A 60,948-nucleotide genomic window follows, 5' to 3' on the forward strand; every position below is an offset into this window, starting at 1 on the left:
CGGATGCTCCGGACGAAAAAAATGTAACTAACGCACCGAAAAACCCTGAAGAAGAAAGCAACGCAGCCCAACTCGTTCAACTTCAACAGGAATACGACCTCAACCTGAAACAACTCTACCTGCTGAAGGCTAAGGAAATGGTTTTGGAAATAAAGTTTGAAAGCTGGAAGGTCCTGTACAGGAAACAGGAAGCCCTACTATCGGAACGATTCAGCAAAGCGCGCACCGATCGGATGGCCATCTGGAAAGATCGTGTCGAATTTTGCAGCGAGGCTCGAGAGTTTGCGGAAATGTTTTCCATGGACAGAACCTTGCTGAAGATCGCACAATCGCAACAGGATGTTGATAGTCCGGAAGCAATCAAATCCGAAACCGTTGTCGAGGAACCAGATCCCTTTGCGTCCCGAAGCGAATCTCTCGATCGTCAGGAGGCCGGTTTGAGGCAAAAAGCAGCCGAGTTGGACCAGATGGAGCTGGAGCTAGCGCCGGATGAGGAAACGGTACGTCGATTGCAGGATGCTGTCCAAAGTTCGGCTCAAGCGGTCGACGACATGGAGGAGGAGATAAGATTGCTGAAAAGTATGGAAACTGAACCTCTACCACAACTGTCGAAAGCCGAGGAGCTGGACTCGAGATCGATTCTGAAGAGGCCCTCGTTCATGGCTTTGGAAATCGATCGCAAGCAGGTGCGATTTGAGTGATCATTTTTTTTTTCAACTTATATTTACTTGAATATAAAAAAATACTGTAAGTTGATTTAAAAGAAATATATTTATTTTTTCACCGGAATAAGTAACTACGTATCTAAATATTTGTCAAAAGATTTTCAGCATCACGTCTCGGAATCAGAATACTTGCATGTAGCAAATGTCATAGTCTATTGGGACTTGTACCATTTAGATAAACCTTTGGGCTCATTGAGCTTTTATTAAACGTTATAGTGGGTTGAGACTTCTTCTTTTAGAGAATTTACAGCGGATTAAAACTTCTGCATGCAGAGAATGTTATAACTGATTGAGACTTCCTCAGACGACATTATAGCAAACTAAGGATTCTGGTTTTAAATAATCTAAGGCTTCAACTGAATTTTCCCAGCTTTCAGAGAATCTATCAACGGAATAAGACTTCTGCTGATTAAGATGGATAACCGGAGTCTTTCGGATCAGAACTAATCAATTTCAATAAATGCTAAAAACATTTTTTTCTACTAAATTTACATTCTTTCTACAAAAAGAAGAATTTTTGTTCCGTCAAAATTTTTGTATTTGTATGGGTAAACCGTAAGCTGATGGAGAAAGTTACAAATAATATACTTATATAATCGATTTTTCTTTCGCCTACAGTGGGACCAAATACGAGAATTCTCGTTTTTTCTGCTTACCGCTGTTGTGCTACTCTAAGAAGCATAATTCATATGAAATTGTATTCTTTTTATATAAAAACAAAACCCGCGACATCTCATAAATACTAAATTTGTAGAACTCGGTTCAGTTGAAGGGCGAACACGAAATTATCGCGACACATTCCACAGGGCATAACTTTTCTACTATTCTACAAATTTTACACCCTTTCTCATTGATGTGTATTGTTTACATGCTGTCAAACTCGAAGTTGTGTTTTTTGATTCAATGAAAATGGAGGTGATCCAACGCGAGTCGAGAAAGCAAATTCTTTCCAAACACCTGGAATTTCCTGACCTGTCGCACCGCCAGTTGGGAAAAATGTTGAACATTCATCATTCAACCGTCTCCAGAGAGTGTTGAAGCGGTTCCAGGAGCGGTTGACGTTGGACCACGGCTAAGGAGATGGAAGAAACCCGGAACCGGAGAACAAAAAGACGGAGGAAAGGTGAAGCGGATGATTAAAGCAAATCCCAAATCCAGAATGCAAAAAAGACAGCTGGACTACATACATATAAGGTCCTGAACTTCCCAAACTGTGGTGAGCGGCAACAATCGACGGCTAATACTTGAGCACGGAAGCGCTACGATAAGATGCTGACAAAATATGGCTGCCGTGTGATGGACGACGAAACTTATACAAAAGCCGATTTAAAGCAAATTCCGGGGTTGGAGTTTTTCACCGGTAAGAGCAAGTTAGATGTGGACGATAAATTTAAGAAGAAGAAAATGTCGAAGTTCGCTTCCAAATATCTCGTTTGACAGGCCATCTGCTCTTGCGGTCCGAGGAGTGAGCCTTTCGTGACAAAGGACACAGTAAATGGCGAGATCTACAAATCTGAGTGCCTCGAGAAATGCCTTTTGCCGTTCTTGCAGCAGCACGCCGAAGCTCCACTTTTTTGACCAGTTTTGGAATCATGCCACTAACTGGCAGTGGTATGAGGCCAATTCTGTCCATTTTGTTTCAAAGGACAACCCTCCAAACTACATCTACAAATTTATTTTTCGGAACAAAAATCATTCTGGCAGCTGGCATCATTTCAAAACAAACAAACATCTTTTTTTTTTTCTTTCAAATGTAATTTTTAGGATACGTAGTTTGAAAATATTTCAAAGAATTTCGAAATATTTTTATAAGAGTTGTAATGGATATATGGAAAAAAATTCATGGTCGAATTTTGAAAACCGACAATTAGTACTTAGTACATTTAGTAGATTGGGCAAAAAAAATTTTACCTGTGCAAAATTCCAACTCAACTGGACTTTATTTAGGAGTGCTTCAAATCGCTCAAAGTTTCAGTTTTTACCCAAAAAATCACCAAAAGGAAGACCAAAGCAAGGACCAAAAGAAATCGGTAAAATCGAATTTTAAATTTTGATGCCGAATGACCCAAAAATCCGTCAAACGCCGACATCTGGTGTTTTTTTCGAAAAAAGTTTTGTAAAAAACGATTTTAGGGTTTTAAAATCACGTGAAGGGGGACCAACGGAAATCGGGAGTATCAAATTTTAAATGTTGATGCCATATGACTTAGAAATGCATGTAAAGTGAAAATTTTACCAAAAATCAACTCTCTGGGACTGGTTTTCCAAATAATGACCGATTATTATGTTTATTATGTTTATTATGTTTATTTTTTCGTCAACCGTAACGTAGACTAGTTTGATACATATGTGTTTCCTTAAGAATAGGTTTAAGCAGTGTCTGCTTTACAATTTTTCTTAAAAATTTAGATTTCTTCGCTGAAAATATTGTTTTTTGCCGAGACATTGTAAAGTCAATGGTTTCGCAGTGTTGATTGTACACAGAAAAAATTTTTGACTATTACGTGTCACTGAAACTGCAACCTTTAAAATAAATCACCTGTAATTAACAAAACCTGTAATTTTAAATTGTTTTCCTTGAAAGTTAACGAAGATTCATATATTATTACAGCAAATGTCCTGTAAAAAAGTTTTACACTGAAAATTAAATGTCACGTAATCATGTTTTCGACCTGTAAAATTACGGTAAATGTCCTGCTCCTTTTTGTTACAGGACATTTGCGTAATTTTACAGGAAATAATTTTTGCTGTGTAAGAGGCCGCCATCATGCTTTTTTTTCTCCCGTTTTTCGCGTAGTTTGTGCAATAGTGATTAATGAAAAATAAATTTCGATTTCGGAGTTGCCGAGAGGGTGCATCAAAAGATTAATTTTGATAGAATTTCTTTTGAGTCTATACGCTGCGAAACGATATCGTTTGCAAATGAAACCATTGCATATTCGCGGCGTTCTTTTAGTGTTTGTATGTCAATGAGCATGCAGCGCGCTTTATATGATGGAAGTGGAAATGATGTCCAACCTAATTTACGAAGGGCATATAGTAGAAATTGCTTTTGAACTGATTCTATTCTTTCTTCGTGTGAAATTTTATATGGGGACCAAACAACGCTGTAATATTCCAGTAAAGACCTTACATAGGCAATATATAGTGTTTTTATTGTGTATGGGTCTTGAAAATTAAAGCAAAAGCGCTTAATAAAAGCCCAGCATGTTATTTGCCCTATGGATGATAGTATTGTAATGGTCTGTGAAAGTAATACTGTATTTGTTTTCTCCACTCGTGGAGTGTTCCACCGTACCCGATAAAAACAAACACAAATCCTCGCCAGTGTATTGCTACCTCGCTCACTCACACGCTCTCTCGCAACACTGGCAAAATTATCGGTGGGCCACCGTCCGTAAGCAGAACTCCGACAGGTCAAAACCAGTGCAACACCGTCCGAATAAACAAACAGTTTGACAGCACCTAGTGGTGCACCAGTGCAACACTAGTGCAACACTCGGCATAAACAAATACGGTATAAGTTTGGAGTCTAAGATAATTGCACCACAGCTAGAAAATGTGAATTTCATTCTGAAATATGCTGATGTCTTCTTCATTTCTTATTTCCAAATAGAGCTTCATGTCGTCGGCATAAATGAGCATTTTGAGATTATTGAGAATAAAGGAAATGTCATTTACTTATGGTATGAAAAGTAGGGGTCCTAAATGAGACCGGTCCCAGAAAGTCGATTTTTGACAAAAAAAAATCTTTTGGAGAAACACCAGATCTCGACGTTTCATGCATCGAAAAAAAAATTAGTTTTTTCTGTACCGCACTTAGCGTACTAGGCCGAAACATGCATAACTTATACGAGTAGCTACATTTATGCATAAAATAGTAGCGTGGCTCCAGATTTGGTCATTGCCTTCCGCAAGTGGCGTTCCGCAAATATGGGCAAACGGGTGTCATTTGCAGACACCCGTCTCTGCGTGTCGGGTCGTGCGAACGAGCAGTGCTTGAAATTAATTTTTAACGACAACTCGATATATAATCATCGCAAAAATTCAATTCAAATGTTGTGCAGCATGTTCTCGTGCTAAATATTCTCATGAGAGCTCAGCCTATATCAGACTGTTCGAGTGCAATACTGATGCTGTGCTCATTATGGGTGAATTCAAATCCCTTGGTAACGCACTCAACTGGACAATTGCAGCGAACTGGTCAATGGCAAATTGGCACTGTACTTGCTTTTTCCTTTTTTGGCAGAGAAATTAAATATAAATAAAATGTGTTAAAACTAAGACAAATTAAAGATGTTTCATTCGCGGAAACAGCATACATCCTCCTAAAAACAATTTTAAATTAATTGAAGTGCAGTAACATTGAAAAAATTATCATAATCCGTCGAGCCAAAAAAACGTGAACCAGACGCAGTCAGTCATTCTGAGTTGAAGTTTGATTGTCTGACGGAAGATTGCGAAAAAAAAGAATCTTGATCGGATACCACTCTGATCTCGCCGGCACGCTTGGGATCTGCTGTAAGGATTACGATATGATATTTTTGTTATCCTCCCTGCGCGATGGTTCTTGAAATTAATGCGCAAATGAACTGAACAAGCAACGCCATTTCCACTGCAGCACCGAGAAAGGAAATGTCAAGGATTAAATTTGTATGCAACTTCATGTATTTATTTATGCGACGGATGGTCGAACGGATTCATACATATGTGGACCTGTACAATGTACGTACATGATCGGTCACTTGGCAAACATACCAAATTCGTCGACGTTTACGCGATCTTTCAATCTGTGCTCTGCTCAGTCAGCCAGCCCTTTTTCGGGAGTTGAACCTTGGCAACAGCAGCTTCTTCTTGCCCCCGCCTCATCATAAGGCACACCAGCCACAGAGAGTCTGCGTTCCAAGGTCCTTTTCCAGATTCGGGGTGCATGCCGTCGGTCGTTGTTGCGAATAATTATAAAGAAATTGACACACCTTCTTACTTTATGTCATTTTCTGCTAAACTAAGAACTCTGACATGCAACTATTTAAACTCTAAAAGGCTTTGCTTGTAAGCAAATGGTATTGTTTCTTTAAGACTTTAACCATATTCTTTGTTAAAAACCGATTTCTAAACAGATTCCTCAAAAAATGCCTAGGAGAATGCTACAAAACCTTAATACCTAATACTTTTTAAAAACTTTTTGCAAAAATATTTCAGAAATTCTTTGTTAGAGTTCAAAATAGATTTCAATATTTCTTCGCAAAATGTGAAGTGAAAATAAAAGCATAACGAGACCTTAAGTTCACGCGTGGTTTAGGCGTGGAAATCATGCTAAGAAGTATTTGATGACCGTATTCTTGATCTCGCTTTCGTTAGTGACACTTGTGTCATTGATGTGATTGAACCCCCTTCAAGTCTTTTGAGACCAGATGCACACCACAAGCCTTTCGTGCTCTGCGTTACCATTAATAATAACTGTGACGCACACTCTCCAACAAACTACGGTGAATTAGAGCTCGACTTTGCAAGGTGTGACTATACGGTGTTGAATCAAAGTCTGTCTTCGATCAACTGGCTTGAGTTACTCGGTGACAAATCAACGGATGACGCAACGGTGCTGTTTTACAGAAAGCTTTTTGATGTCATGAATAGGATCATCCGACGTAAGCGAAGACGTCTCAACACAACCAAACTTCCGTGGTGGTCCTCTGAACTTCGTCATCTTCGAAATATTGTACGCAAGGCCCGAAAGCGTTTTCTACGTTCCAAGTCCCAACAGGATAAAGAAAGACTAAGACAACTCGAAACTCGATATAACGATTGCCAAGCCGCATCATTTCGTAGCTACATCGACCGAGTGGAATTAAACTTGAAGGACAACTGATCTAGTTTCTGGACGTTTGTGAAGAACCGCAAGTCGAGCAACTGTATACCTGAGCAAATGAAGTACCACGAATTGTCCGCAGATTCAATTGAGGAATCTGCCAATCTGTTTGCCGGCTTCTTCAGCAGCGTGAACAATCCCAATTCACCTGAGCTTTCTGACGCGAGTACACAGGGTATTCCTACGCATGACATTACGCTATCATCCTTCAACTTTACGCAACGTGATGTCCTATCCGAGCTGGAAAAGCTGAACATCAAAAAAGGTCCTGGAACTGATCTACTACCACCAGTATTCTTGAGGGAATGCGCAGAATCATTGAAGCTGCCTATCTGTCTGCTTTTCAATCGTTCTCTTCACGAACGGAAGTTTCCTACGGTATGGAAGACCGCCTCGATAACTCCGATACATAAATCCGGTTGTCGTAATTCCGTGGAAAATTACCGAGGAATTTCAATCCTGTGTTGCATAGCCAAAGTCTTTGAGAGCATGGTTCACTCGGTGCTCTATAACGCCACTCGTCACTTGATCTCTGAATATCAACACGGATTCGTTAGGAAGCGATCCACAGTGTCAAACCTGATGTGTTACACCAACTTCCTATCAACCGAAATCGAGAAGCGTCGACAAGTGGATGCAGTCTACTTTGACTTTAGTAAGGCTTTCGACAAAGTTCCTCATAGACTCGCCATTGAAAAGCTGGTTCACATGGGTCTTCCCCCTTGAATGACCGAATGGCTTCAATCGTATTTGACCGATCGAAGAGCGTTTGTCAAGATCAATACATCACGTTCGCGTATTTTTTATTTGACCTCAGGTGTCCCGCAAGGCAGTATTCTAGGCCCTTTGATATTTGTTCTTTTTGTGAACGATCTGGCTTTCAGTCTGAAATCCTGTATGCTGCTATATGCTGATGATCTTAAGATCTACAATATAATCTCATCGGTTCTAGATTGCCACGCTCTTCAATCTGACATCGACGAGCTTCTCCTGTGGTGCTTGGAAAATGGGATGCAGCTGAACATAAAAAAATGCAAGTCCATAACTTTTAGTCGCCGTTATTCCAATGTCTGCTTCGAGTACAGTATCAACGGTACCAGCATCGATCAAGTCAGCTCCATGAACGATCTGGGCGTCATCGTAGATAAAAAACTAACGTTCAGCGACCATATCAGTGCCATCACAGCGAAGGCTTTCTTTGTTCTTGGATTCGTGAGGCGCAATTCACAATCTTTTCAGGATGTATACACTCTTAAAGCTGTGTAGGGGAAAGGGTTCCTAAATGCGCATGTTGGGTAATATGCGCATACAGCCGATAGACGATATGGCTAGAGATTCATCATATCTAATCAGTGCAGTTTGAGGGTAATACGCTTTTATCACATGGCATGAAAAAATTAAATTGGTTTATTAAGTCAAAAAAAAATTTTAAATTCAAACAAGATTTTTGTCAGTTTTGTTATAATATATTGAACCTTAATTATCGTGCGTACAGATTCTGTGAACAAAAATTTTAATTTTTGGTTTTTCTTTCTTATTCATGTGGAAATCGGAAATTCAACAAATTGAAGCTTTTGGCAAAGTTGTAGATGATAAGATATTGGAATAAGAGACAGGTTCTGAATGCCCATATCAAGGCAGGTTAAATGCCTATATCAAGAAAAATAGATAAGTCTTATAAATTTTTTACTTTTTATCATTGAAACATTAAATCCACGCTCAAATCATGATCTTACAGCGAAAAAAGAAGAACTTCATACTGATCCGATAAAAATACAATATGAACAAAATATATCCATGAAATATGGCCATATGGCATACCTAACTATGTTTCATGCTAAAGAACTAGTGATGTAAAAAATTTCACCAAAATTTCAGCCTTGACGTATGCTTAACATCCGTTTCAACCATTTTCAATTAAATAATTTCAAAAAATTGCAAGTGTAAATGAAATATAGCTAAAAACATAAATATGCGCATTTAGCCCGCCGGTTTCGGAAATCGGCTATTTTGGCTTCTTTTATTATAAAATTATTTTCACAAAAACTGTAAGAGATTTTAACAGAAAAATTGTTCTTACGTATAGAAAACAGATATTCGCTCATGTGCATATAGTTTTCAGACTCCTATCTATTGGAATATGGAAGAAAATGAGTGCTTTCCTTAATATGCGCATATAGCCCGCCTCTCCCCTACTGTTCCTTGGTGAGAAGTGTATTGGAGCACGCCGCTTGCGTGTGGGCTCCTTACCGTACATCTTGGAGTCTTCGAATCGAAAGAGCTCAGCGATCATTCATTCGTTACGCTCTCAGGTCACTTCCGTGGAACGACCCCATCAATCTTCCGGATTATGAGAGTCGGTGCGTGTTGATCAATTTAGAAACCCTCTCTTCCAGACGTGTAAAACTAAAACGGCTTCTTGTGTTTGATCTGGTTACCGGCAACGTGGATTGTGCAGCTCTACTTAATGAAGTATGCTTTCTTGCACCATCCAGACATCTACGAGGAAGACAACTTTTAGCGCTAGGCATGCACCGCACTACTTACGGACAGAATAATCCTCTGACCAGCTGTTTTCAGTGTTTTAATGTTGTGAACAATTTGTTTGATTTTACTGTGTCCAAAACGATGTTTAAACATAGGATTAAGAACCTTAGATATTAAGATCAGTCTGTAGGAAATTTGAATCCGAGACGGTGTGTGAAATAAATAAATAAATAAATAAATAAATAAGAAACAAAAGGGCCAGGTCAACCAATTGAAATTGAAATTTAATGAGCACTTACAAATCCTATGGTTTTCCGACGAGGTCGTTAGCATACATCTTTGGATAAAAATGGACAATTACTATTTCGGTTGTATCATTAAAAAACTCCTTAACCGATTTAACATGAAGTACATATGTTCACTATCTTTTTATGAAGAAAAAAAGTTAATTATAATTTTTATCGTGTCTGGAATTTAATCCGAAAAACAAAGTGCTTGATGGATTTTTTTAACAAAGTTCATGGCCGTTCTGATTGTAATTATGGAAGGGAAATTTCAACTAGAAATAAAAAGTTTGTACCTATCAAGATCACAAAATATAGTTTTTGATTTCTGATAATACTTTTTTCATCCCTCTCATTGCTCGATAGTGGGCAATGAGAAGGCAGACTCTCTGGCAAAGGTGGGAGCGATGGAAGGCGACACGTATCAACGTGAAATCGTCTTCAGCGAATTTTACTATTTGGCTCGAAGAAACTCTCTTGTCAACTGGCAGCGCAAATGGGACGAGGATGAGCAGGGTCGGTGGTTCCACTCGATTATCCCAAAGGTAAGCCTTAAACCATGGTTTAATAGATTGAACTTGAGTCGGGATTTTATTCGTATATTTTCCCGTCTCATGTCCAATCATTGTTCCTTAGACGCGGTTCTCTATCGTTTTGATATTGCTGGCAGCAATCTATGTGGTTGTGGCCAAGGTTACCATGACATCGAGCATATTGTTTGGTCGTGCGAGGTCCATCTTGTCGCCAGAACGAATTTTATAGACTCCCTTAGGGCCCGAGGAAAACCACCCTATGTTCCAGTGAGAGATGTGCTGGCTGTGATAGACTTGGACTACATGTTCGAAATATATCTTTTCCTAAAAGCTATTGATCTTCGTCTATAACTCTTTTTATTTTCACATTTCCCTATCTATCTTCTATCTTTTCTTCAAAAAGTGAACTAGATATAAGCACACAATTGTAATCAAACAAAACGAGTTTGGCTCCTTAAAGCCTAAAGGTATGAGCCGTTTCAAATAAAGAAATTACAAAAAAAAAATACTTTTTTCATAATTAAATTTATAGTTTATGGGAGTTCTGCTCAGTTTAGGAAAAGACATGCACATGGGTGTTTTGAAACTGTTTGTTTATTCGGACAGTGTTGCACTGGTTTTGACCTGGTGTTGCACTGCCATCGGGCGGTGATGCCCCGAAAATTTTGTCAGTGTTGCGAGAGAGCGTGTGAGTGAGTGAGGTAGCAATACACTGGCGACGATTTGTGTTTGTTTTTATCGGGTACGGTGGAACACTGATCGAGGGGAGAAAACAAATACGGTATTAGTGATAAAGACGTTTTTATACATCAGATTGGGATAAAAATTAGCACATAGGAGTTATTAGAGACAAACAATTGATTTCACTTATTCTAAATTCAAGTAAGGGCGGGTCGGCCAAAGGGGTCGTCCATGTAGTGAATAACGGTATATGTTAAAGAAATTTGAATTGTAGACTTTTCATGTTTTGAATGATCCTGTAATTTGTACATAAATATGTGAAAATATTTAATCGATATTTTCTTGGTGTACTTAGCGGAGACAACCTTCCTGATTATACAAAAGAGATCGAAAAGAGACCATTTTCTCCCTTTCGTATGACATTGATGAATTGATGTGAAAACATAGAGCGAGATGAAGAGAAAATCCTGTAGGGAAGACAGAGATCAAACATATAATGGTCATTCTAGTAACTAATTTCAACGCGAACGGTCGTCGTGCGAATTTATATAAAAAAAGTTGATTTTGTAAGCGGTCAGTTTTGTGAAATATTTATATATTTGTGAAAGTGTGAAAGCAAGGGTTACGACAGTCCACATTGACTATTCACTGTAAATGCGATATTGTCGTTATAACTCATCGGATTCAGATATCAAATTTAGTGTGAGGGGCTGGCATATTAACTTTTTAATATTTTTGCGATATTGTCGTTATATAAATAGGATAGGGATGAAAATTTGCACACGGTAGTTTTCAGGGACGGGCAATCGATTTCAGATTTCAAATGTTTTGCCAGGGGTTGACGAAAGGGGTCGTTCATATTAATTAATTTTTCACTGTTTTTAGCAATATTGACGTTATTATGTAAATGGATTGCTCAAAAATTTGCCCACGGGAGTTTTGAGGGACGGGCAGTCGGTTTCAGATATCAAAGATTGTATACACGCTCTTTTTTTTAAACTCAAAATTAAGTATTTTTGGTTCAAAACAGCACTTCGATGGCTTCCCTCAACTTTGAGTTCGACTGGGCAATAGCAAAACTAAGTTCTGATAGGCATACTCAATACTAAGTTCGGCAGCCGAACTCGGATTTATCCTTTTTTTTTCGAGGGTAGCTGATTTTCAGGGAATTAAAGGATGATTAAAATTTGTTGTACCCGGATGTTGCTGTTCCGGTACATTGCATTGCAATTACAGAGCGGTGGAAAGTTTTGACATTCCCGGTCAAAGAAAACTTCCGGATGTTACTTCCCACGGGAAGTAAACAACATCCGGAAGTTTCCGGACATTCCAAGCCGCTCACCATATGATGACAATGACGGACAGAATTTTCCGCTGGCACGGTGAACATGCATTCCATTATAAAGTTCCTTCATATCTTCCGGTAATTGTTCCGGAACGACATAATTTTGCGACGTGTTCGTTGGTTGCTGCTCCGGTTCAGACTGAACTCGCTAAGTGTTTTCAGTCCAACAAAGAGAGTTCAATTTTTAGTTCATAAGGTCGAACTCAGCTTTGATCCCTCGCCGAAGGAAAAAAAGGGATCAATTTTGAGTTCGCAGTTCGAACTCCGTTTTGATCCATCGCAAGGAGGAAAAAAGGGTACTTAACTTTAAGTTCATAGAATCGAACTATGTTTTGAACCTCGGTCGTACTTAATTTTGAGTTAAAAAAAAAGAGCGTGTAAGAGGTTACCAAAAGGGGTTTAACTTTTTGGCAATAATTGCGTTATTATGCAACAATCAAATTGAAATTTATACACAGAGTTTTTTTGAACGGTCAATTGATTCGTGATTTCAAATTTAGTAGCAGACGATTTTTGCAATTATTACTTAACAATGAATTCGAAAGTGCATCTGGAAAATGCTTGGCAATTGGCTTTAATACAAACTGTTCATGACATATTCCAAGTTGAAGCGAAACGGAGTTCGTATGGGATCAGCTAGTATATACATATATATGTAGTATCGTAACTTATTAAAAGGTTTTCTTTATTTCTATTTTTGGATATCAAAGCAACACTCGATATCATGAAAGACAACAATAAACATTCTTCTTCGAACTATCAACGGGAGTTAAAGTAATAGTTAGTACTCTGGAAGTTAGTTGCTCCTTTCCAGATTACTACAAATTTCAGGATTCTACATTGGCGACGAGGATAAAGAACAATTGCGTTGGGTAAGAGGAAAAGGTTCAGGTATGTTATTTTAGAGATTTAATTTCGTGAATTTTAGAGAAAAATTAGAAACGAACCAGTAGCTTAAATGCGAATCGGAAGTCTGGTTTCGTTCTGCAAATATGCAGGTTGTAGTAGAAATGGATCAGGCACTTAAATGTGCATTGAGAAGGCTGATTCCATTCTGCCAAAAAGCAGGTGAAAAACTATTGTAAAAGTTTGTTTTCGTAGATTAGTTTAGAAGTTGAAATGGATCAGGCACTTAAATGTGCAATGAGAAGGCTGATTCCATTCTGCCGAAAAGCAGGTGAAAAACTAGAAAAGTTAAAAATGGATCAGGTGCTTAAATGCACATGAGGAAGTCTGATTCCATTCTGCCAATAAGGCAGGTAAATAATTTCAGCTATGAACTAGTGGCTTAAATGCGGAGTTCAATGTTTGGTTTCAAGAAAGTCGGGTTTCATTCTGAGGAAGTATAATTTTGGCGGAGGATCAGTAGCTTAAATGCTGTTAAAATTAGTCTGATACCATCCTGTCGAGAAAAAAAATATACATATGAGTGTGAATGATATGCTCAAATACATTACTTGGTAATGGAGTCTGTTTAATGGAAAGCTGAAAAGTGGTTGGACAATGGTGGTGGGGAAAAGTTATCAGTTGAAAGGTCCAACAACAAAAGATTTTGGAGATTATTGAAGGTATGTAAGAAAATGATGATCTTCTACTTGGTGTGGTCGGTTATATTCAGTGAATGTGAGAAATGCTTTTATGGTGTCGTACTTTTTTTTTTTGTAAATGCATGCATGGACATTTGAAACAGGAAATTTCCACAGGATAATTTTCAGTAGCGTAGATTATGAAGACCGTGAACCCTTGATAAGAATCCGCAGAACAGAGGATCGATTGAATTGAATAGTACCTACAGTGCGTGACCCAATGGCGGCACATTTTAGGAGTGATGGAAGTTCTTTGTCCTGTAGAAAATCATTTCTCTCTTGTGCGATTCTGAAAAGAGAAGTCCTGAAACGTAGTGTGGTTGGCGTACTTCAAGTGAAAAATTTAACATAATAAATTTTCTATCGCAAAGAGACAAGATGCAATTGAGAAAAAGGATCAATGAACCAATGGCCGCAAACGCAGATATCTTTTGTTCCAATCGCGTCGCTTTGCAAAAAATTAGTAAGTTGTGCATTGAGTCTGTAAATGTTTTTGAATAATAAATCATTTAATATTGGAGATTGTTAAAGAATCCTTGTGAAAATAAGAAAATCTTCATGGCGGAAAAGGATGCTTAATGATAAGTCGTTTTGGGAAAATCGAAGAATTACTTGAGTGGAAGGAAGGTGTTAAACATTGATGTTTAATTTGGTATAACGTCTGACATATGCAGTGCCGATACTGATCTTACACCACGGTGGTAATCAAAAAAAAAAAAAAGAAAGGAAGTAAATGTAGTATCGTAACTTATTAAAAGGTTTTCTTTATTTCTATTTTTGGATATCAAAGCAACACTCGATATCATGAAAGACAACAATAAACATTCTTCTTCGAACTATCAACGGGAGTTAAAGTAATAGTTAGTACTCTGGAAGTTAGTTGCTCCTTTCCAGATTACTACAAATTTCAGGATTCTACAATATAGATTTGGAATTTAAAGTTGTGAAGACCAAAGAAATCAAACTAAATTGTTAGACTCAAATAATAGCAGATATTTTGATGATTTCAATACAGTAAAATAGGGGTCTTTGAAATACAAAAGTTTGATTTATTGCATTTCTTTTTCAAGCCTTCTGAAATCGTGATACACTAATTGATTGATTTTATCTTGATGACGGCTAATAAGGGCGTAAAATCTATAAAGTTTTTTTCATAGTTTAGATGGTTTAGAATCAGATTTCAGAAAAAGATTCAGAATCGAATCTGAAAATCGTAGAAAATTTTAGAGATGAGAACAACGTGAAACAATTAGTTTTTTTTTGTTATCCCTTTAATTGATCGGTTCATACCTTCAGGCTTTTATAAGCAAAATTAGTATTGTTTATTTTAAAATATTGTATTACAAAATAATCATTATTTTGAATGTTAATTTTAGATTTTAATTGGTGTAAAAATATTTGGCGTGTAAGTACGCAGCCAAATGCGATGCGCCACCATGCGGCCACTAGCGGAAGCCGCTTCTGACAGTTTTAGCAGTTCAAACATTTCTAGCGTGACATTTAAAAAGGGCGAAACTGCCAAATGTAAACAAATCGAGTTAACGGTCATTCCGGATTTACGCAGTTGCATTTTACCTAATAAACGCGGTTTCATCTTAAAATCGCTTATAACTTTCAAAAAATTTATAAAATTAAAATGGGCGAAACTTCATGTTGATGCATTTTCGTTGGAACGTGAAGTTACGCCTATTCAAAATGCGGTTAATTTTTCTATTCGTGTAGGGCCAATAGGCGTAACTGAGTTGACCGTGTATGACAAAACGGCCTAATTAGTTTTTGCGTGTGAGACCAATGGGCGTAACTTCAAAACCAAAACAAAAACGGCCGATCAATTGGGCGAAACTTGCAGGCGTAACTGAAATCGAAAATATAAAAAGGCGAAACTCGAAAATCTCGGAAATTTAGTGAAAAAAGTTAAAGATTTTGATAACCAACGAACAATAAGTGAATATAATGCACTTTTTTTGATTTTGTTGAACAAAAAGTGGTCGATTTTTCAAATAGGATTTGATTAGATGTTCCGAAATTTCCAACGCGATTTTCTCGTTTCGAGCTAACTGCTAGTTTCGCCCTTTTTAAATGTTACGCTAGATTTTCAAACCCCGCTGAAAGGGTGCGCGAAATCGACAAAATTCTCAACATTAAACCAAAATCGATGCCTGCCGCATCCGAGCGCGAAAACAAGTTGTAATTTCTCACTCGAAAACCTTTAGCTACTTAAAAAGTTCGATTTAGAAGTGCTGTTTGCAAACCGACACAAATGGAGCGCAAACCGGAAACCCAGATTCAGAACGCTCCGTCCGACGCCATCTCGTCGGTAAAATTTTCCCCGAACACCAACCAGTTCCTGCTCGTTTCCAGTTGGGATTCCAGCGTCCGGTTGTACGATGTGGTCAACAACACCCTGCGGCAGAAGTACTACCATGATGCGCCCGTGTTGGATTGTGCTTTCCATGTAAGTTTGTTGTGTTTTCGTTTAATAATTTGTTAACGAGGTTATTTAAATGGAATTTTGTTTATTTTATTTTCAAGGACTCAGTTCGCACGGTTAGTGCCGGTTTAGACAATCTGGTCAAGCTGTACGATCTGAACACACACGCCGAAAGTATTTTAGGTAATCATGACGCCGGCGTCAAGTGTGTCGAATATTCGTCCAAGGTGAATGGGATTCTCACCGGAAGTTGGGACAAAACGGTCAAGATGTGGGACATCCGGGACAAGGACTGTGTTGGGAAGTATGAACAGAGTAACGGGAAGGTATATTCGATGAGCTGCATCGACGAAAAACTTGTGGTGGCCACCTCGGATCGGAAGGTCCTGGTTTGGGATCTGCGGAACATGGGACAGTACCTGACCAGGCGGGAGTCATCGCTTAAGTTCCAAACTCGCTGTATCCGTTGCTTCCCCAATAAGGAGGGCTACGTGATGAGTTCAATTGAGGGCCGAGTGGCGGTCGAATACTTCGATATGGATCCGGAGGTACAGAAGAAAAAGTTTGCCTTCAAATGTCATCGCTCGAAGGAGAACAACATGGAAATGATCTATCCGGTGAATGCTGTTAGTTTCCACAATGTGTTCAATACATTTGCCACCGGAGGAACCGATGGATACGTTAACATTTGGGACGGTTTCAACAAGAAACGGCTCTGTCAGTTCCATCTGTACGACACGTCGATCTCGTCGCTGGCCTTCAGCTACGACGGAAGCACTCTGGCAATCGCTTGCTCCTACATGGACGAGACGGAAGTGATCCCGGATCCGATACCGGAACCGACGCTGTACGTGCGATACGTGAGTGAAGCGGAAACGAAACCCAAATAAATTTGTGGCAAAAACATTTAATATAGGATAGCTTTTAAGATACATTACTCGTAATCCTGTATTTTTAACCCTGTATCAAATAAACCAGAACTTACTGCAAAATTTACACATTAAAATTCAAAATTGTGGGTTTTTTATATATGTATTATTTGTACCTTTATTTTGAAAAAAAAAATCAAAATGAAGGTTTCCCAAAAAAAAAATATGTAAAATATGTCAGAACTGGTAAAATTTTCTAGTAACTTAGATCAAATTAGGCGCTCATTCATGTTTTGATGTAACGAGATGATTTATTGTAATTTGTAAGTATTATAAGACACTTCTAATTATTGTGGAAAAGAGCTTCCTATAAAATCATACAATTTGACAAACCACAAACAAATTTCAAGTAATTTTCATCAAATTCATTTCTATTCTACTCTAAATTCTTATTCGTTTTAAAGTATGTTGGTCATCTTTCCTCAAATAGAAAACGAAACAATTCGATAGATTTACATTAAAACAAAAGCGTTCCTTTACTCGCGCAAACATTACGATAACAACTGTCCCAAGTCGATTTCTTCGGCGACGAACGTCGTGGTAACGGTAGGTTCCATTTGCTCCGTCGTCGCCTCCAAACGGCGACACTTTCTACTCATGTGAGCCGTCAAGTTGCCCTTGGTGAGGAACTTCTTCTGGCAAACATCACACTGATGCGGCATTTCACCGGTATGGGTGCGAAGATGTGTCGGAATGTAGTCTCTGGAAATGTAAATAATTAAGTGATAAAATTATCAAATTAAATTTAAAATAACCTTGTCAAACTTACTTGTAAAACCATTTCTTGCAAACGGGACAGGTCGTTTTACAGTGTTCCGAGTGTGTCTTACCAAGGTGTGTTCTGAGGTTTTTCAGGCTCTTGTTGCATATCGGGCAGATTTTTCGCTCACGCGGTTTGTGTATTACGCTCGTATGTCTTTTGAGGTAGAAGCTAGAATGGAACTTGCTCTCGCAACCGTCCACAGGACACGAATACGGTTTGACTTGATTGTGAAACCTGTTCTCATGTTCTTCACGATACTCACTAGTTACCGATTCGCCACACACTTCGCAAATGAAACGTCCACGATTGGGCTTCTTTTTCGGCTTTGGAGGTTTCTTTTTGTAAGGGCCACGCTTCTTTGGCCGTGTGAGCTTGTCCAGCTTAACAGCAACCTGGGCGCTCTCTTCTGGTTCGCTGTCGTGCATATTTATCTCAACCTTCACATCAACTGTAGCAAAAACAGGAAACTCTAGCTCTTCATCTTGCTGCTGGACTATTGGTTCTGACTTGATGAAGGGAAGATCCCCATCGCCCGGTGCCAGTTGTTCCTCCGACATCTCCTCATCCAAATGTTCTTCTACCATCTCTTCATCGATCTCTTCACCGGGATGTTCAGTTTTGATTTCCGGTTCCAAGACTGCTGGCACCTGCACAACATTCTGTAGTTTGTTGCCATTCCCCAATTCGGTACAGTTGAACAAAACATCCATTTGCTCGCGGTGCTTCTTAATCAGCTCCTGGCACTCTGTAAGCTTCCGTTTGTTTTCCTGTGAAATCCAACTTCCCCCATCCAGAGCAAGAGGTTTGATTGTGTGAATCAAATCCGTTTTCCGGCAGGCCATTCGAAAGTTGTACACAATATCCACCAGCTGCAAGCAGTTGGTGCAGACGAATGTCAACCGGTCGCCGCGGATGATTTTGGTGTAAATGACATCCTCAATTTTCCTTCGTAAAAAGTCGTTCTCCTTCAGAAGGCTCTGGACCAAGTGTTTCCGGTTCAGAATACGGAGACACAGTCGGCATTGCCGGACGGCTGCCTTATCGTAGCGGAATGGCGGTAATCTATTGCTGGCCATGGCGAGGAACCATAAATTTCTATATGAAAATGCTTTCGATACGATACCTTTGGATGCACAAACCAAAACAAACTGTTTTCAACTGATTCGGTATTCACAAAGAAGTATTCTACACTGAAGGAAACTCTGTTTTTTTTTTCAGGTTCGTTCGATAGCGAATAGAAATTGATTAAAATCTACAATTTCAATTTTTTAACTAAAAAATACATAGGTAATTGAAATCAGAACTTTTGAACAAAATCTTGGCCGGCATGGGCTTCTGATGAAGATCATCAGTTAAAATCTATAAATCGAAAGCTTCATCAAGTCAGTAAATAACGAAGATTTGTTTCAGTGAGCGCATCGCCAAATAACATTTTAGCATTTTAGTTCGGGTTGGTTTTGTGGTTTTTCCTCAAAACGCTGCCATCAAAACCGATTTGTGCATCTACAGGTTAAACAAATTGTTCCGCGAGGATTCAAACCTATTTTGAACAGAACAAGTTAGGCAACGTCAATGGATTCAGCAGGAGAAGGTGATGCTGACCAAAACTCCGAACAACCGGAAACAGTCGTAAAGCGGAGCTATGTCAGGCAAAGCCAGATGTGCCGCCTGTGCCTGCAAAAGTATCCGAAAACCGACCTAAACGAAATACTTGGTCGCCGGTCGGAATGGAAGAAGAAAATTGCCATGGCCGTGGGGATAAAGGAGGGTATGCGTTTTTGGTCCCGATTATTTTAGAAAGCTGTTATCAGAAAATTCTTTTCTACAAGGTTCACCGAACGGATCACACCACTAAAATATGTGTAATCTGTCAATCAATGGTTGAATCCATCATCGGATACCAAAAGTTTTGTGAGGAAATGAACGCATTACTCAGCAAAAAGGAACCGTTCCCAAACGAAGAATGGAAGCTGGCACGAAGTTTAGTAATCAGCTTGTGTACCATCGTGGAAAATTGTCATCTAGCAGTTAAAGATGATTCGAACAATTACGACGAAGAATCTCCTATTTTACAAAAAATCCATGAGGATTCTGCTTTAAACATTTCGGAAACATCACATGAGTTCCTTGCCGAAGAAAGTGGGCTCGAGATAAAAAAAGAACCAGAATGTGAGAACTTTTTGCTGGAGGAAGAATGTTCAGAGCAGTTGCAGCATGTGAAGAAAGAAATAAAACCTGTAACAGATAGCGAAGTCGAGGAATCGAACGATTTCGAGCCGGAAGACCACTCTGATTACGAGAACGAAGAACTGGAGGAGGTTTCGGATAACGATTCACAGAAAATCAAAACGAGAAAGAAACGCAACAAGCCGAACGAGGCTCGTACACGTTGTTCGAAGGTCGCTTGCGAAACGTGCGGCGAGATGATTGCCGGCCACCTAATGGAGGGACATGTCAATCGGCACATGGGACTGAAACCGTTCGTGTGCGAGCATGAGTCGTGTGGTCGCTTCTTCACCTCTAAGTACAGTTTGCAGCAGCATCGGCATCAGCACAAGGCCCGGTTGCGGTACTACGACTGTCAGGTTTGCGGCAAACGCATCAAGGGTGACCGAAGTTGGGCAAATCACAGGAAGCTGCACACCGAGGAGCCCAAGTCTCGTACACGTTGTTCGAAAGTCGTTTGCGAAACGTGCGGCGAGATGGTTGCCGGATACCTAATGGAGGGACACATGAACCGGCATATGGGACTGAAACCGTTCGTGTGCGAGCATGAATCGTGCGGTCGCTTCTTCACCTCTAAGTACAGTTTGCAGCAGCATCGGCACCAGCACAAGGCTCGGTTGCGCTACTACGACTGTCAGGTTTGCGGTAAACGCATCAAAGGTGACCGAAGTTGGCTGAAGCACAGGAAGCTACACACCGAGGAGCCCAAGTACGAGTGCAACGTTTGCGGGAAAAAGTTCCGTCGAGGGTAATGCGATTGCGATTTTGCTGGGGAATGACAATTGAAGTTTTTTTTTTCGATTTTCAGTGACCATCTTAAGCTACATTCCGTGGTGCACACCGGAATGGCAATGTTTTCTTGCGATCTTTGCAGCAAGCGATTCAACGTTAAGCATAATCTGGGAACGCACATGAAAAATGTGCACAAAATGAAAGGACCTTCTTATGCGGCAGCGATGAATTTGAAAACTTCACTGCAGCAATCAACGGAACTGGAACAACCGATAGCTCACCACGAAGATGAGGAACATTTTTAGTAATGTTTTGACTGCTACTTGTCTATGCGGATTGAATAAGTTTAAGCAGAAGCTTCGCCTAACGATAAAATTTGATTCCCATATTGTCCAGTGGTTAGGATATCCAACTTGTACTTGGAAGTTCCATATAAAAAATATATCGGAAAACCTTAATAACAAATTGTTGTCATTACTTATCACATATCTAATCTACTATATAGGTATATGTAAAATGATTTGTACTTACGAAAGTTTTCCTTAGTCTATCATCTCTCTGCAGATCGGAACATATGCATATTTGGCTTACGGATTTTTTAGAAACAATGAAATATTTATCCTGTATAAAATCATAAGTCCTGTTTAAAAAACAATTCGTGACGTTTCTGTTTATCGGCCAACCATTCCTGGTAGTGCTGCTTCTTGCGGTGCAAATACATTTCGGCTTTAGAATTGACCTTCTTCGGACAAAGCGAACAGCTGTACAGGGGCTGGTCGCTATGCGTAGCTATATGCTCCCTCAGCCTGTGACGGAGCTTAAAACCCTGGCCACATTGTGAACATCGGAACTTCCAATCTGTATGCACACATCGCATGTGACGAAGATGAACCTCACGACTAAGACTCTTTTTCCCACACAGTTCGCAATGTATCGTCACCACTTCGTGCCGCTTTCGGTGTGGACCGAGGCTACCTTTAGTTAACCACTTCTGACAGATCGAACATTGCACTCGCTCTTGTGGCTTTTTATTATTGCCATGCTCTTCCTGGTGCTTCAACAAAAGACTCAGTTCCTTAAAAATCTCGTTGCAGATCGAACAAATGTAATCGGACATAGCAACGTGGGCGTTTCTGATGTGGGCTATCAGGAGAGATTTTTTCCCATAGCTGTAACGAAAATCGATTTAAGAAATGCGATCGTTGAAATATAACTATGGCGATCAAACTTACTAACAATCACAGCTAGGGCATTGGAACTGTCTCGTTTCCAGCGCCCTGTGGAAGAGCAGATGTTTTCTCAGTTCCGCCTTGTCGACCAGTTTCTTGTGGCATTTGTCACACTCGTATGGTTTTTCATTTTCCGGGGTGTGCATGGTTCGTATGTGTGTCTTAAGCAATTCGTTATCCTTACAGACTCGGCCACATTGACCACACTTGAAATGTTCCGGATTATCATGCCATTGAGCATGCTGGAACAGTGGCGTGCGCATACCGAACCTTCTGTTGCAACAGCAGGTCACGAACGGCTTGCACCGATGCTTAGTTTCGCAATGAGCCTTCAACTTGGCGAAGGTTTTGAACTCGGAATTACACTTTTCACAACGCAAGGTACAATACTTTGCAATCAACTGATCGCCATAAGCGATACGTTCTGCTCGAATTTGACCTTTTGATTTGCCCTTTTGGCGATTAGGTTCAGAGGTTTTGGTACCCAGCTTGGCAGATTTTTTTTCATTTGCTGCGTGTGAAATTGATTGCTTTGTATGCTCAATTTTTATGTGAGCCTTTAGCAACTCGTCACTATTGAAGCTGCGGAATAAAGGAAGGAATCGTGAAATACTAACACGTTGAGGAAGTCTTTGAAATACTTACATTTCATCACAGTGTTCACAACAATAAACATAGTTCAGTTCGGAAGTGGTTCCTTCATCATCATCGGTATTCAATTGCTCCTGTTTAACCGCTAGCGTATGGCTTTGCTGCAAATTATCCCGTAGGAGCGAGCTGTCTTCAAAGCTGTTTAGGAAGTTAAACTATGGTTAAAAAAATAACAAACATCGAATATTCACTTAACTTACAAAACAACGCCTTCCGAAGTGTTCGTACCAACATATTCGTTTTGACCAGAACAGTCCAACAAATCAGGCTCTATTTTTTCTACCGGTTGGATTTCAATGGTCTCGGTGCCTTTGTTATGGATGCTCTCGACGTCCACGTAGAATCGATGAAAGTCTTCCACCTTGGAGCAGCAATCGATGCAGACGTATTCATTCTCCAAATCTTCCACCTAAAACGGAAGAAAAGTGATAATCAGAAACTTTTACTTTTTAAAGCATCTACAGGGATTCTCAGATATAGAATGAGAAAACGATTGGTCCATGACGACATCCTTGTGGCACTCTGAAATTTTGGATAGAATGCAGCATTTTTTCAATGAATTGTAATTTACAATTTCAACTCTTATCACTTTGAAGCGAATGTTAAATGTTAAAAACTTTTGGAGTTATATTTTACTCACGGTAAACCAGAGATGTTTGGTTATCATCTGCGTTCTAGATATACTCGGTGGAATATCTCTGCGGCCATCGAACGTTTCCATATTATTGCAATCGACTAAATTTACGAGGGATTCCTGCCTCCTCTGACAAATGAAACAGATGCTCGGATCGACCAGTAATCTTTCCATAGTTGATTATTAATTTTCCAAAATTTTCCAACATCACTTTTTGAGCTCCAATCGTGGTGTTGATCAACTTTTTAAGAAGCCTGCTTTGTTTTTTACGATCTCTGTTTTCATTCTTTTTCTAAACAATTTTCAAGCACGCCTACGATTGAGGGTAAATGGGTCGCTTGTGTGTTATTTGTTCGCTGGAACACTTCACAGATGGCAACCATGTGCGGTCTCTGCTAAGAAATAAACACGCGTCAGTGATAACAGGTGATAAGCAAACGAATGAGAATGTTTTAGGAAGGTCGAAAGTCTGAATAGAACTTACCAAATTGTTGTGAAGTCAGTGAGAATCGTTGGAATCTTGTCATTGGAGATATATCGCCTCCACTTTTGTAGCTATATGCTCTTTTGGTAAGTTTAATGCAATCTTTTCATCTGGTATATTTGTTTGAATACCTTCTTCTGTTCTGTGATATACCTTCTTAAATGTTTGCTGAATAGCCTTTTATCAAACAAATAGACTTTGTGCCTAGCATCATTGCAGTTGTTTTTTAATATGCTTAAAAAATTGAAATTTTAAATTCATTGCTGCGGTTCGGAGAGAAGTTGATGTAAATTTCGTGAAATATTTTATTTTAAAACTAGCACTAGAGTCACGATAAATTTCCTAAACTGAACAAAAAGCAAGGACATTTTTTAGATTTTTGTAAACCACGGAAATACAGTTCCGAACCAAGGAAATTATTTACTGTACCCTTGCAATTGTTAGATTAGATGATTCGTCCCGAAGAAAAGTGTATGGCGAGTACGTGATTCCAAAACAAATTTAGGTGTGCAATCAGAATAAGAATCAATCTCGTTAGAATTCAGAAAAAAATCCTGGTCAATCTGACCAAATTAAGCTTGGCCAACCTTTTTTCAGGAAAAAAAAACCATCATATGTCAAGGGAATATGCAGCAGATGCTTCCAATATTTCCCAGCCGGTTAGCGAAGCATTACGAGTCATGAAGCCCAGGAAATCCAATCAGCTGGTCTGTCGACTTTGTGGTCAGTCTTATGCCAAGCAAGATGTAGAGGATATTCTTGGGCGGAACACCGGATGGAAGAAGAAAATAATGGATGCAGTGGGGATTAAGGTCGGTACTTGATGACTTCTTACACGTTGTAAAGCTTATCCCTTAAATACCTAATCTGTCAATGTGGAGTCCCAGTATAAACACTTCAGCTTTTATTGCTCCATTGCAGATCTATCGTCTGGAGCAAACCAATCGCATCTGTACCGTGTGCCAAACGATGATCGAGACTATAATTAGCTTTCAGCTGCTGTGCCGGGACACCCAAGTTTCGCTACATGATAGAACTAAAATTTCCCCTTGCCAGCGATGGAAAGATGCTAAAGAGCTGATTGGGAATGTGCGTGATCTGATCGAATTCTTGCGGATCACTTCTGTTGGTAAAGAACATGCAGAAACCGAAGCAGATTGCAATCCGTTGTCCATTTCAGAACCACTGAGTAGTAGTGAAATCGGAAGAAAAAGTGATGAAGAGCAACAAACGAATTTAGGACAGCGTGAAACCGAGCAAACCGTTGAAGTGCCAAACGATCAAGGCGATGAACCATCGGAACAGGATAACGACCATGATGAAGAGCTACCCCAAAGAAAGACGTCCCAAACGAAACGAGATCGCAAAGCCAAAATGGGAAAACAGGAACGGATCATGTGCGACACGTGTGGTGAGCTGGTTTCACAGCTCAGCCTCGAGGGCCACCTCAATCGGCACCGAGGCGTCAAACCGTTCGTCTGCGAGATCGAAGGCTGCGGACGGCAGCTGTACTCGAAGTACAGTCTGCATCAGCATCGGCATCTGCACAAGTCCATCATGCGGTATTACGATTGCGACAAGTGCGGTAAACGCATCAAGGGCACCAACTGTTGGTTACGACATCGCAAGCTGCACACCGAGGAACCCAAATTTCCATGCGACGTATGCGGCAAGAAGTTCCGACGAAAGTAATCTCGTCCTTCGTAATAGATTTCCCTTTCTTGACTGACTGATTCAATCTTTACAGATTCAATCTCAAATTGCACGCATCCGTACACACGGGAGTGGCGATGTTTCCGTGCGAGATCTGTGGAAAGAGATTCACGGTAAAGCACAATCTTGGGGCCCATTATCGGACCCACATGAAAAATGGAACCTATCCTGCCGAGATGGACGAAATGCGGGGATCAGAGGGCAATCTGGAATCAACCGTCGAAGGGCCGGTGTAATCAAATGATCTTGATTAGTATAAAATACGTTGTTTGTAGAAGCTGTTATTTCAATAAAATCTCGTTTGAACACGCTCTTGCCGACTTTTTTTAACGCACTTGATCTTAGAACTTTGCTATTTTGCTTTTCATAAAACTGACTATGAGCTTATACTCGGGTTCAGGATTTTGTCATTGTGATCTCTTTATCTAACCTTAAGCTTGGGTTCAGTATTTTGTCAGTTTGAACGCATTTGACACTGAACTTAAGCACGAAGTCATTTTGATCCCGTTAGCTGACCATATGACCATGATTTTACCATTTGGGTCTCTGTAACTGATCATGACATTAGGTCCGGGTTCAGGATTTTGTCATCTCGGTCACTTTAACTGATCTTAAGCTTATACTCAGGTGAAGATGTTGTCATTTCAGGTTCTTTATCAGAACCTTAACTAATACTTGTGTTCAGGATTTTACTATTTCGGTCTCTTCATCTGATTATGAGCACAAACTCGGGTTCAGGATTTTGCAGATTGGGTATCTTTATCTGACCATGAGCTTATACTCGAGTTCAGGATTTCACCTTATTCGACGCGCTTCTTGATAATTAACTTAAACAGGGGTTCAGGATTTTTCCAGCCTTAACTCGGCTCAAGATTATTGTGGCAGATCTCTTGCCGGAATTTTGAAATTGCAGCAATCTTGCTGCCTTGCAATCTGTGCACGAAATGAAAAGAGTGCGTCAGATGCGAATTAAACCATTATTAAAAAAACCATAAACCTTAAGCTTACCTTGATGTTTCTTGTGATATGTTCACACTCGGAACATCACGCTCCTAATCTCGGCGCTGCGTTCCAGAATTACTGGCGTCCACTTCTGGCGCCCCAAATCTCTACTCACTGTTGGAGGCCGGAACACGAACCTGCAGCAACTAATCCGGCGTAAAAATCCCTTCAGCGCTCGAGGCTGGAACACTAACTTAACACGCCTTGATAGGCGGCAATTCCCGGCATCAAACACTGGCCTTTGCTCGGGGCCGGATCACTAGCAAGGTCCTTTTGGCGCTGGTGGCCGAATGCGCAGATAGCCACTTAATCAGCGCTCAGAAACCCGACATCCACTTATGGACATTGCTCGGGGTCGGAACACGAGCAACGTCCCTCTTGGCGCTGGTGGCCAAAATAAGAAAAAAGCAGCACACTAATCGGCACTTAAACCCCTTCGGCGCTCGTGGCCGGAACACAATCAACCGCTGACCTGGTTTTGTTCTCCGGGGTAATTTCCCCTACGGCGCTAGTGGCCGGGGAATAAAATATAGTAGGCAATAGTGCCTGAAATAATGTGCAACCCGCTGCGGCGGTGTTGGTCGCAGCGCACGGAGGATCACCACAGTTCACTTCGAGGTGAACAGCTCCCTCAAGTGCTGGCCGGAATTGACTTTTCTTCGGCAGTGAGCACCCTTGAAGCGATCCAACACCGGTGATGTCCTGCAAGCGATGATCCAACGCGACGACGATTCCACGTGTGCGTGGAAAATACCACACTGCAAAAGAAACCCTCTTTTCAGAAGGCCTCTTTCTTGATGGATTTCGTCGGATCTTCGCTGGGTCGATTCGGAATCAAAGGGGTTCCTTTCCCCTAGCACTATCCGGAATTCCCGATTCTCGGAGTGTTGGCGGGTTGTTCGCTGCGGACCACAGTTCTTAGATTGGCGTTTTCCAAACTCTTGGAAAGACGCGTCGGAAAAACGTGGGTAGCTTTTTCCCACTTTTTTCTGTTTGGTCGAATGTCACTTGATATGTGATAGACCGGTCGGTGCGTATGCCTAGATTGTATGTGATTTTAGACTTTGGGTTTTTGTGACCTAGTCAATAATTGTAACATTATGTAAATTTGATTTGTAAATTACATTAGGATAAAAAGCAGAAGGATAGTTCGGCATAAATACGATCTGAAGGAACCAAATTATCGCTTAGAAATTTAATTAAAAAATAAACTAAATAATACCTTAAGCCACCGGCTTATCCGCCTGGGACCTCGTAAACGTTTCGTTCCGCTTCTGTCGTGTCGCGAGCCACTCCTGGTAGTGCATCTTCTTCCGGTGCGAATGCATGTTGGCATTGGACTTAAAGGTTTTCGGGCAATGCGGACAGGTGTACAACATCTCGCCGCTGTGCTGCGACGCGATGTGCTCCTTCAACCGGATCGAAAGCTTAAATATCTTCTCGCAGTACTGGCACTCAAATTTGGCCGCCGTATGAGCGTACCGCATATGATTACGGTGGGCGAGTTGATTGCTGGACTCCTTACCGCAAATATCACAGTTTATCGCTACGGGTTGATGCAACTGTTTGTGAAACCGGAGGCTACCCTTGCGAAACCATTTGTCGCACTCCGGACACTGTACCCGTTCCTCGGCTGCCTGCGGGTCGTGAACCCTTAAATGCTTCAGGAAATCGCCGCGCCGGTTGAAGCCCTTGGCACAGGTATCGCACACGAACTCGTACGAGGTGGGATGGGAGTTTTTCACGTGCAAATTTAAGAGCGTTACATTGCCGAAACTGGAAAAGGTAAAAACACATTAGAATGTTTTCAATTGAAGATTGCGACAAACTTACAACTTTTCACATTGCTTGCACTGGTACTTTTTGGTCTCCAATGCCACGTGGTAGTCCATATGCTTTTTGTATTCCTGCTTTTCTGCCAGCTTCTTGTGGCAACGATCGCACTCGAACGGTTTCTCTTCATCGGGTGTGTGCATCTTGATTTTGTGTCGTTTCAATAGTTCCTTCTCCGGGCAGACTCTATCACAGATGTCACATTTAAACTGGTTTGGATTAACGTGCAACTGGACGTGTTCCAGCAGCCGATTTCGGGACCCGAACTTTTTCTCACAACAGTAAACGTACGCTCGACTCCCATGGGCGTCCTTGCAGTGATTATTCAGCACTGCAAATGTGGGAAAATGTGCAGAGCACTGTTCACACTGTATAATACAATACTTTGCTATGAGTGCATTGTCCCGTGCAACTTTGGCAGGTGATCTCATTTTGAACACTTTCGTGGAGGTCAGTTCCTGTAGGTCTTCTTCTTCCTCGCTTTCCTCAACATTCACAGGAGCGTCCAGCTGTGACGAATCTTCGTCAGAGCTATCCAAACTTTCTTCCTTATCATATTTGTTTTCGCCATTAGCATGCATCTTTGTCTTATGGTGGGCCAAACCCTTTTTACTTATACAAACTCGATCACAAAGATCGCAGGGAAACTTAAGTCTATTGTGAACTTTCATCACGTGTCTATGAAGCGTCGATCGGACCGTGTACCTTGTATTGCAACAGAAAATGCTGACTTGTGAACGATGAACAGATTCCGAATGGATTTGGAGCTCTGCAAAGCTACGGAATTGTTCCGAACAATTATTGCAGATCATCTTACAATGCTCAGCTATTAAAGCATCTTTCTGTTCATTCTTTTGTTCTTCTGGGCTGGGTTCTTCCTCATTTTCCCTTTCCAGTTTTTCAGGATGCTTTCGTTTGACCTGGTACTTCAAAATGTGACATTTGTGTCGTTTCAAATCCTCGCTATCGAAACAGCTTTTACCACACTGTTCGCACCGAAAATGATCCGAATCGACCAAATTTGTAATTGATGAATCTGTTTCCGGTTCAATTTTGACTTCCGTAGCCTCGTCAAAAACAGCTATTGGTAGTTCGTCAACATCTATCTTTTCTTCGATCAACTCTTTAGGGTCTTGTCCGTCATTACCGACGTCAACCAGGGGAAATTCAACTCGGCGCTCGTGTACATCCTGTATTTGCAAGTAGAATCGATGGAACTCTTCGATTTTCCTCCAGCAATCGGTACAGATGCATTCGTGAACAATTTCGTCCATCTGAGGTTTATTAGTGAAAATCAAAGAATTTTGATCAATTAACCTAATAATTTTGATTTAAACTTTGGTTTTTCTCATAATCGAAATCGGGACCATTAAATTCGTAATCTTATTTAAAAAAAAAATATACTCACTACAAACCAAAAGTGTTTGATGACGATCGCTCCTCTCGAGTCCGGGAGCAGTTGTTCACTTCCGGTTCGAGCGGCAGAATCCTTTTCCGCCATTGTTGGATCACTTCCAGTAGCACCTGCTTCCAATATTGGAAAGACTTCGTTATTTAGTTCCTGACACAGAAAGCAGTTCAGAATACGTTCCATTTTCATCGTGAAAAGCCGTAAAAATTGTAAAAATGCAAAACTTTACTTGATTTTCATTGCCGCAAACAAAAATATAACATTGAATTTTGAATTGATGGCAGTGATGCTCGTTTTATTAAATAACATGGTCAATTATTTAGAAGCAGAAGACTTTGGAAAATTCTAGCTTACATTATTTTATTTCATATTATTCTCCAAAATTAAATAATAGATAAAAAAAAAAAGATAGCTGTAGGCATAAGTATTATGTGAAAATCAAAAAATAATACGGAAACGCCGGTGAACAAATTTCTTGAGTGTCTCCTTCTTGATGAGAAAACTTTTGCTACACCCTGTATGTAAACAATAACAAAATGATGATAATCGCTGGTATGCGTTTCTTTTTGTACGGTGATCCGGAAATTTTAAAAAGAAACCTCAAAAGTGGAAACCTAGTGCAAAGTGTTGAACCTTTGTAAGGATTCTCAATACGTGGGAGACGTTTAAACCAAAATGGAAAAAGAAACGGGTCCGGAACACCCGGCTTTTTGCTACATCTGCCAGGAAAGTAGCGAGAATTTGGTGCCGATCGTCAGCAAAACATTCGATGATGGTGTCGAGCCAGCGCTAGGAGTATCAGCATCAGCACAAGCGCTTGTGCTGGTTAAACATTTTTGGTTTGAGGTGAGTGCGCTTCTTGATCCTTTTTCAAGAGGAAACGGTGAATAGTTTTGTTTAATAAGGTATGCTAACAACTAGAATCAACGTTATGTTAATAGGAAAAGGTTTTGGGTTTATAAATTCCATTCCGGCATATTCTGCCACTTTTGAACAAGGGGCTGAAAGAGAAAGAATTTTCCGAACTGACATTTCAGTACCGCACTGACGTTTTGGTACCAAAATGCCATTGAAATCAAAGGGGAACTGACGTTCTGGTTCCAAAAAGTTGGTACGGTTCGTTTGTATGTGGTTTGACAGTTGCTTCAGTCCTTTGCTTTTGAAGCAAGTTAATGTCGGTTAATTTTAAATCCCACCACCAGAGGCACCACCGTACATCCAGGACTAGAAACGCTAAATTTTAAAAAGTAAAATCATCTTATTTATAAACTAATCGACAAATCTCGTTTTTTAAATTCATCCCCCTTACAGCTGGATGAGCTGACCAAGGAATTCATCTGTGCGGCATGTTGGCAGAAAGTGGAGGATTTCCATCGTTTCTATCTTAAAGTGGAGAAAGTACACGAGCATAAGTTCACCTTTACACTGGTTGATGTTAAGCAAGAGGAACAAAATCATGAACTGGCTCTTGAACACGAACCTAAAACAGCAGAATCATCTGTCAGCTTAGCCGAAGAACGTAGAAGCATTGATGTCGTTCTCTGCTGTGAAACCGGTACGAAAGATGAACGTTCTTTGACAAAAGAAAGAGAAACTCAAAGCTCTTTGGAGTTAGAACAACACTGCTGTGAATATTGTGATAGTACGTAAGTATTCAACTTTAAAATAATTAGAAAAATAAATTGTGACAGATAGATAAACTTTTTATTTACAGTTGTACAAGCTCTTTGCTGCTCAAATCTCACATGTACATCAATCACTCGGCTTTGGTAAGTACCAATAATGTCGAGGATGAAAATTGTCAAAATTTTAAAGAGGACGACTTGAAAGTTCACGAAGAGAATCATCAATTTTCATGTGATAAATGTAATGCTCTGTAAGTGTTACTTTAAGAACCTTAAATCTGTGAATTAAATGTTAATTATTTGCAGCTTTAATAAGGCTTGGAAATTAAACAAACACTTGAGAAAAGAACACCCTAGAATCGAAACTAAAAGGCGTGAAGATACTACACATAAATCCATTGGCGTGCCAACCTTAGAAGTCGAGCCCAATCTGGAAGAGAAATCTGTACAAAAGCTTAAGTCGAATAAAAAGTCTAAGGTCGAAAAGTTGGATCGCGAAAACGCACTAATCGCCCAATATTGTCGGATGCAATGCGACAAATGTTTGGCGCTGTTTGTCACGTTCAACGACCTAAAAACACACTCGGCAAACGTGCACGATTGCAAAGGTTTCGCCTTTTGCTGTGATAAAAAATTCTACCTTCGCAATCGACTGCTTGAGCACGCCCAGGTTCACGCCAATCCGAACCACTTTCAGTGCGATCAGTGCCAAAAAGTTTGCCCAGATGGAGAGCTCCTAAAGCGACACAAACTTAAAATTCACACCCCGGACGACGAGAAAAACTTTTGCTGTGACAAGTGCTCGAAAAAGTTTGCCCACAAACATGACCTGAAGCGTCATCTGGAATACCACGTGGCCATGGAGACGAAGCAGTTCCAGTGCCAGCACTGTGATAATTAGTATGAAATTGGCTCATTTGAAAATGAATTGTTCGAATCATCAGTTTTTAATGTTTTTCAGCTATGGAAACTCATCGTTGCTCAACGTTCACATCAAAACGAGCCACGCGACCTCGTTCGAGTTCGTTTGTGACACGTGCGCGAAAGGGTTCAACCAGCGGAGTCAGTTCTTGAGGCACCTTAAAGAGCACGATCCCAAGGAAACGGGCAAGCGTTACCAGTGTCCAGAGTGTTCGAAATGGTTCCGGAAGGGCAGCATCCGATTACATCGGTTGCGACACAAATCGACCAATGAACCGGTGCGCTGTGACATTTGTGGCAAGGAGTCTGCCAACAAAACCGTTCACAAGCAGCACATGGCCAACACCCATTCGGAGGCCAAATTCCAATGTCAGCTGTGTGATAAATCGTTTAAGCGGGCTTTGAATCTGAAGGAACACGTTGCCAGTCTGCACAGCGGGGAAATGCTCTATACCTGCCCGCATTGTCCGATGACGTTCAAATCGAATGCCAATATGCACTCGCACAGGAAAAAATTGCATTATCAAGAATGGCTGGAAACAAGACAGAAGCGACTGGAAGCGTTTACTAGACAAGATTGAGAGAAATAAAAAAAAACTGCTTTTTAAACCCGTAGTTGTTTATGAAGAGAAAATTCTTGTAAAGAGGTTTGTAACGTTTGGGGTTTCGGACTGTAAAGTTTGTCATGGTAAGTAAGTCGTCCATGATTTTAATGAATGATGGATCTATCAACTGTAACCTCCGTAATTCTAATGTAGAGCTAAGTCGCATTTCAAAGAGGTGCTGCAAAGCTGATAAAATTCATATTGCATTATGAAAAGTGTTATAAAACTGATGTAATGCAGCATAGCACTTGAAGTGCACAGTAATAATGCAGTATTGCAAATAATGTGCTTATATAATCCGAAAAAAATCTATTATATAAAACTGCATAACTCAAGACCTATGGTTAGTGCTTGTGGTTGTCTAAGGAGTGCAAGTTGCTTATAAATTTGAAAAAAAAAATCCTTTGAAAAATTCCTCAAGAACTGCCTCTTAACGAATAACGTGGACTGAAGAAACAAGAATGAATATTCATTCTATTGAATAGAATAAAATCTTTTCTATTTCATTTGGGCGGCAATGGAAAAAAAAAATCTCTGATCAAGAAGGTTGTGGTCTACACTTTTAAAATCGAATTGTTCCAATTCCAATCGCAAACCTAAGACGAAATTAGGAACTTTATTTAAAATTTATAAGTTTTAAAATAATACATCACTTTAAAATGTGGGTTTCGAATTAAAAAATTTGGCATCATCTATGGACGCCCATTTCCGATGCTTCGCACATTTTTGCATCACGCACACATTTATGGCTGATGGCGTTTGCTGTTGTTTTTGTTGGGCATTTTCATCATTCGAACTTGCATTCTTTTTCGCTGGCCGAGAAAACTACTGTCAATCTTTTCAGATATTTGCATTGATTCGCTGCGTGCAAAACGCGACCGAGGAAGATTTTCGCGATTCGGGAGTGAACGGATTTCTGTTGTGCGTAAATAAATATTCGCCACTACGCGCTTCGTTGCGAACTACAGAATCCTTTCGAGAAAAAAGGTATAGCTACCCTACGAGGATTTCTTGGAAAGTGTGGATTCGAAGAAAAAAATTGCTTATTTTTTTGGCAGTGATCACAGGAAAAATCAAAAATTTTCCTGTCCCTAAACCACACAACAGTTGAGCGATTTGTCTCCCCCGCGCTTTGTTTAGTCCTCTAGCGTTGTAGGATAACGCAACGCAAGGCCAGCTTGGAAATAATAGTTAGGCTGCCCATACATTTCTGACGGAAGCGGATCGCCCCAAACCGGAACCAAAGTGTTGGGTATATTGTGCGTAGGATTTTTCCTGCTCTGCCTTTGCGCTGCTGCTCTAACGTTTGGCTTCTTGAGGGACTGGATTCCGCTGGGGTTAGCTGCCATCCGTGAGAGTCCGCCTGGGGGCGTCACATTCGACAGCATGGGAGAACACGCCGTACAGCAGCAGGGCCAAGCAACTTCGAGCGAACAGCAACCGGAGGGTGCAGCTGGAACTTCCGGGCAGCAGCAGCCGGAATCCGCTGAAAGTCAACGGGACCTGCGCGAAATTTGCCAGCTGCTATGGGGTTCCACCATCAAACAGGAGGTTTTCCGCCGCTGGTCCCAAGGCTTCGGCTTTAGCGAGTCGGAACCGTCCGCTCTGGTACAGCGAGATGGAGGACCGTGTTGCGTCATTGCCCCGGTCCAGGCCTATCTGCTGAAGATACTGCTGATGGAAACACCCGGTCACAGTTTCAGCGACGTGAGTAATGTTTACCTTTTCTTGCATCGGGTAGGGTTACCAGATGTAAGGAATCGTTAGTTTTATACTCGATTTATTTTTTAAATTGTTCAATATGAAATTATTTCTTCTAGTTGACGACCGATAAGTGCAAAACGTTGCTCATACAGGCCATCTGTCAGATTCTGATGAAGTGCAAAACGAGCAAGTATCGGATTGTGAATCTTCGCTCCCGGCCCACGGTAGCTGCCGCGAACATTCCTATCCAGGAAGCAGACGGCGATGCCGAGATGGTGGATGCACTGGAGAATGTCCCACCGAATGAGACGGACATCGAGCAGGGTATCGAGGCAGCGACCGCTCAGAACCAAGCAACGAGTGTCAGCAGTGGTGATGGGGAATCATCTTCCGGTGGCTTTTCCAGTGAGCCCTGCACACCGGAGGCATTTCACGAGAGGCTAGCCGTCACGGAACTGGAGCAGATCGACGATGTGGAAAAGTATTACGCCGGCAACTTTCATTTGCTGGCGGACGAGTGTGGTGTGTTGTTGCTGCTGTACACCGTTCTGCTGACCAAGGTGGGTTTGCTTGATTTGTTCTATACTGTGCTGACCATCCTGGTTTCGGATCTAGAATCTCCTTCTCCCGGCCGTCGACCCTCTTGGACCCCGCCTTCTAGGTCTCTTTTCTTGCGACACCTTCTGGCTTAGCTGAAGAATGCTTTACCCCGGCTTGTCTCTGTGTATGTTAGGTCCTCCGTGTCTGAGCCCATAACCTGTTAAAATAAAAGATTCAACGCAGGTTTCAGCGACGGAATAGAGTTAATTATTTACTCACTCCTCCAGTAAGGTCCTTACAAAGCCAAAATCTACACTAGCGATCAATACGCTAGTTCCATCAATACGAGAATTGCCAATCGTGGGTATCAACAGATACGTCGTCTTTCAAGCTTCAAGATTGTTATGTTATAGATTCCGCTCGATAATAAACTTCAAAGATATCTCTTCCCTGTAGAGCATTTATTGCTGCCTTGTTCGATCAGTCCTCCAGTTTTCTCCAAAATTAATAAACCTCTTTTATTTCAGGGTCTGGAGAGCGTTCTCAGCGAAGTATCGGACACCTCCGAGCCTCTCATACATGGAACCTACGGTTACGGTAGCCAGGCGTTGATCAATCTCATGTTGACGGGACGTGCCGTCCCCTACGTTTGGGACAACGAGCAAGACGTCGGAGGCTTGAGTGAGTGTTAAATCTTTGAGTCGAATGACTTAGTTGGAACCTCAAATTCTATTAAACTTTTCCTTCTTTTAGAGCTGAAAGGCATAACCCAGCAGTCGGATATCGGCTTCATCACCCTGATGGAACAGATGCAATATTGTACCGTCGGGTTTTTCTACAAGAATCCCAAAAGCCCTGTCTGGGTTATGGGATCGGAAACGCATCTAACGGTGTTGTTCAGCAACGAGAAACGGCTCGTTTCACCGGAAACACCGAGCGAAGTGGCCCGGCGAGTGTTCCGCCAATTCGATACCGAAGGGAGCAACTTCATCCCAAGTCCGCTGCTACAGGATGTGTTGTGCGCATTGGACCTGGTCAGCGAACCGGAGTAGTAAGTTTAAACCTCCTCTTACTCTGCGATGTTTCTATTTCTAAGAAATAATTCTCTTTCAGTGTCGATCTGATGCGCAAAAAGTTGGACCCCGAAAGCCTCGGTATCATACTGCTAAACGAGTTCATGTACGAGTTCTTCCCAACAGAAAAGAAATCGATGCCCGATTCGTTCGATCTGCTGCACTACAATGGCATCCCGAATTCCAACTGGGAAAACCGAGTGCGGTACAACAAAGGCCATGCCATTCTGCTGGAAAGCGACGTGCGGATGTGCAACCCTTCGGATCCGATGCTGACCTGCCTTCAGACCAAGTGGCCCAACATCGAAGTCAACTGGATCGATCTGCGGACACCATCACTGAATTGACCTGTCTGACCAGAAAGCACAGGTGACGCAAAATGTTATCGCCGTCAAGTATGTATAACACACGTTCGGTAAACGAGTTGCGAACTACCATAATATGACAAACAACCCCAAAGTGATGAAAACGAAAACAAACCAACCAAAACGCCAATTCCTCCCCCATTCGTCGGAATATTCGCTTGTGAATATCTCGCCTAACAAATTACATACGCGCTTACTTGTGTGCGTGCCCGTACGTTTGTTGAACTTACACAAATTTTAAAAGCCTCCTAGCTTAAGCGTTTTCCCCTATATTATGCATTAACCGTTCAGAACAATAGCAGAGATCCCAAGCTCCATAAACATCCCCTCACACCATATAAAAATGGAATAACCAAAATTAAACTCTCACTGACACACAGCGAAAAAAGCAATCAACACACAAAATACCGATAACAAAATACAAAAAAAAACTCAAACTTTGAACTAACTTGAACCGAATAAAACACAGTTTATAGCTTATCTGTACCACTTGAGAAGACAACAAAAAATCATTAGTAAAACAGCAAAATTGCACATAAATTAGCAGCAGGAAAACAAAATCCAAACACTACCAGGCAACCAGAAAAGAGAATAGAATCTACAGAGATTTCTTTAGAAAAAATACAAGCATTTGCCACAGGAAAAATTACCAACCATCTTTATTAGTGTAGCGCAATAAAGCAGCTATCGCTAGCTGGCATTAGTAAGTACCACATACCTACAAATTATTAGCCCAGCTTTAGAGACCCAATCGAAATCAATCGGCTTGTTCGGGAGAATACAACCTACATACACCTACACATAGATGCGAAGTGACCTGCATAATATCGGAAAAGAAACGAAAAAAAAACAAGAGAAATCACATGGTTATACCTAATAGAGAACTGTAGAAAGTAGTTTGTACAAAAACAAAGGCAGAAAGCACCGGAGACCAGTGGTGAGTTCATCAACTGTTTGTTTCATTCAACCATGCGAAACATTTACCTACTTACTGTATAGGTAAATTTTCCCGAAATGATGGCTAAACACAGGCACACCGAGATAAAAAATTAAAAAAAGGAAACTCACGGTGCGCCAACACGCTAGAGACAGGGACCGGAATCGAACGAAATCAAACAGGAATAGTGGTGTGATAGAACATCTGATCAAAACGTGTACGATTGTATGTGCTGGGCCCTGAGTAGGGTGACCCCCTACTTATTATTGGGGCTCGAGTTCGGAGAACAAAATATATATTGAAATCTAACGTCTATCTTAGGGAAGAGGCTGTACTGGAAACCGTTTGAAGGTGGAACGAAAAGAAATGTCCTTTTTCGAATATTCTTTAAAATATTTTAAATCTATCATTTTTATTTTTTAGAACGAATTTGAAAGAACATTATGCTGGAAATGAAAAATTACATCGAACAAAATATATAGAGAATATTCTATATTGTCTCTAAACGTTATCATTTATTGTAAAGTGAACAGTATATGTACAATAACACAGACCATATTAACAATCTGTATTATGATTATCTGTTAAAGTACCATATGGGGAAAGGGCTGTTAAGCATGTTTACCATTCAAAAAGAGCGATTTTTTCGAACAAATATTTCATGCTACATTATTGGATACGGTTAAAATATCATCCACTTTTGGCGAGCAAAACAATCTACCTGAATGTTCTAGCTACGTTGGAATACAAAATCATAGATTTCATCAACTTCAATGGATATAGTTTGCTTATAGTAGTTTGTAGTAAAAATAACGCTCAATCATACGTTCCGCATATTGTAAAATATTTTTAAAAAGAGCTTCCCTGTACTATAACCAATATAGTTCCAATTCTTTCCCAAAAAAAATAAAATAAAATTAAAAAATTAAAATGTTGATGTTTTTATTTTTTATTTCTGATATTGCCGAATTGTAAGTACGTTTTGTAAACCAACACGGATGGCAGTACGTTCTGCGATTTTGTCTGAAAATAGAAAGGTTGAATACATGTAAGGACTTTATCTATTGGATTTTAGGTTAGACCCACGAATGCATCGGTTAATCCCCCGGGTACATAAAATGCATCGGTTAATCCCCCGGGTACATAAATTTAATAAAGTAATCAAACTTACTACAGATAAACTGCAACACGTTGGGGTCCAGTTTTTTTGGGGTTGGGTACAAACGAGTTCCGTCTTCTTTTTTCATATTGGCGTACCGATGGCACGCCAGACCGGTTACGCTCATCTTTATCAGGTTATCTGCACCGACCAAGCGAACAGCGAGCAACCCAGCAAACATGCTGTCTGTTGTCGCGCGGCCATTCAGTTCATCCAAATCTGCTACGGTCATCGGAATTCCTTCTTGCTCGGAAAAAGAAGCCTGAAAATAGATTCAAAAATAATGTAAGAAATATGTTTGCAAGGATGTATGAAATTGTTTTACCTCAGGAAACTTATTTTTGTCCTTCATCAATTGGAGTTCTTTCGACAATCGTAGTGCGTGCTCGTCCGAGCACAATTTTTCCCCCTGCACCCTCTGCAGCTTCCGCTTACTGATCTTTAATTGCTCCTTAAGCTTCTTATTTTCAGCCTCCAGAGTGAAACAATTAGTGCAGCTCACTCGATTGGTGTTTCCGACATCTTTAAGCCGTACACTTTTAGAGTCCTGGATAAGGTCCAGAGACAATATTGAAAGGTTGCAAATTTTTATTCTCTTATTATACTATACTTACTAAATCATATATCATATTGTCACTGTCACCGATACGATCCTGTCATAATTTATTGAGGTAATAAAATTTTGAACATGTATAATGAAATGATACTTGGAAGATATTTCATACTGGTACTGCTACCAATATATTAAGTTAATAGTTAGTACTATATCCCCAACTGTTTTTAATTATGCGGGAACCTACACAGGTCTAGAATAAAAAATTGTAAGAAATCGAAAGGAATGGGATTTTGGACTTGGATTGGCAACGATTTGACAACCTGAATGAAAAAATGCAACACGAATACGGGATCCGACAACCAGGATACAAACAGACAAACGAGAACCAGTAAGTAGCTATTTTGTTTTGAATACTGCTTGCAAGTAGGTTGTCTTCATCAGATTGTTGTTGTTTTTGGAAATTTTGAACGGCTTTATCAGTGAGTATTATAGATTTGAAATGATAGATGGATAGACCATAGGAAGAAAGTTACTTAAGTGTTGAGAAGAGCGAGGAGCATTTTGAATAGAAGCTTGACCCAATACTGAAATTTTTGTCCCTCACCAATCAACTGTATCGAAGAAGAAGTACCCAATAGAGCAGGCATTTCGTTCTGCGATGCAGTTGATTATGGATGATTCGACCACCATGTGGAAACACATGTGCCGAACGGACCAAAAAGTCAGTTGTTAAGATTAGGCTTCTACAAACAGTTCTCTGTGAAACTTTGCTTTTTCCCCAGGAACGGGTTCAGCCCAGAAGGGGCTGCCCAGCAACACCCAGTCCCTGGTCTAAAGCCACGGGGACTAACGGGTTTGGGCGCTCAAGGCCTCTTTTGTTCCTGGGTCTCAGGGCGTATGTTAGGCTGGGGGAGTTTTCGGATGGGTGGATTCCTAAAAGATAAATACCTTCTGTAACTGGTGTTTTATTCGGCGAATTCACAATCTCGGGTAGAAAGCACACGGGGGTCGGGCTGGTAGCGGGGAAATCGCCCACTCGGTCGAACGTAGGAATCGCCACGGGCCGGGCGACGCCTGGATGGAACGGGAGGAGCGGCGCGGTACCACGCACCACACTAACGGTTGATCGGTTCGGTCTCTCTCCTATGGCTGGCAGACCGACCACGCGCTTTGAACTAGGCGCGTACCTCGGTCTTCGGCTGGATCGATCGTCGGGATGAGATGGAGGCGATAATGCGATACCACGCACTACCGGCTGGAATGGGACCAGACTGACCAAGCCGCGCGTAGTGTAGGATCACACACACAAGGCTGGTCGTCGTTTACGCTGCTGGCTTAGCGCGCTTGCTTGGCGCGCACCTCGGCTTTGGGATGCTGCTGATCAAAATACTGGAGCCACGCGTAGGGCGGTCACGCACACAAAGTTGAATGCGACTCTGAACGCGTTGGCGGCTGGCACACTAGAGCGGGTAAACCCAACCAACAAACGCGCTGGATGGATTTTCGCACACGGGTTTGGTCGGTGTTGCTTGGGATAACAAATCTCTGGCTTCGGTCTCGTCTCACCTCAGAACCACGCGCTGTACGTCGTTTGTTGGAATTGCACACACACGATTCTTCGGATCAGTTTAAGCTCCGTCTAACCACACACTACGGAACGTCTCGAACCACCACTGACTCGGAATGTGGTCTTTGGGAGCGATCGCAAGGCACGTCTCAACTCGTTCACCGCCGGAAACCAAGAGACTTGGTGATGCGCTTTGACTCACCAAGAAACCTCGCATCTCGATGTTCGCTGCTTATCTGCGTTCTTCCAGAACGCGTGGTTGTCGTCGGTGTTGCGTTTCAAGCTTACGCAACGCTTTGGGCCATGTGCGTCTCACGTTTCGCCTTACTTCGCAGTTTCGAATTCGAATCCGCCGTTGTCTTAAGCTAGCTATTAACAAAATACTACCCTAACTCCAACCCATCAAATAATATTATTTAAAAAACAAAATCAAATCAATGTTACTCGTTCGGTAACAGTCCCCCTCTGGTCAAATAAAAAAAAAACTATTGGGATTATATAATTCAAATGGTTTTTTTTTCTCTAAAAATTTAAAAGGAATTTTAACGTTAAATTATTTATTATTTAAGCAAAACAAAAACATCATTGGCTCATTTCGGTGAATTCGATAATCGTCAACATTATCATCATTTTTTTTTTTTATTTACAGTTAATCGAACATGCCTCCATCATTCTTCGAAGGAACTTTTAAACAATTTTTTTTTTAATTTTTTTTTTTAATCGAAGTCCAAAATCCTCAACCAAACAACACCCTTCAATTGACACGAGAAGAGAACGAGATCAACTATTCATGGACCTGTAAAAATAATTAATCAACAACTTCCATAAACATTTGATCATTTTTGTGCACGTGCACGGAATTCTGCAAACCGCGGAAAAGGTTGTCGAAGAAACGGATAAGGATCATTAATCGATTGAGCCTATACCGAAACAAACCGAATAATTATCATCAATTGAACAGATGAATGAATCGAGGTTTTTTTCCGTTTAGTGGTGAATTGAGAGCCTTGTTCGAGCTTACAACACCTGCTGTAGCTAGTTGTCAATGTCGTGATTGAGCTTGCGGACAGAAATATTCATCGTTTCGCGAGTGTTGATGCCATCTGAGTGATCGAAAGAATCGAATGAAGTCGAGAGCTGTTAATTCTATCCGATGTGGACCATTGGCCAAATTTATCGCGAACCGATTACTCATTTATCGCCTTCTACTCAATTTGATATATCAATCAGAGATAGTTCTGATGATTACTTTGATTGGTTTCTTCTTAACCGGTCTAAGAAGATCTTCTACCATATCATCAATTTTTTTGATACGCGCGCGTTAACAAATTTTCGTGGACGTCTCCACATCAATTTTTATGAAGGCATAAGATACGTATCTGAGTTTATTCACGACGATTACGAAATTATTTCGAGTTAATAGATTGAATGTTCCGAGTTATCCGATTTTTTCAAAAGATGCAACCGCACCACGAACCGCCAGAGTGATCAGTTCCCACGATCGAAGAGTAGTCACATCCAAAAATTTGACTTTATTTTCAGATAACCTGTCTGTCTTCTAGGCAGCTTTCAGTAAGCATGCCGGCCAAACTCCGATGTATTGACCGTCTGCGTTTGCTAACTCATACGAAGATGAGCCATACCTTTTAAGCACCGTACAAGGTAAATATTGAGGACCTAATTTTGAGTGATAAAACTCAGCGGAGTTAGACAACTTTGTGTTCTTTTTATACACCGTATCACCGACGGAAAACGGTTTCGCGTGTTTACGTGAACGTAAATTGTAATTCCGAGTAGAGGTTTCATGAGCTTTAATAAGATTGTTGCGAACACTTTCATACAGTTTGGGATGTTCATTACGAATTCTTTCCAGTCTATTCTCTACCGATTGTTCATTTGGGTTTACGAACAACTTATGATCGCATCCCTTTAACACAACTTCCTCACCTCTTGCAACGCGAAACGGACTATACGACGTAGATGAGTGGATTGTCGAGTTTATTACAACTTCTATTTCGGATAAACGTAAGTCCCAGTCACGCTGACTGGTCCGCGCGTAAGAACGGATAGCTGTGTTGATAGCGCGGTTGACACGCTCCACCGGGTTTGCTTGCGAATGGTAACGCGACGTAAGCCAATGTTTAATTTCGTATCTCGACATTAATGAACCGAACTCTTTGGAGGTAAAAGTGGAACCATTATCTGTTAAAATTACGGCAGGCACTGAGTTTCGATAAAACCAATGATCTACTAGCTCAGTCGAAAGTGATTTTACCGAGATTTGAGGAAAAGCTTTTATCTGTACCCACTTACTAAATAGATCTAATGCGACCAAGATATATTGCTTTCCACTTTTAGACCGCGGCAATGGTCCGATGTAATCCAGAGCGATGATCTCCCACGGTCTGGTCGGAGTACGCATGTCTCCCATCAACGGTGTTGTAGCGGTGTTTGGAGGTTTTATTTCCTTACAAACCTGACACTTTCTGATGTACGACTTAACGTCCTTTGTCATCCCTGGCCAATAATATTGTTGCCGAATTTTAGCCAGAGTTTTCTCTGCACCCTGATGCATGAATTGATCATGTGCTGCGGTTAAAATATCTTGTTTATGATCTTCAGGAACGACGATTTTCCAATCAAATCGATGATCGGTTAGATCGTCCTGGAAAACGTATTTCAAAAGATTGTCTCCTTCCAACCGAAAATCTGGGTAATCTTCAGGATTGGTGTCGACCTTATATTTCAAATCATTATACCACGATGACTTTGAAGTACTTTTGGATGGCCATCACACTACGTGAAAGCGCATCGGGTACAACGTTGTCTCGTCCCCGACGATGGACGATTGTCATGTCATACTGTTGTAATGATAAACTCCACCGACTCAGTCTGGAGGATGTTTTCCACTTGGAACGCATTATAAACGTCAATGCTGACGAATCTGTCACAAGTGTAAAGTGACTACCCTCTATGTATCCTCGAAAGTGTTCAATAGATAGAAGAGCGGCAAGTCCTTCTTTTTCTGTAGCATGATAGGATCTTTCTGGTGTTGTTAGTTTCTTTGAATAATACTCGATGACGTGCTCCTGATCAGCCAGGCGTTGCGTAAGCACGCCAGCCACAGCGTGGTTACTCGCATCGGTATGTAAGATGAACTCGTGATCAAAATCAGCACTTGCTAGGATAGGTGATGTTATCAGTTTCTCTTTAATTACTTGGAATGCTACTTCTGCCTCAGATGTCCACTTGATGGTCTTGTTTTTAGTTTTTAAAAGTTCGGATAATGGAGCAGTTATTTTACTATAATCGGCAATGAATCGCCGATAATAGTTTGACATGCCAAGGAATCTCCTAAGCTTAGTCACTGTCACAGGTCTTTCATATTCTACAATAGGTCTTATCTTCTCAGGGTTTACCTGTAAACCTCGAGAAGAAAGGATGTAGCCGAGGAAAGGTATTTCCTCCAGGCAGAAGTGAGACTTTTCCAGCTTGATTGACAAATTCGCCTGTCGTAAACGCTTGGAGATCTCGGAGAGAAGCCGAAGGTGGTCCTCGAATGTCTCTGTGACCAGGACGATGTCGTCCAGGTACACAAAGACATTCGGCTCCAGCTCACCGTTTCCTAACACCCTGGACATAAGCCGCGCCAAGCTAGCCGGACTGTTTAGCAGACCATAGGGGCATCGGCGGAAGGCGAACATCCCACGCCCCTGAACACTAAATGCGCAATACTTGCGAGATTCCCGTGCCAGGGGTATTTGGAGGAACGCTTCCGTCAAGTCTATGGTCGACAAAAACTTAGCCCGGGGTAACCGGCTCAGAATCCGTCCAGGATGAGGAAGCGGATACGCGTCACGAACGGTTCTCTCGTTGAGCTTCCTTGCGTCGAGACAGAGGCGAATTTGACCAGATGGCTTTCGAATTGGTACTACATTCAGAGACCAATCCGAATTGGACTCCTCAATTATTCCTCTTGCCAACAATCGATCGATTTCAGCGAATAATCCTTCCTGAATTTTAGGAGCCAATGGATAGGGGTATAAACGAATTGGTTTAGCTGATTTAAATTCATCTTTGATCACAATATGGTGTTCACACAAATCGGTAGTGTCCAGATAATCAGAGTCGGCAGTTTTGAAAGATCGTTTGACTTCTTCTAATGACGCTAATTGCTCAAGGCTAAGCCTTGGCTTTTCAGTGTCCGTCAGCTGTTTGACTGGACTTTTAGAAATGGTGGCGATTGCTGGATATATCCCAAAACGTTCCCAAAAGTCAATCCCACAAATGCAATCTTTGGTTAAAGACGGAGCTACTAAGGTTTTGATGATTCTGGTTTTATTGTTGTATCTAAAAGGAAGTAAAACTTCTCCGATGACTTCGAGATTCGAGCCATCTGCTGTTCGTAGCTCTACACTATCTGACAAGGGTCGAATTTTAACACGATTCAAACGATCAAAGACTCTGGAGTTGATAAAAGTTAAGCTGCTACCCGAATCAAGTAAAGCTTGAATCGGAATGTCATAGATTGTTAAATCTATGTGTGGACGATTATCAAAGATGTTACTTATAGTAATCTTGTGAATTTGTGGTTTTTCTTCTTCATGCTCAACGGTGTGTCTTGGAATATAAAACTTTTCAAAATTTGTTAAGTCCGGTAATAAATCAAATCCTACAGTTTGCGCGTCTTGAAGTTCCTGCGGCTTTAGGACTTCCTCGACAAGTTTTTTCGACAATATGGGCAGTTTTCTGAGGTGAAACCTTGGGGCCCCACGTTGGGCGCCAGGTGAAACTTTGCTTTTTCCCCAGGAACGGGTTCAGCCCAGAAGGGGCTGCCCAGCAACACCCAGTCCCTGGTCTAAAGCCACGGGGACTAACGGGTTTGGGCGCTCAAGGCCTCTTTTGTTCCTGGGTCTCAGGGCGTATGTTAGGCTGGGGGAGTTTTCGGATGGGTGGATTCCTAAAAGATAAATACCTTCTGTAACTGGTGTTTTATTCGGCGAATTCACAATCTCGGGTAGAAAGCACACGGGGGTCGGGCTGGTAGCGGGGAAATCGCCCACTCGGTCGAACGTAGGAATCGCCACGGGCCGGGCGACGCCTGGATGGAACGGGAGGAGCGGCGCGGTACCACGCACCACACTAACGGTTGATCGGTTCGGTCTCTCTCCTATGGCTGGCAGACCGACCACGCGCTTTGAACTAGGCGCGTACCTCGGTCTTCGGCTGGATCGATCGTCGGGATGAGATGGAGGCGATAATGCGATACCACGCACTACCGGCTGGAATGGGACCAGACTGACCAAGCCGCGCGTAGTGTAGGATCACACACACAAGGCTGGTCGTCGTTTACGCTGCTGGCTTAGCGCGCTTGCTTGGCGCGCACCTCGGCTTTGGGATGCTGCTGATCAAAATACTGGAGCCACGCGTAGGGCGGTCACGCACACAAAGTTGAATGCGACTCTGAACGCGTTGGCGGCTGGCACACTAGAGCGGGTAAACCCAACCAACAAACGCGCTGGATGGATTTTCGCACACGGGTTTGGTCGGTGTTGCTTGGGATAACAAATCTCTGGCTTCGGTCTCGTCTCACCTCAGAACCACGCGCTGTACGTCGTTTGTTGGAATTGCACACACACGATTCTTCGGATCAGTTTAAGCTCCGTCTAACCACACACTACGGAACGTCTCGAACCACCACTGACTCGGAATGTGGTCTTTGGGAGCGATCGCAAGGCACGTCTCAACTCGTTCACCGCCGGAAACCAAGAGACTTGGTGATGCGCTTTGACTCACCAAGAAACCTCGCATCTCGATGTTCGCTGCTTATCTGCGTTCTTCCAGAACGCGTGGTTGTCGTCGGTGTTGCGTTTCAAGCTTACGCAACGCTTTGGGCCATGTGCGTCTCACGTTTCGCCTTACTTCGCAGTTTCGAATTCGAATCCGCCGTTGTCTTAAGCTAGCTATTAACAAAATACTACCCTAACTCCAACCCATCAAATAATATTATTTAAAAAACAAAATCAAATCAATGTTACTCGTTCGGTAACATCTGGTACAACTGACCCCTCCGGTACCTATATATCAATATTGGTACCTGAACAACATAGGTTGACCCTGAATAAAGTCTACTACTGACCAATTTTTGGTAGAGGTAAGGCCGATAGGGCGAAAAAGTTAAGAGCTATTCGATTTGCCGATAATAGGCCTATGGGAACATCACATGTTAGCCTTGAAAAGGGTAAAACATATTTGAGTAGGTGGTATATATTCGATTGGTCTTGAAATGTGCAAAAGGTTTTCGATAAGTGAGCAAGAGATACTTGATTAGCCTGAAATCTGCAAAAGGTATTCGATAAGCCCTGAATCGGGCAAGAAATGTGCGTACGTCCAGAAACGAGCGTACTGATTATCCATTATCCAGATCCCACCCAAAAAAGTAGTGCCTCGGGATCTAAAGTCGATGTCTGAAGTGTTCAAAACTTTACATAATGGCTGTCATCAGAAAGCGAACAGACAGCTTCCAGTTTAATGCGTCATCCAAATTTTAATAAAAAAAAACGAGCATTAAGCAACAAAAATGTACAAAACATACCTTTACGAAACGACCACGCCCCTCTCAATCGGGCATGGAACGAATTCGCTTCCGGAAGGCTTTCATTTCTTCACCTTCGGAATCCGAACTGCTGGACTGGTCACTGTTGGCGAGGGAAACGATTTTCCGTCGACGCTTTTTAGCAGCAGCTTCAACGTCCAACCCTAGCTTTTTGGCCCGCCTCCTTTCTCGCAAAATACGTTCCGCTCGCTCCAATTCGTCCGATTCGGAACCATCTTCCTGGGATTCGATTTCATCTTCCGGCACCACGAACGAACACTCTTCGTAATTTGAGCCCTGCTGTTCGTAACGGTCACTTGGCTGCGAATAGATGTCTAAGGTATTGAGGAAGCGAGTTGGAGCAGCCGGAATTTTGAACCGACCTTGGTGAACGGGACTCCTGTTGGGAGAAAACAGAACGTAAGTCTTTTTTCTTATATGATAGCAAATTTCAACTTACCTCACGGATTGCAAATATTTCGCCCGCATGTCCACGTTCGAGTCATCTTCGACGTGCCCGTGAAAAACGATGGAATCGTCGACCATGTGGGACAACTCATCCTCCTCGAAGTCGTCTTCTTCCTCATCATCGTCCGAGACTTCCACTTGACTGAGGAAAAAGTCACAATGTTTCCGTCGTTTCTTTCTATGGGAAATCGCGTCACCGCTGCCAATACGTTTTGATGATGGAGCCAACATTTTCGGTGGTCCCATTTTAGATGTGACGATACTCTGAGAAAAAAACACTGATTTAGGGAAACATCTGTGGTAGAAATTATCCTTTTTTAACTCACCGTACGCGCCGTTTGAAAAGCTTCATCTTCCTCTTCGCTGCTCTCCATTGTTGGCTTAGATAGAACCGGCCGATCCTCCTCCTCCGAGTCACTTTCGATGACCGCTTTACGTTTGGCGCGTGGAGCGATGATCGCCGTGTCATCCAGAAAGCTGCGAGCATTTTCGGCCGGCCGACAGGAAGCGAAAAACGGAGACTGAACTGCCGCCGCGGAACCTCCATTTGAGGAGATTCGTTCCACTGGAGCGGAGTTTATCTCCATTGTGTCGGCGTTTGCTCGGTTGAGCCGTAAGCGCGTAAAGTTGAGCTTCTTTCGAAGAAGAGACGGTGACTTATCGGGGCACTTGGGCGATGGAAGCGCTTCTTTATTGGATTTTGGAGTACCCAGTTTGTTAATTTGTATCGGAACATTCTCCTTTTGTGAAGCCGAACTCGTGAGTACATGCTCGTTTAGGTTGTAATCAACAGTTTTGTCACTATCACTATTGTCTATTGGTTTTGCTTGAACATCGGGTTTGCACTCTTCACTGTCCCCGAAAAGATCGTCTTCACTATCTGCCAGCAGATCTTGAAGATTTCCAACATGGAGAGTTTTTAGACTCTTGAATTGGCTCACCCGAACGGATTGTGCATTTTCCTGTGAGTTGGGGATCACTTCCTCGCTTTCGGTTTCATTCTCCTTTGGAGGCTCATCCTCCAATAAGTCCTGCAAACACTCGCCGATATCTAGGTTCAGCTGCTTCTGCCGAGTGCTGGTATTGCTCAGAGGAAACAGCTCACTGCTGGGAACAGGTTCGATAGTAGGTTTAACGGGGGATTCATCGTCGTCGAAATTTTCTCGCAGAAAATCTTCGATAGGAATTTCTTCTGTCGCTGCAGATTTTGTAGCCACTTGTTTAGGACTTTTCTCCATAGTTAACGAGAAAGTGCCATCTATGAAGTCGGCTTCCAAAAGTTCCATTTCCCTTCGAACGGTAGAATCCAAGCTAGGTTTTGGAGCTTCTGGTTCCTTATTTATCTCTATAGACTGACTGAAATCCTTAGCCAGAAATTCCGCTTCCTGGCTCTCCAGTACCAACTCTTTGGGGTCGAACAGACTTTTGCTCAACTCAGGAATATGCTCGGTTAACGACCGCTCCAAACCTTCAACATCTTCCTCTATCAGAGCTTCCAATCGATTGAGAAATTTGTTTCCGCCGACTGGTTGCTGCGAAGGTTCTTCGAAAATGTTGTTCAACGTTTCCAGTCCAAAGTACTCCAGAACCATTCGAAACCCGACATCCGACTTCGGATTACCGCCGTTGGCAACCATTGGCGAAGAGTATTTGGCTTTCTGGATCGATCTGTTGAAGGCTCTCAACAGGGGACTGTTGGAGTAGTTGGCTGGTGTTTTCTTTTCGTATTTGGCTAGGGTCGCGGCTCTTGATTTCGGTTTATTGTTGATGGGAGTATTTTCAAAAGGTAATTTTCGTATTGGAGAAGTGTCGAGATTTAAGGGATGAAAACTAGCTTCCTGTGGCTCCATTATAGCTGGAAGATAAAGCTGTGACTCAAACAGATTTGATACACTGGGGTCAACTGGCTCATGTGTTTCTGGTGGAGTTGGAGTAGGATTTCTTGCAGTCGAGACGTCCTTCGCGTTACGAGTCAATTTGTGCGTTGAGAACCTTTTAAATATATCATTAAATTTCGCAATTTGTTCTTCGTTGACTGGTTGATCTGAAATTTTGGAAATTTTCTTAGGGAAATTATTTTCCGTAACATTGACCATCTCTTCAATTTCAGTAACTCTGTTCTTGAGAGCATTTCTTCCGCCAAAAACGTTTTCTACCTCTTGCAGCTCGGATCGAACACATTCTCCGCGATCGTCCAACAGTATCAAATCTTCGCTGTCTCCCAAAGCAACCTGAAGAATCTCGCTTTTCTCAACCAGATCTTTAAGATGAGTTATATTGGCTTCGAAGAACATTTTCTTTAAAGGATTTGGGCACAGGATTGATTTCTTTACTTTTTCCTCTCGTAATACCAACGATTTCCGTGCTTTCAAAAACTGCCCTCTTTCCAAACGACCTCTGTGCCTCAACAAGGGCTTCACGAGTTTCTCTAATTCCTGTTCTTGTTCTGTTTTACCCAATCTTAAAGAAGTATCCTGGGGTGCCTTGTGTTTCTCACGAGAACCATTGAGAAATGAGGAATTTTCATGCGAGGAATCCTTTCTACCTGGACTCGTGAACACATCCCGCTCACTTACATCCAAATCAGTTTCTACCTTGCGGAAAAAGTTCCTCACATCCTGCGTCAATTTAGGATCCGCTTGTTTCCTTTTACTTTTGCGAGTGGTTCTAGTGGGTATTTCTTCATTCTCTTCTTCCCCTTCTTCAGCTTCCGAGTTTTTTCGTTTTCGACGCCCCCTTTTCCCAGTCTCTGGAGCCACTTCCTTTTCCTCCGGTATCTTGATGAACGTTTCTACGCACTTAGGATTGAATTCCGTTGGAACCAGCCTCGGAGAGTTACGATATAGGACACTTAGAATTTCCTTACTCCTAGACAACTTTTGGTTGGTTTTGTCCTTGGAGGCCAGCACCTCCTTCAACGTTTCGTGTTCCTTACCCTCGGTAACCAGCATAAGCACCCGGCCTACCCGCTGTCGACCGGTTCGGCCAATCCGTTGCACAAATCGGGTGGGATTCTTCGTTATGTCGAAGCACACTATCAAATCCACCTCGCCCACGTCGATTCCTTCCTCGGCCACGCAGGTCGCAATCAACGTGTTGCACAGGCCAGCTCGGAAATCCCGCATTGCCGCTATCTGTTCCTTCTGCGTTACGGCTCGTAAACCACCGGCCGTTCCACCTTGGCCTGGACAAGTAGACAAAAAATAACATTATGATATGATATGGTCCTCCTTACAAACCAGGTTTTACAGCAAGCTTCTACTAAGTGGTCCTCCCAATACACTTCTGTTATAATCTCTACAAAGACAAAAACTACTTACCCACAATGCACTTCGGCTTCACCAGTGGCCGATTCTGCAGCAACAGCCGATGGATCATCGCAACCGAATCGCGAAACTCGCAAAAAACAATCACCTTCGAGTCCGGATGGTTTTCGAAATGTTCCCGCAAATGTCGCTCCAGGATGGCAAACTTCGGATGTCCGAAATCAATCTTTTCGTCCGCGCTTATACGAGGAACGACCCCATTTGGCATCGGAGCTCCAACGTTGTTGAAAATTGCCAGTGGATTGCGACCGTACTCTTCTCGCAGCTCATCCAGGAAAGCTTTCAATCGAATGTCTTTAGCTACGAAGAACTTCTCTTCCGGTTTGCTGCCACTGTCGTCTTCGAAAAAGTTCAAGAACGCTCGAACTCCGTGACGAACCAGCAGCTCCATGGCGTGATACATGCTCATGCCGGCGCTGAAATCCGAATTTATGGCGGTATAGTTTGGGTGTCGCTGAATCAGACACGCTTCCCGGAAGCGCTTCTGTTCCATGACCAGCCAACCGCTGCTCAAATTCCTTGTATGACCGCTAATGACGTTCGCATCCATAAGCCGCCTTACGTAGGGATCGATAAGTTCAATGTATCGATCACGAATCTGACTAAGTGTGGGGCCAAGTGGTATGACGACGGTTCGAATGTTCTTTTTAAATGTGTAAGGCGAAACATCGATCGAATTTTCCCATCGAACTTCGATGTGTGATATTAGCAGATTTCGTAGAACCTCGGCCACATCCTCCAAGGTACGGCCCGGTGTTGCTGACAAGGCTAGCACACGAAACTGCTTATTGGTAGCCGATATTGCTTTAATGACCTCGGTGTAAGCGTATCGACCTTTAGCTTTGTGGGCCTCATCGATCACTACCAGTTTGATACTATCGGTGGGGAAGTTTTGTTCCGGAGAATTGATATCCGCTAAAACGACCTGGAAAAAACGAAGTACGTAAAATTATCAGATATGTTAAAATTTAAAGGAAAAAAATCGTCTTCACCTGTGGTGTAACATAGAACACCCGTTTACTTTGCCACAGCTCGGAGCGGTTCTTCCTCAGCTGTTTCCCCGTCATTTCGGCGGTATCTTCCTTGGGAATACCCATGATCTTGTAGCATGCTTCGATCTGCTGATTTACCAGCGGTCTAGTCGGTGCCATGAAGATAACCTTCCCGGTTGGATACCACCGGTACAGATTGTACATCACAACCGCTGCGATAAAGGTTTTTCCCAATCCGGTAGGCAAAACAACCAGAGTATTTTTGAACAAAGCCGCCTGGGTAATGGTAAACTGATACTTCCTCACAGGATAATTCGTCGGATAGATCCAACTGTCCCCGGCATTATTGTCGAATCCCTGGTACCGGTCATTTTTACGCAACTGCATCCCATCCACCAGCTGCGAGAAAGGTTTGTCCAACAGCTGCAGGACACTTTCGTCGCAGAACTCGCTATCGTCGAATGCATTTTCGCTAGTCCGGGACCGATCGTTGATCGAGTAACTTGTAGCATCAAATATCGTGCCCCGAGATGTTTCCCCGGCAGACTGATTGCCAGCTGGTTTAGGATTGTTCATTCTGCTTCAAGACACTTTTATTTTAACAAACAAACAGGTAATTTTAAAGAAATTTCAGCACAATTATAACGAAAAAACTCGCGTACGCGTCCATGTTTTTGCCGTTTTTGCATGTTTTGCGTGTTAACAAAGCAAATGAACTCCAATGTTTACATGCTGCTTATTTTTCAAAAGGGAAAATCCGGTGAACCGATTGATGTTGATTAAAAATGAACATAATGAACCCTGTGCACTGTGAAAAAAATTATAATCAATTTCAGGCGCTCGGTTTACCGACTCCGACGAGTAAACAACTCGTTTGAATGTAAACAAGTTCGGCTATCTTCGAACAGCGTGCAAGGCAATATGGTTATAAGAGCCAAAGTAAACAAAACCCGTTTTAAGTAGATTGATTAAGCTCAATATGAACTTTATTATCAAAAAAACCGTTTTCAGTAAAAGATATATTGTCATAATATGACATTATTGATTATCCCCACAAAAATTGGTTTATTCACCACTTCACAACACCAAAGCAAACAGTCTAGATGCAATACATTAAAAGGGGAAAATGCGAAAAGCTATTCACTCTCTCCTAAATAGAGAGCCATAAGCGTTGGTCAAAAAATAGGGTAACATTTTTCTCTCCATCTTAGTCACACACATGAAACATACAGTACAAAGCAAAGGGTGGAATTTAGACAAAATTCATACTCCAACTAGGTTCTATAAGCAATTGCGAGCGATTTTCCCTTGAGAATACCATTTTATCGATAATGATTATATCCAGAATGCTCCTTCGCACCGTTAAAAGATTGTTTGTTTATTCACGTGAATTTTAATAAGCGATTCAAAAAAGGTTGCAAAATTTTCAAACGCGTTTTCCTCGAAACGTCGTAAATGAACATAGACCCTTATCACGTGTTGGTGCTGATTTTACATCTAAATACCTCATACCAAAACAATTGATCGACTGATGCATCGTCAAAAAAATATTATTTACGAACATGCCATTAATTGTTTGGAGAAACTTTTGTTCAGTGTCGGAATGAACACAAAAATGTTCATTTGGTTCATTTCTGAACGCATTTGGCGCAAACCAGGCGCAAAACAAAACCGGCTGCGGAAATCGCAGAAGTACACTCGAATTTTTCGCTAAAAATCGTGAAATTAAACTTGTTAGGAACTAAAATGTTGAAAGACGGCAAATCAAATCTACCGTGGGTGGAGAAGTACCGTCCAGCTACGCTCAACGATTTGATTTCCCACGAAGAAATCATCTCAACAAGTGAGTATCGTAAAATTTTCTATCGTCCTAATCTAGCACAGCTAACACCTTGGTTTTGTTTACTTCAAGTTAACAAATTCATACAGGAAGATCAACTCCCGCATCTGCTCTTCTACGGGCCACCAGGAACCGGTAAAACCAGTACCATTCTGGCATGTGCCCGGCAGCTCTACAAGCCACAGTCCTTCAACCAGATGGTGTTGGAACTGAACGCCTCGGACGATCGAGGTATCAACATCGTGCGGGGGCAAATCCTCAACTTCGCCTCAACGCGAACCATCTTCTCCGGTGGTTATAAGCTGATCATCCTCGATGAAGCCGATGCCATGACCAACGATGCGCAGAACGCTTTAAGGCGTATCATCGAAAAATACACCGACAACGTGCGGTTTTGTATTATCTGTAACTACCTGAGCAAGATTATACCGGCTTTGCAATCACGTTGCACCCGGTTCCGGTTTGCTCCGCTGGCAGCAGCGCAGATTCTACCCCGACTGGAGCATGTCGTTGAAGCCGAAAAGTGAGTGATTGCATTCGCTAAATGTCAATCTATTTGGTTTTAAACATGTTTTTTTTTTATTTCAGTATCAAAATCTCCGAAGATGGTAAGAAGGCCCTGATGACCCTGGCCGGTGGGGATATGCGAAAAGTTATAAACGTATTGCAGAGTACTTGGATGGCCTACAAGGACGTAACGGAGGACAACGTATACACTTGTGTGGGCCATCCACTGAAAAGCGACATCACCAACATCGTTAACTGGTTGCTGAACGTGGAAAGTTTCCGGGAAACCTTCGAGAGTATGTTACCCTTTTCCAAAGGAAAACAAATTTATGCTATTTTAAATTTTATGATTTTTTTCCATTTCAGAAATCCAAGAGCTGAAATCGAACAAAGGTTTGGCTCTAGAGGATATTCTTACGGAAATTCACCTGTACATCCACCGGATGGAGCTTCCCCCGCGGGTTATGTCCCAGCTGTTGATCAAGATGGCAGCCATCGAGGAAAGGTTGGCCGCCGGTTGTGTGGAGAAACCTCAGATGGCCGCAATGATAGCCGCCTTTCAGATGGCTCGGGATCAAGTGATCGTTGAAGGTTGATTGAATGTATCGAAGCTTCGTTTAAGGTTGAAGTAAAGACTTATTTAATTTTTAATGTCGATGCATTTGATGAGTCACTTGAGAATGTTGTGAAGAATGCCTCGAATCCGATGATATTATTAGCTTTTTGGTTTTTTTTCGGTTTTTGTCTAAGTTATTTCCTTAACCCATTTATCAAGTTTTCTCTCAACTTGGCTTTAGCACAGTTAGAACTTTGAACTATAGACTTTGTAACGTTTTGAACAAATTCGAGTAAAAAAGTCGAGATTGTAAAACTTGTAGCAACTTCTGCTTTCAGAGAAATTTATAGCGTGTTGAGACTTCTGCTTATAACAGTTGTTGTTTTAAACTTCTATTTAAAGTAGACGTTTTAGTGAATTAGAATTTCTATTTTACAGCGGATTGAGACCTCTGCTTTCAGAGAATGTTCAAACGAATTGAAACTGCTACTCATAGAAAACGTAAAAGCGGATAGAAACATCTGTTTTCCGTTTAAGGGGACTGAGATTTTCTTACAGCAAATTGGGACTTCTTCATTCTAAAAATCTTCCTATTCATATAAAATATTATAGTGGATTCAGGCTTCTATTTTTATAAAATACTGCATTGGTCTGAGACTTTTGCTTTCAGAGAATATGATAAAAAATTGAGACTTTTGCTAATTGAGAACGTTACGGCGTAGTGATTTTTCTTCATTAAGAAATATTGTAAATTCATTACAAATTTTGCTTAAAGTTGAGACTTCTGCTGAAACATTTGCAATTGTTATAGCGGATGGAGACTTCTGCTTTTAAAGAGAATGTAGAACTTGCTTTAAAAAAGCTGTTCTATAACATATTTTTTTTAGTTGATGGAGACTTCTATTCATAGGAAATGTAATAACGAATTGGGAATTCTAAAGAATACTAGAGTATACTTTAAGAGAATGCTGAATGATAGAACGGATTGAGACTTCTGCTTTCAGAGAATGTTTTCAGGTGTTATTGAAATTCCTGTTTATAGAGAACTTGAGAGAGGGTTTTTATTTTTCATTCATTAAACTTTACACTGGACTAAGCCTTCTGGTCATAAACTGCTTGATAATGGCTTCACTTTTAGTAAACGTTTATGAAGAAAGAAATTTCTTCTTGAATAAAATGTTCTAGCTGATTGAGATTTCAGCCTTTAGGGACTGTTCTAGCGGAAGATTGCCCGCACTCATCTTGGCTAGGCAAAGCTTGGCAATTTTATCTACAAATTTGGCAAAATCCAGGCATTGTATTTCAAAATTTTTAACCCAATAACCGGGCAAATTAGCCGCCGGTCGTGGCCTAGAGGATAGCGTTCCAGTCTTCTAAGCCAGAGTCCATGAGATCGAATCCCGATCACGGCATATATAGTACTCTTTCCGTGGTCTGGTGGTTTTAGCATTTGTAAGATGCTAGCCATAATATCCTTGAAAGATGTACGCCTTAGAGTTAAGTAAATTAGATCTCTTCAAGGAAACATGAAGTTTCACTGAGATCCTATATGTGTGTGTTCGTTTTTAAAAATTGGTGAAAAAACCCAAGAAAGAATTATTCAAAAAAAAAAAAAATCAAAAGCACGTGAAACATTTTTGTTATCGAAAATCATCAGCAAATTTAGAATAGTATTTTAGGCTTCCGAGCTTCATGCCCATTTTAATAAAATTTACTAAAAAAATTCGGATTTGAAAGCAAGAATAAAAAATTCTAATAAATCAATTTGTTTGATTGTGCTAGAATGTTTCCTAAATTTTGAATTAAAAATCCAGGTATGCCTGAATAAAACCGGTCGGATAAGAATTATTCTTTTTTTTTTTGAGAATATTAAAACGGATATAGACAGCTACGTATATGAAATGTAAAAGCGGATTGAAACTACCATTTATTTTTTTAATGGATTGAGACTTCTGGTCATAGAAAATATGAAAGTCAAATAAAACTTCTACTTATAAGAGATTTAGACTTCTGTTTACCGATTTTTTAAGTGGACTGAAACATATCTGCTTAAAAATAAAGTAAAATTGGATTAGGATTTTTGCATTCAGGATATGTTGTAGTAAATTGAGACTTCTGCTTATAAAGACTGTTGTAGCGGGTGTAAATAACTAACAGAAAACGATTCAGTGGATTAAAACTCCTGATTACAGAAAATTTCACGCTGGAGACATTTACTGCTACCGAACCTTACAGTGGATTGAGATTTCTGCTTTAAAAATAGATTGAATCTTCTGCATGATGGGGAAACACAATATTAGACTCTTTTAGTTTTTACTAATACACAGTATCATGGTCTTCTTGTAGAAAATGTCATAACGGAAACTGCTATGGCAGATTGAGATTTCTGCTTAACATATTGCGGACCAACTACGAGATATCTCGTTTATTCGCTTGACGTGTGGCGCTTTACTGAGAAGCATAACTCAAATGTGATACATTTTATATAGAAACTTTATTCTACAAAATTGTAAACAACACTTTCGTTAACTTAAAGACACTAAATTTGTAGAACTTGGTCCAGTGGTTTCTGAGCAAAATTTTGGTGCTTTCGGGCCTAAATTTCTTTGCGATCCTTAATGAGTCAACTTAAGGTAGATGCTTTAGTGAACTGAGACTTCTGCTTGAAGAAATGTCAAAAGAAATGGAGACTTCTTTCTACTTTCAGAGTAAAATATTACAGCGGATCCCACGGTTTCAGAAAATGTCACCAGGGTCGAGACTTCTGTCCATATATATACTGTGGGACTGCTCCGGGGTCTACCAGAGAACCCGCACGACAATGTGGATTCCCTTCGTCTGGTCCACGGTCTTTCCGTTTTTCTCCGCAGGGCAAAGGGCGATGGGCGCGCTCGCAGTCCTGGTATACGATTTTTCGTGTGTGTAGGGTCTAGATAGGTGCTATACCTTTAATAGAACTTGTGTCTTATCCCTTGCTTGTGAAGTGTCCTACCCCTGTACTGGGGAAGAGAAAGGGAGAAGTTTAGCGGATGGAACGGAGGGCAGTTGATGCAAGTTTCTTGGTCGGAAGAATAAAGTTAATTCTGTGCTATAAACAAGTGTAATTCCTTTCTGTTGGTTCCGAATCATCCCCCACAATTTTGGCGACGAGGATTAACAATGGTAAGTGTGAATTCAGGCAAAATTATGGGTAATTGCTTGGAAAATTTAATTCACGATGTAATGATGATTTGGACAAAATGGCGGAGACGTGCATAAATTTTCTGGGATGAGAACATATAGTGATAGAGACTGCACGACGAACTTGACGAAAGGGGGAGAGCAAGAAAAGAACAGTGCTCAATCGATGCTGCCGCTGAGGTGTCAATGGAAATGTATCCATTCGGAGAGCAATGTTGTGCGAGCTGTAAAATTGATATTGATAAACAAAGACGGATATTTTGTGTTTATTTGTGATTGAGATGCGTAAAGCGGAAAGTGCTGATTTATTGAAACAAGGATAAATTTTGCTGCTGAAAAAAAAAAAGAAAAAAAAAATATGTGGGTATGTGCCTATAGCAGTTGTTATAGGAGCTGATCAGTGTGTTGATCAGGGGTCAACTGATGAGATGTACCTGTGGCTGTTTGCTACAGGAGGTGGTTAATTTTTTTGGACCACGGGAGAAGTACACACCTTACACATAATGCCTGGAGGTCGAGTGGAGTTGAGTAGTTGGTGTCTATGGCAGTCGTTATAGACGGATTGCAGCCGTGTAGCTGAGTACCAATCTGAGCAAATATCGTTGTTATGTGTTGAGCATTAGTTTGACCAGGGCAAGTGCCTATAGTAGTTGCTATAGGAGGTGATCAGTGCTATGATCACGGGATCGGTTCTGGGTCGGAATGTCAATTATTTAAGAAGGCTATTTTCTTTTATGTTGGGAAATAAATAATAACGAAAACTATATTGGATATTTTGCGTATTTATTCACTAATTGATTAATGTTACTATGACTGGAAAATAAACACAAAATGGTGTGAAGTAAGTAACTGACAGAAATTTATGTAAACGTTCATTACAGGTAGATGATAGCCGGCCAGTGCAGCAATTTCGTTGCGATGATATTGAAAAACATCGTTTGTATAATGAATGGAGGATCTGGAAGGGCGCTTTAGAGTGCTATTTCGAAGCCTACGATATCGAGGATCAGAAGAAGGAACGAGCCAAGCTTCTCCACTTGGGAGGACCTCAACTCCAACGTGTTTTTTATAACCTTCCGGATCGTGAGAATTTTCCTCTCGTTTCGGTGGAAAAGCAATGGTATGACGTCGCAATCAATGCACTTGATAGATTTTTTCAACCGTGCCGGCAGGATTGTCTTGAACGTCACAAGTTAAGGCAAATGAAGCAAAAAGACGGAGAAAGATTTTCTGACTTTACGTTGCGATTACGGCAGCAAGCTTCAGATTGTGGCTTCGATAAGTATCCGATCGAGGTCAGAGATGTTTTAACAGAGATGTTTCTTACGGACGCGATAATTGAGGGTTGTTTGTCTGTGGATTTACGCCGTCGCATCTTACAGCAAGATCGTTCACTTACAGAGATAGAATCTCTAGGTGTAGCTTTGGAGAGTATCGAAGTACAAGTGAGGGACTTAAACGGAAAGCCAAAGGAGAATTCTGTTGGACATCATGCGTACAAAATTACCGCTGCATCTGACAAAGGTCGCAATCCTAAGCCACGAGAAGTACAACACGATTTTAAGAAGTTTTACAAATTCTCCTACCCTCGGATCTACCGATGCTATAACTGCGGCCGGCGCGACCACATCTCTACTGACAGGGGATGCCCAGCACGAAACATCGAGTGTCGTAGGTGTAAAATTACTGGACATTATGAGTCTTGTTGCCGTCTGCGAAACTCGAAGAAGCCAATTTCGTCAGAGAAGAATCGAATTCGTGCTGTAGAAGAGGAAACAAGCGTACACACTCAGTTAAATAAAAGACACTCAGAGCAGCCAGACTCGAATAAAACCTACTATACATTCTATTCGGGGAACAACACCAATGTTATCTCGTGTAAAATTGGTGGAGTCGATGTGGATCTACTCGTCGATTCGGGATCGGATGCCAACCTCATTCCGGATTCAGAATGGGAACGGTTGAAACAAGCCAAGGTCGTCGTACGCAAATGTATCAAAGGTAGCTCCCGAATCCTAAAAGGCTATGCAAACGACTCGCCTTTGCCTATCATCGGAACATTTGTAGCAAATGTTAAAGCTGGAAGCAGTTCGGTCGAGGCAGAGTTTTATGTCATCAAAGGAGGACAGCGGTCTTTGCTCGGCGACAGTACTTCCAAACAGTTGGGACTCCTCAAGGTTGGATTGGGCGCGTACCAGGTTTCGAGTGATACAAAACCATTCTCTAAGATCAAAGATATCCAAGTGCAAATTCATATGGATCCGACTGTAAAGCCAGTTTTCCAACCCATTCGGCGAATCCCAATACCGCTTGAAGAGGCCGTCAATCGGAAGTTGGAGCAGCTACTCGTTAAAGATATAATCGAGGTAAAGCAAGGGCCAGCATCTTGGGTGTCTCCTCTCGTTGTCGTCGGTAAGTCCAATGGAGAACCTAGGATTTGCCTGGACCTTCGTCGCGTCAATGAAGCGGTTCTTCGGGAGAGACACCCGATGCCCGTCGTCGACGAGTACCTTGCAAGGTTAGGAAAAGGAAAGTACTGGAGTAAGTTGGACATCAAGGAAGCGTTTCTACAAGTCGAGCTAGCGGAAGAGTCACGTGACGTCACTGTTTTCATCACCAACAAAGGGCTATTTCGTTTCAAACGACTTCCCTTTGGCCTTGTCACCGCGCCAGAGTTATTCCAGAAAGTGATGGACCAGATCTTAGCGGGTTGCGAAGGAACGTACTGGTACTTGGACGATGTTATCGTTGAAGGCAACGGGCGAGAGGAGCACGATACACGACTGAACGTGGTACGTTGAGCGTTTAGAGATTTAGAAATAAATGATGTTTGTTTCTCTTGCATTATTTCATAATTTGTTTCAAAATAAAATTCTTGTTTATC

The 60,948-nt window shown here is 41.5% G+C and overlaps 11 protein-coding genes across 14 annotated transcripts in view; 7 read left to right on the plus strand and 4 right to left on the minus strand.

Annotated features, from left to right (window-relative positions):
• The window catches only part of LOC129759518 (uncharacterized), a 732-nt gene extending 31 nt beyond the window's left edge, over window positions 1-701 (plus strand). The window contains exon 1 of the mRNA XM_055756992.1: window positions 1-701. This exon is cut by the window's left edge and continues 31 nt beyond it. Within this exon, the coding sequence (XP_055612967.1) occupies window positions 1-701 (701 nt within the window).
• A 14,894-nt stretch (window positions 702-15,595) lies between these two features.
• LOC129757778 (mitotic checkpoint protein BUB3) lies at window positions 15,596-16,937 on the plus strand. The gene is made up of 2 exons (XM_055755084.1): window positions 15,596-15,965; window positions 16,043-16,937. The coding sequence occupies exons 1-2, from the start codon at window positions 15,771-15,773 to the stop codon at window positions 16,829-16,831; spliced, it is 984 nt and encodes a 327-aa protein (XP_055611059.1). The 5' UTR covers window positions 15,596-15,770; the 3' UTR covers window positions 16,832-16,937.
• Window positions 16,938-17,312: 375 nt separating this feature from the next.
• Window positions 17,313-18,778, minus strand: LOC129738762 (zinc finger protein Gfi-1b-like). The gene is made up of 2 exons (XM_055730025.1): window positions 17,640-18,778; window positions 17,313-17,572 (listed from the first exon to the last, which is right to left on the minus strand). Exons 1-2 carry the CDS (start codon window positions 18,707-18,709, stop codon window positions 17,362-17,364), a joined length of 1,281 nt encoding a protein of 426 aa, XP_055586000.1. The 5' UTR covers window positions 18,710-18,778; the 3' UTR covers window positions 17,313-17,361.
• Window positions 18,779-19,059: 281 nt separating this feature from the next.
• Window positions 19,060-21,050, plus strand: LOC129738852 (zinc finger protein 480-like). 2 transcript variants are annotated; one of them, XM_055730161.1, is made up of 3 exons: window positions 19,060-19,401; window positions 19,463-20,607; window positions 20,668-21,050. In XM_055730161.1, exons 2-3 carry the CDS (start codon window positions 19,511-19,513, stop codon window positions 20,894-20,896), a joined length of 1,326 nt encoding a protein of 441 aa, XP_055586136.1. In that variant the 5' UTR covers window positions 19,060-19,401; window positions 19,463-19,510; the 3' UTR covers window positions 20,897-21,050. The 2 variants fall into 2 exon arrangements, with proteins under 2 accessions (XP_055586136.1, XP_055586135.1); XM_055730160.1 differs by having other exon boundaries at window positions 19,060-20,607.
• On the minus strand, window positions 21,002-25,691 carry LOC129738851 (transcription factor grauzone-like). Of its 2 annotated transcripts, none has more exons than XM_055730159.1 (6): window positions 23,590-25,691; window positions 23,112-23,497; window positions 22,672-22,880; window positions 22,466-22,609; window positions 21,824-22,402; window positions 21,002-21,760 (listed from the first exon to the last, which is right to left on the minus strand). In XM_055730159.1, exons 2-6 carry the CDS (start codon window positions 23,277-23,279, stop codon window positions 21,223-21,225), a joined length of 1,638 nt encoding a protein of 545 aa, XP_055586134.1. In that variant the 5' UTR covers window positions 23,280-23,497; window positions 23,590-25,691; the 3' UTR covers window positions 21,002-21,222. The 2 variants fall into 2 exon arrangements, with proteins under 2 accessions (XP_055586134.1, XP_055586133.1); XM_055730158.1 differs by having other exon boundaries at window positions 23,112-23,500.
• Window positions 23,470-25,609, plus strand: LOC129738853 (zinc finger protein 771-like). 2 transcript variants are annotated; one of them, XM_055730162.1, is made up of 4 exons: window positions 23,470-23,675; window positions 24,187-24,401; window positions 24,511-25,277; window positions 25,337-25,609. In XM_055730162.1, the coding sequence occupies exons 2-4, from the start codon at window positions 24,204-24,206 to the stop codon at window positions 25,536-25,538; spliced, it is 1,167 nt and encodes a 388-aa protein (XP_055586137.1). In that variant the 5' UTR covers window positions 23,470-23,675; window positions 24,187-24,203; the 3' UTR covers window positions 25,539-25,609. The 2 variants fall into 2 exon arrangements, with proteins under 2 accessions (XP_055586137.1, XP_055586138.1); XM_055730163.1 differs by lacking the exon at window positions 23,470-23,675 and adding an exon at window positions 24,064-24,094.
• A 1,801-nt stretch (window positions 25,692-27,492) lies between the features above and the next one.
• On the minus strand, window positions 27,493-29,824 carry LOC129755861 (zinc finger protein 91-like). Its single transcript, XM_055752554.1, has 3 exons — window positions 29,546-29,824; window positions 28,138-29,411; window positions 27,493-28,080 (listed from the first exon to the last, which is right to left on the minus strand). Exons 1-3 carry the CDS (start codon window positions 29,735-29,737, stop codon window positions 27,528-27,530), a joined length of 2,019 nt encoding a protein of 672 aa, XP_055608529.1. The 5' UTR covers window positions 29,738-29,824; the 3' UTR covers window positions 27,493-27,527.
• Window positions 29,825-30,091: 267 nt separating this feature from the next.
• On the plus strand, window positions 30,092-32,701 carry LOC129738777 (transcription factor grauzone-like). Its single transcript, XM_055730069.1, has 5 exons — window positions 30,092-30,394; window positions 30,860-31,194; window positions 31,263-31,424; window positions 31,480-32,073; window positions 32,135-32,701. The coding sequence occupies exons 1-5, from the start codon at window positions 30,224-30,226 to the stop codon at window positions 32,673-32,675; spliced, it is 1,803 nt and encodes a 600-aa protein (XP_055586044.1). The 5' UTR covers window positions 30,092-30,223; the 3' UTR covers window positions 32,676-32,701.
• Window positions 32,702-33,475: 774 nt separating this feature from the next.
• On the plus strand, window positions 33,476-37,643 carry LOC129738778 (ubiquitin carboxyl-terminal hydrolase MINDY-3 homolog). Its single transcript, XM_055730070.1, has 5 exons — window positions 33,476-34,406; window positions 34,520-34,963; window positions 35,471-35,624; window positions 35,697-35,994; window positions 36,057-37,643. The coding sequence occupies exons 1-5, from the start codon at window positions 34,086-34,088 to the stop codon at window positions 36,361-36,363; spliced, it is 1,524 nt and encodes a 507-aa protein (XP_055586045.1). The 5' UTR covers window positions 33,476-34,085; the 3' UTR covers window positions 36,364-37,643.
• A 9,478-nt stretch (window positions 37,644-47,121) lies between these two features.
• On the minus strand, window positions 47,122-52,686 carry LOC129749550 (uncharacterized). The gene is made up of 5 exons (XM_055744556.1): window positions 51,982-52,686; window positions 50,984-51,914; window positions 47,990-50,847; window positions 47,656-47,927; window positions 47,122-47,595 (listed from the first exon to the last, which is right to left on the minus strand). Exons 1-5 carry the CDS (start codon window positions 52,555-52,557, stop codon window positions 47,220-47,222), a joined length of 5,013 nt encoding a protein of 1,670 aa, XP_055600531.1. The 5' UTR covers window positions 52,558-52,686; the 3' UTR covers window positions 47,122-47,219.
• A 943-nt stretch (window positions 52,687-53,629) lies between these two features.
• LOC129738678 (replication factor C subunit 5) lies at window positions 53,630-54,979 on the plus strand. Its single transcript, XM_055729934.1, has 4 exons — window positions 53,630-53,824; window positions 53,894-54,344; window positions 54,410-54,624; window positions 54,695-54,979. The coding sequence occupies exons 1-4, from the start codon at window positions 53,728-53,730 to the stop codon at window positions 54,922-54,924; spliced, it is 993 nt and encodes a 330-aa protein (XP_055585909.1). The 5' UTR covers window positions 53,630-53,727; the 3' UTR covers window positions 54,925-54,979.
• Window positions 54,980-60,948: the final 5,969 nt, after the last annotated feature.

Source organism: Uranotaenia lowii, chromosome 1 (assembly GCF_029784155.1).
Source record: "Uranotaenia lowii strain MFRU-FL chromosome 1, ASM2978415v1, whole genome shotgun sequence".
Lineage (NCBI taxonomy): Eukaryota > Metazoa > Arthropoda > Insecta > Diptera > Culicidae > Uranotaenia > Uranotaenia lowii.

Bases quoted from the DNA above. Each gene is read 5' to 3' on its own strand.
- LOC129738778 (XM_055730070.1), top strand. From the start codon at position 34,086: ATGGGAGAACACGCCGTACAGCAGCAGGGCCAAGCAACTTCGAGCGAA. The intron at 34,964-35,470 runs GTGGGTTTGCTT...CTTTTATTTCAG, and splicing joins ACACCGTTCTGCTGACCAAG to GGTCTGGAGAGCGTTCTCAG. The intron at 35,625-35,696 runs GTGAGTGTTAAA...TCCTTCTTTTAG, and splicing joins GCAAGACGTCGGAGGCTTGA to AGCTGAAAGGCATAACCCAG.
- LOC129738678 (XM_055729934.1), top strand. From the start codon at position 53,728: ATGTTGAAAGACGGCAAATCAAATCTACCGTGGGTGGAGAAGTACCGT. The intron at 53,825-53,893 runs GTGAGTATCGTA...GTTTACTTCAAG, and splicing joins CGAAGAAATCATCTCAACAA to TTAACAAATTCATACAGGAA. The intron at 54,625-54,694 runs GTATGTTACCCT...TTTCCATTTCAG, and splicing joins TTTCCGGGAAACCTTCGAGA to AAATCCAAGAGCTGAAATCG.
- LOC129755861 (XM_055752554.1), bottom strand. From the start codon at position 29,737: ATGAAAATGGAACGTATTCTGAACTGCTTTCTGTGTCAGGAACTAAAT. The intron at 29,412-29,545 runs GTGAGTATATTT...AATAAACCTCAG, and splicing joins TCAAACACTTTTGGTTTGTA to ATGGACGAAATTGTTCACGA. The intron at 28,081-28,137 runs GTAAGTTTGTCG...TACCTTTTCCAG, and splicing joins TGCAAGCAATGTGAAAAGTT to TTTCGGCAATGTAACGCTCT.
- LOC129738852 (XM_055730160.1), top strand. From the start codon at position 19,361: ATGGAAGAAGAAAATTGCCATGGCCGTGGGGATAAAGGAGGGTATGCG. The intron at 20,608-20,667 runs GTAATGCGATTG...TTCGATTTTCAG, and splicing joins GGGAAAAAGTTCCGTCGAGG to TGACCATCTTAAGCTACATT.
- LOC129749550 (XM_055744556.1), bottom strand. From the start codon at position 52,557: ATGAACAATCCTAAACCAGCTGGCAATCAGTCTGCCGGGGAAACATCT. The intron at 50,848-50,983 runs GTAAGTAGTTTT...CTACTTGTCCAG, and splicing joins GAAGCCGAAGTGCATTGTGG to GCCAAGGTGGAACGGCCGGT. The intron at 47,596-47,655 runs GTAAGTTGAAAT...TTCTCCCAACAG, and splicing joins AAATATTTGCAATCCGTGAG to GAGTCCCGTTCACCAAGGTC.
- LOC129757778 (XM_055755084.1), top strand. From the start codon at position 15,771: ATGGAGCGCAAACCGGAAACCCAGATTCAGAACGCTCCGTCCGACGCC. The intron at 15,966-16,042 runs GTAAGTTTGTTG...TTTATTTTCAAG, and splicing joins TGTTGGATTGTGCTTTCCAT to GACTCAGTTCGCACGGTTAG.
- LOC129738777 (XM_055730069.1), top strand. From the start codon at position 30,224: ATGGAAAAAGAAACGGGTCCGGAACACCCGGCTTTTTGCTACATCTGC. The intron at 30,395-30,859 runs GTGAGTGCGCTT...TCCCCCTTACAG, and splicing joins TTAAACATTTTTGGTTTGAG to CTGGATGAGCTGACCAAGGA. The intron at 31,425-31,479 runs GTAAGTGTTACT...AATTATTTGCAG, and splicing joins TGTGATAAATGTAATGCTCT to CTTTAATAAGGCTTGGAAAT.
- LOC129738762 (XM_055730025.1), bottom strand. From the start codon at position 18,709: ATGGCCAGCAATAGATTACCGCCATTCCGCTACGATAAGGCAGCCGTC. The intron at 17,573-17,639 runs GTAAGTTTGACA...TTACATTTCCAG, and splicing joins TGCAAGAAATGGTTTTACAA to AGACTACATTCCGACACATC.
- LOC129738853 (XM_055730162.1), top strand. From the start codon at position 24,204: ATGTCAAGGGAATATGCAGCAGATGCTTCCAATATTTCCCAGCCGGTT. The intron at 24,402-24,510 runs GTCGGTACTTGA...GCTCCATTGCAG, and splicing joins TGGATGCAGTGGGGATTAAG to ATCTATCGTCTGGAGCAAAC. The intron at 25,278-25,336 runs GTAATCTCGTCC...CAATCTTTACAG, and splicing joins GGCAAGAAGTTCCGACGAAA to ATTCAATCTCAAATTGCACG.
- LOC129738851 (XM_055730159.1), bottom strand. From the start codon at position 23,279: ATGGAAAGATTACTGGTCGATCCGAGCATCTGTTTCATTTGTCAGAGG. The intron at 22,881-23,111 runs GTGAGTAAAATA...CTTCCGTTTTAG, and splicing joins CCAAACATCTCTGGTTTACC to GTGGAAGATTTGGAGAATGA. The intron at 22,403-22,465 runs GTAAGTATTTCA...TTTATTCCGCAG, and splicing joins TGTGAACACTGTGATGAAAT to CTTCAATAGTGACGAGTTGC.